Here is a 70,122-nt window from a genome sequence, read left to right as displayed (position 1 = left end):
ATAGATCACATACCTATCTGTGGACACAAAGACACACACAGAGAGAGAGGCTGCAGGTTAATAAAAGTAATATCAGATGAATTTTTGGTTCCTGGTACTCATCTCACCTGGCTCGACGCTACCTCTGATCACTCCCATCACATTGGATGAGTTCTTTACCTCCTCGTGGTTGAAGACATCGATTTTCACGTCACTGCAACAGAAGAGTTATGGTTAGAGATGTGAGGCAAAACTCACACATACTGTACATATTCATACACACACCTGTTGTTAAAAAGTGATGTGTGTTTGAACCCTGGACCACCAAAGTTGTAGGTGCAGTTGAATGCTCCCTGCCATGCAGCTGGAGCTGCTTCTCCCCCGAGCTGACTGGAAGGACCAAAGAAGTAGGAAAGGGGTTCAGATTAACTCACTTTTGTTTGTGTCAGTGACGCAAATCAACAAGTTGGTTTCATCACAGACCAGATTAAAGCGTAGGCATCCTCAAATCCAATTGGTTGAATTGGGATCGGAGGGATTCCTGTGATGTTCTCAGCTGGAATTCTGTATGTTTCATCTATGAAAACAAGGTTTCGGAGAATTTTTTATGGAAGCGTTAAGAATAGTGAGGTGAGGAGATTGGATGTTATGTGGAGCTGGTGTACCATTTTTACCTTTGGCAGCCAGGTAGGGGGTGAGTAAGTCTCCAAAGTCTGTGTTAAAGGATCCTCTTTCCACACCAGAAGGTGGCAGGTACCAGGAGTAAGGATAAGTCTGGTCGATGTCTGACATAAGACCATCATTGATGTCCAGAGGGTCTGTGTAGACAAGCACACCAAGGACGCCATAGGGTGCGGCATTGATGGCCTGAATGAGACACATATGCACTCAATATGTGAACAATACATCATTGCATGGACTAAATCCACACTCACTGGGAGCTTTATTAGATGCATCTGTTTAACTTGATGTTAATGCCAATATCTAAACAGCCAACTACGAAAGGAACTCAGTGCATTGAGGCACATGGTCAAGACGACCTGCTGGTTCAAACCCAGCATCAGAAAGATGATCTATCTATCTATCTATCTATCTATCTATCTATCTATCTATCTATCTATCTATCTATCTATCTATCTATCTATCTATCTATCTATCTATCTATCTATCTATCTATCTATCTATCTATCTATCTATCTATCTATCTATCTATCTATCCTTGGTATACTTCCACGCACCGCGTACACGTGCATCCCAGATTTTGGAACAGAGCGCAAAGATCACGTTCGTGGACAGCGCATGCATGTACTGAAAATCCCATTCATTGGTGGGTGCAGTATCATTCTCTCTTCTTCTTTGGTCGGAATGTGTCCTATTCCCTGTGTCCAGGCTTGTGCCGCCACCCAATGGTGAAGTGGGATACTACAGGACCCTGACATGCGAGTATGTGCGCAGAAGTGAACCAGGGCCTTAAGGTGAATTTGATTTGGGGGGCCCCCTCCCACCACCTTGGAGTAGCCAGTGATTGACTATCAGTAACACTATAAATTGCATTCAATGTAGTTGTTATTTACACCAAACCAGTGACACACTAAAGTGAAGCACTAAATGTGGTGGTACTGAACTTAATTAACCAAATGGATAAAACTACAAACATCTATGTTCACTTCTGCCTTGGGTCAGCAGTGCCTTATAGTCTTTTTTGTTGCATGTTAATGCTCAACTGTTGCACTTTGGAAGGTCATTGCATCAAGTGGCACATTTTATGTGAAGATGACAATAAAATTTGACTCAGTTAGCAATTAACATATTTATCTTTTCAATAAACCCATCCCGACATTCCCAATCGGAAACTTTCCAACAAAACCGCAGTTTTACTGGTGCCCATTAAATTATCATGTGACACACACACGCTCATCCAACCCTTTAATGTGATTTCATCACTTATGCTGCTTGAATTCCAAAAAAACACACCAATAAAAAACAATCCATTAAGGTTGAAACACACCGAGATGACACCACAGCGTTTGGTCTTGAGTGACCCCTGCCAACACTTGATAAGAGTTTAACTTAAATACTCTTCAAAGAACTATATAATTCATAAGTCCCATGTTTTGCAGAAATGTAAAATGCCGACGTCTTTGTGGAAAGACGAGGCTGCAAATACATGCACAGCTCCAGTCAATCAAGACTTATTAGATTTAGGAAGCTTTGCTTTGTTATATTTTACCCAGGGAAAAAAAGGATAATAATCATGTCAGCATTACTCACTCTAGCTGCTCTCCCTGCTCCGCCGTATCTGGTGATAGCAACGGTTCCTCTCAGGTCGACTGTTTGGTTCAGCAGCTGGTAGTCGCTTGGTTTTCCCTGGTTGGCATAAACCAGTTTCCCCTAAAACCCAAATCAAACATCAATGTTATAGCAATAACAGTGACACAGGAAGAATTTTTTCGTGAATTGACACCAGGAATGGGTCATTATCTTTACATCACATAATATCTACAATAATATCTACTGTTATATGCAAAATTAATATATTTCAATAGATTCTTGTCGGGTTTTTTAATACTGTATTTATAATTCAGACTAACAAAAAGCTGCACCTCCTTATCTTATTATTCTCCACCATCTAGTGTAGATGCTACAGTTAGAAATACAGTTACATATCAACCTGTCTTTGTCTTATTGTTGTTACTGATTAGACATATAAAAAAGTCATAAAGCACAATCCCATAATATTGGTCTGTTTTTATATTTATGTTTTTAATTATGTTCTATCGGCATGACTGATCTTGATTGGTGGGGTTGAAATGCCGCTCTTTCTTGATGACCTAAAATACTTTGATCTCCAGGTTGTTGTTTTTTACATAATGTTCCCTAATTCTGCTGGTTTTTCCTCATATTTACACCCTATTTATTATTTTTATTACGTTTTAGTACTTACTCGTATTTTTATTACTGTATTACTGTTAAATGGATGAACGCTCCTCAAGCGTAGGCTCTCCAAACATTTAGTTGCACCATGTCTGCTCACCTTCACACTTTTAACTTCCAGTCACAACATTTCAGCAGCTGATTTTCTGTTGCCTTAACTCTTCAAACAAACTTATAGATAATGAAGAGTAACAAGAGATCGAAGGATTGTACCAATGCCCATATGTTCTGTAAATTCATGTTTGCTGAGAGGATTTCACAGAAATTCCAATGACGAGGAAGATGAATTTACACAGATGTAACAATTTCTGATTAGCCAATTACTATAAATCCAGTGGGTGATCATTAATAGAGCTTCAAACAGAGATTTTCTTTACCTTTGCATGTCCTGCAGGAGAGTATGCAGCATATGGCTGAACCACCTCTGGATCTTCCTGCTCTGGATAGTAAGGCTTCTCTTTCTCTCTGGCAGAGTGCAGCACAGTGTCAGATGGACTCACTGAAATTAAAAAGTCACTGTGAGTCTTCTCCGAGTTATTCAGAAACAAGGTTTGAGTCTGTCATGTAATTTAATTTTAAAGAAACAAATGACTTGAGTGATGAAGCAGTGTAATCGAAAACATGAGCTTTTCATGAAGGGATTCTGGATTTAATATTCCTTGGATTTACAGATAGATTAAATCCAATTTTGTTGCCGTAATTTATACTGTCTTCTGTGGTCCTATACATATGATATTTTAACTGAACTCGTGGCCGTAAGTGCTTAGTACGGTGGCCCTCAAAAAAAACACAAACGCAAATCAAAAAACACAAACGCAATTAAAAACACAAATGCAAATCACAAAACACAAAAACATAAACTCAAAACGGAAACACAAATCACACAACGCAAAAACAAAAGCGTTTTTGATTTGCGTTGTGTTTTGTGATTTGCGTTTGTGTTTTTGATTTGCGTTTGTGTTTTTTGATTTGCGTTTGTGTTTTGCACCTCAGGGCCACCGTAGCTTAGTGACGTTCGGTCTAACACGTCAATCAATCTGCTTACTCACCTACAGTAACCTTATTGGGGTTTTTGGGGTCAGGGAAGGACAAGTAGACCATGTACTCTTCCCTCCAGGCCTGGTCCAGACCTGTTTCAGCATCCTGCCATCTCTTCAGCATAAACTTCACTGTCTCCTCATCTCCAGCTGTCGTGGCCATGTGAGGTACTTTTGTCAACACCCTTGGGTAAGAAGATAAACCCATGATTTGCACATCTTTTTCTTATCATACAAAATTATGAAAAAGTTCAACTGAGTGACTCAACAGAATCCTAACACGATGACTCCTGTACTCACCGCAAGTTTTCCTGAATCTGCATGTTGTCCACCTCAGACAGGAACTTCTCGATGAGACTCTCGTCCACATCCTTTGCCACATCTTTCACCCAAGACGGTGAGCTGCTGCTACTCTGGGTAATAGCAAAGTGGCCGATGAGGATCCCTGTGACGAGCATGGCAGCGCCACACAAAAGTCCAAGTAACACCTGCTTTATCATATTTCTCTCTGCGATCAGCACCTCGGTGATATAGTTCTGTAACGCCTGTTTGAATCCTGTTTCTGACACAGAGCTTTTTCTTTAAATTTGTTGTTTAAGAAACAATCACATCGGAGACAATGATCAAAAGTGATTCTAAAATGATCGGTACTGCAGCAGAGCAGCTGCTGAAGTGCACTCCATAAGAATAAGGTAATATCACTGCAAGGTTTACTCATTACTGTTTGAAGATGGGATGGACTTTAAACCTTTGTGTGTGTTCACTACTCTTGCGGCGTTCTCTCGCGATACACATTTAAATCCTCGGATGTAATTAATTAATTAATTTAGTCAATGATAAAATAAAATAAATAATATCACATAGGTTTCATTTAAAAATAATTCAATTCAATTCAATTTTATTTAATTAAATAAATACAAATAAAATGTCATTAAATTAAATAAATACATTTTTAAAAACATATGAAATAAAATAAATAAATAAAATAATAATTCAAATAATCTCAAATTATACAAATCCAATTTCCAGAAAAAATGGCACACTTTCTTGAAATGCTATAAAAACTAACATTTGTCCTTCGTTAAATCACTTTTATCAGATAAAAGAACAAAGAAAATGCTATCACTGGTTTCACTGACAAACTTAATTGTGTTTTGCATCTGCAGCTACTGCCTTTAGATACCGAGGAGGAGCCGCTGCAACAGTGTCAAGTTTTCAGAGAAATAAGCTCTGAGATTCCCTCCATGGTCCTGTAGGAGGACAGATGTCATGCAACTTTAGCATCTACAGTCTGAGTAAATGGTCTGGTTGGATCAGTAAACGGTGGGACTTTCACAATAACCCCGACACAAGCGTGTTAAAGTGTAACTGTGACCCTCAAAGTTAAAGGCAAACCAAAATTGATTGTCTTTGCGAACAGGAACACTGAAAAGTGCGTTTGAGAGATCGACAACAGACAATACAAATGACTTTTTAGCATTCTGTGACAAAATCATGTAAGGATGTGAGACATATGGCTGCTCTGCAGTATTCACAGCCTGCAAATCCTGTACAAAAAGCTATTCTGTGGGCTGGCCTTCATCTCTTCATTCAACAGGGAAAATTGGTGTGCACATGGGAGAGTTTTCAGGGTCACAATTTTTAATAAGTTCAACATCATATTCGTGTTTTGCCCACAATGATTGTGGGACTTTTATCAATTCAGTAATGGCATTTGCTTCCTCTTGTGAGAGAAATTAAATTAATTTTGCTTGGAATCAGATGTAGTGAGTGTACGTTCCGTGTCAGTTTGTATGCAGCTTGTATGCAAAGTCACAAGACGCAGTATACAGCAAGCCAGGTGTATCAGCCGATCATTTAGAAGCTTTTGAATCCCAAATCGTTCCACTCACTGTGCTCATGTCGAGAAAGTGAGATGTGTGGTGCTGAATCAGTACTTCAAAACAGAGACATCTGTGGTGGTGTAAGATCAACGAGGCAATCAGCGATGGAAGACTTCACCCCATTCATGCAACAAGCCTCTGGCGGCCTCTGTTGGTCATATTGGCTAGTGTAAATGAAACAGACAGACAGACAGACCCATAAATATTGTATAGCAGTTGTGTCACACAGCTCCATTCATTAGTTTCCATTCATACACATACGGTACAGAGGCTCACACACTCCCCCCCTGTCTCACTGGTTTTCTGGGAGGGAAATACAGTGTAAAAAAACACACACTGAAAAAAGATGGATGTGAAGAGGAAATCTGAAGACTGACATTGAAAACTACATTATTCAATGCCAATACTTTTTTTTTCAGTGTCAATACAACTTTTATTAATGTCACATTTTATTTTCACTGCCAAAAATTGTAATTATAATGCCAAATTCTGTTATCAATGCCAACTATTAATGTCAGGGTTCTGTCCCCATAATTTGAGAGGAGAGGCACGGAAACCTACAGTGGCCCTGAGGTGCAAAACACAGACACCCATCTCAAAACGCAAATCAAAAATCACAAATGCAGAAAACACAAAAACAGTAACTCAAAACGCAATGCAAATCAAAAAACACACACAAAACTTGTTTTTGTGTTTTCTGCTTTTGCGTTTGTGTTTTTTGATTTGCGTTTTGAGATTTGTGTTTGTGTTTTGTGATTTGCATTTGTGTTTTGTGATTTGCATTTGTGTTTTGCACCTCAGGGCCACCGTAGAAACCCCTCACGTACCCCTGCCATCCCGATGAAATCTCACTCTGAACCTACTAGAAAACTTGAGAGCCCTGTGTAGGTCAATGGTGAATGCCTTGAATGTGCTTCTACGAGCAGTGTCTGGTACTAAGCTACACATGAATGTGTATGTTGAGATAAACCAAAAAAAGAAACATATGAGAACAAACATTATTTTCCATGACAGGGTTACATTTAGAAATTAAAACGGATGATTGGTTAAGATCAGGGAAGTAAATCAGGGTTATCCAATCAGAGGAGGAGAGGAAATTAATGAAGGGCTATTATATGCTGATGATGCGGTTATTTGGAGAAGAGGACGTAATATTTCTCACATTACTAATAAAATTCAGAAAGATTTAGATATCCTAGAACAATGGGGACTGGATTGGGGTTTCAAATTCTCAACTCAAAAATCTCAAGTTGTATACTTTACAAGAAAGAAAGTTCCAGAAAAATATGAAGTTACATTATACAAGCAAACACTGGAAAGAGGGATGGAATTTAGATACTTAGGAATGTGGTTGGACAGCACACTCACATGGAAACACCACATTGATTATGTTGAAACAATATACAAAAAGTTCTTAACTTGATGAGGATGATTTCTGGTCTATGCTGGGATGCAGATAGGCAATCTCTGATGAACATTTACATGGCTCTAATAAGATCCAGCATTGACTATGGTTGCATATTGTACAGTTCAGCTTGCAAAACATCCATTCAGAAATTGGACAGAATTCAATTTAAAGCACTAAGAATAGCTTTAGGAGCTATTAAAACAACTCCCACAAGTGCGCTTCTGGTAGAAGCAGAGGAGTCCCCACTCAGGATAAGATTCAACAAACTTGCCTTAACATACTGGGTTAGACTGCAGGGAAGCATCAACAATCCAGCTCTCTCTGTTCTAAACGACTGCTGGGAATACCATAAACAAGCAAAGGGTTTTGGATGGAATATTAAGGATACTGCTATCCAATATGGAATTAAAGACCTAAAGTTCAGCCCTGCACTGGCATTAAGTAGTGTTCCTCCATGGATCCTTACAGAACCTGAAGTCAATATTGACCTTCTTGAAAACAAAAAAGATCATCCAGAACCTCAAGATTTTGCAATATTTTGTAAACATTATCTAACCTCTTCATATTATGGATATTTACACATTTTCACAGACGGGTCAAAAGATTCACAAAATGGTCAGTGTGGCATAGGAATTTATATTCCAAAATTTAAGAAAACATATGGACACAGACTAAACAACTTTTTATCAATATACTCAGTAGAAATGACAGGTATTGTAACAGCATTAAGATGGATTGAAGAAGTCAAACCTTAAGTCAGTCATATGTTCAGACTCCATGGCAGTACTGCAAAGTTTTATGTCTGGAAATTCTATAAGAGAAGACCTAGTTATTGAAGTGAAACACCTATTAACTAATACCAGAAATCTTGGAATCACAGTCCAATTTTGTTGGGATACAGCTCATATTGGGATCAAAGGTAATGAAGTAGCTGACAAAATAGCCAAAAAAGCAAGTAAACTTGATCACATAACAATTCATATTCCATTGGGGAAAGGAGAAGGAAAAGCTATATTTAAAATTGAGAGTATGAAAAGATGGTGAGAAGAGTGGGAGGCTGATTGCAATGGTAGACAATATTTCAAGGTTCAGAGTCAGGTTGGGGGGAGAAGAATTACAACAATGGGGTTAGACAGAAGAACAGAAGTAGTGTACACAAGACTGAGACTAGGGCACACAGGCCTTAATTCAACCCTGCAGATATTAGGGAAAAGTGATGGTCTATGTATCGAATGTAAAATTAAGGAAAATGTTGAGCATGTATTAATGTACTGTACAAAATATCATGTTTTCAGACAGGAATGGAATGAACAGAAAGTAGAAACAGGAATACACAACATACTAGAAGAACAAGGTATGCAGAGGAAAATAATTAAAGCCCTTATCAGTTACTTAAAGAATACAAGATTAATGGAAATAATTTAGGTAGATTTATTTGCCTATTTTTTTTATAAATCAATTAATTCATTGATTGATTGTATATATATATATATATATATGTATATATATATATATATATTATTATTATTTTTTTTTATTATTATTATTACTGTACTTAGTTATTTATTTATTATCTATTTTCTCCTTACAAAAATGAGAATGTGAGTCGATCCCATCCAGTCCCTTAACACACTCCTGTACAGTAGGTGGCGGTATACGCAAATAAAAGCTGTAACCCGCCATGAATAAGAAAAAGAAGAAGAAGAAAAGGAGGAGAGGGGCGGGACTTTACCAATGTTTGACAACACGGTACTTCCTGCGCACACGTTTTTGTCGTGTCTTATTCCTTATGTCTTATTACTTTCGCTTAGTTTTACAACCACAGTGACAAACTATCGGATATCATACTGGTTGTGTCCTGAATCGCATTTTAGTTTTGGTTCCGAACCGGAACTCGTGACGTAGCTACAGGCGTGCATGAAACTAAAATTAAATTTAACTGACATTCAGGGGGATTGTCGCCTGTTGTGTCTCCCATCATGCACTTCAACTGTGTTCTATTTCACTTTCACTCTTAAGAAGACGACGCAAGGTAAGCGAATAGAAATATTGATAAAATATCGATGATCCATGATCAGAGCTAAATATTACAGCACACGAAACGTCTCATATGTTGATAGACTGCTTATGGTGGATGAGTTATTATCGAGTTAATGAGTGTAAAGTGGATTCTGTCTTTGTGCGTTGTGCTGAGACATGTGGAAGGGCAGTAGGCTAAATTAAAAGGCCACCAGTGGGGCAAACTACTACTACTAATATTATTCCCCCACATTCTCACTCACCTGTGTATAAAAACTGTCCTGTGCTTCCATTAAATCAAAAACCAGGTTAATTTGTTTTTTTTTGTTTTTGGTACTTAAACTAAATACTTTTACATGATGTTTTTGTTGAACAAATGCTGAGGCAGTAATGGTCACAGTAGCTCAGAGTCACATAGAAGGTCACAGAGGTGGACGAGAGTTCTGATCCAATAGATAAGGCTATTCAACTAAAATTTCCAGAGGGCCAGCTTTTCAGAAGGCTGTCCAGCCAGTGGGCCGATCAACCCCTGTACTACTATTTTGTGTTGCATGTACAGTATACGGATACAAAATGTTATAAATTATTTAGCACTAGTTTTGTGCATAAAAGGTAAGTAACAATACCACCAACATTCAGGTACAATACAATTTGCGTATAGTGCAAAAAGGTTACAGTTACAGTACCACCAACATTCGGGTATAACAGTCACAATTGGCTCTTACAAAATTAGAGGTAACAATATAAACAACATTAAGGTGCAATCACCACAATAGGCTATTTTTGCAGAAATATAAGTAACAGTACCAACAATATTGAGGTACAATTGCTACGGTTGTCTCTTAATGCAAAAATAAAATTACACTACCAACAAGACATGCCAGAAAAAGACAAAGCTACGGTTTTATTGGCTTTTTAATAATACATTCATTATTTATGGGTTCATGGGCCGCGGGCCCCGGTCCAAATTGCTTGAAGGGCCGGTTGTGACCCCTGGGCCTTAAGTCGAATAGCCTTGCAATAGAGTGTGGGTTGGGATTTTCTAAATGAATATGCACAAATGTAATTTTAATAACTTTACAACCTGAGAGCAGACAAACTGTGCCCCCCCCCCCCCCATGTGAGCTCTGGCTTGGACCACAGGTTGGGAACCAAGGCTTTACAGCACAGCAACACTTTCTATCACAGAGATGGGCATTTTCTGTAGAACACTTATTATAATTTCTTCTAAGACAGTGGCAATTTCTCTAAAATGTTGCCAAATATGTACTGTACAGCCACATATGAATGACAGCCAGTAGGGCACTTCCTCTTTGCCACTCAAGAGGGCACTTTAGCATGCAGCGTTTTTCCAATTTATCTTGTTATTAATTAAAACCAATTTAAACAAAAACAAAAAAAATAAAATCAGTTCAATTCATACTTTATAAGTGACCGATATAAAACTGCTGAATCTGATATTGACAATAGATGTCGACTGACAGTGGACTGATAAAGGCTGAAAGAATAATGATAGTTTGAAGCATCAAAAAAAACAATAACTGATTAAGTGGATGATATAAGCCTTCCCCCACAACCGAAAAGGAAAAGTTATAAAAAATGTTGGTTGAGAATTAGAGCATCGCACACATTTACCACTACCTAATTGCTAGTGCACCAAATACCACAAGGGGGCAAATGCAGCGTGCATTTGTTTAGTGGACTGTGGTGTGACTGGACCAACATAAAGTAATTAACTGAAGAATCACATCAGTAATAAACTAAAACAGCTTAAAAATGATTAACATTGACCAAACTATTGAGGCCTCATTCTTCATGCTGCCAGTATTTGTGTGTATATGATTTGTATACAAAAAGATAATTGCCAGACAATAAAGGTCTAATTATCTATTACAGGTGAAAGGGTTTCCTGCTTCCTCTGTCACCATGTTAGCGGCTCTTGTTTTGCTGCTGCTGCTGCCCTTTGGTTCTCTTCCCACCTCATCAGGAGCACAGCTTCCAAACCAGGGTCACATCAAAGATACGCCCATAGCCACCAATGGCCAGCCGTTCCCCTGGAACCACATGCGGCTCCCCAAAACCATCTCCCCACTCCACTATGACCTCAGCATTCACTCAAACCTGACAACACTTGACTTCACGGGTACTGTTCGTATTGAGCTGGATGTGCATGAGGACACCGGCACTATTGTTCTCCATTCTAAGAACTTGCAGATCTCCTCTGTGCTGCTCTTCGCACCAGAAGGTGTGAGGCCTCTCCAGGTTTTCGAGTATCCTCTTTTCCATCAGCTAGCCTTGCTGTCCGACTCTGTGCTGGTGAAAGGTAGCAAGTATGAAGTTCAGCTTGAGTTTGCCGCCAACTTGTCCGACAGTTTCCATGGTTTCTACAAGAGCAGCTACCGCACCAGCAGTGGGGAAGTCCGGTAAGAGACAACTGTTCTCAAGATGCTTTCAAGCTGCACAACTCCCAATTAATGCAGAAACGGCGTGTGGTTATATTAAGCGTGTGGTTATATTAAGCAATTAGCATTGACGGTGCTGTATAAGTTCAGTGGTCACCCACTTCGCAAAGAGCCAGTGTAGATCCTTTCAGTCAAAAACAAATATACAGTATCAATTTAAGCCACTGAGGGGCGCACTTGGAGAACATATTCAAATTCTGTGTATCTAGGGCTTTGTTCAGATGACCAGCTACATTGTCCAAATGTATCAGACTCATTACAGATCATATTTGATGGTTCACACACATAAATACACCGGAACGTGACCGTCTCTCCATTCTGTCATCAACAGTAATGGAAAAGGTCAGATTTTATGAGTGACGAAGCTGTCGATATGTAAGAAAAGAGAGAGAAGTAACGTCTGTAATGCAGGTTGATGAAGACAACGCAAACCGATGCTGGTCTAAGACAACAGCACTTTGGATTGATTCTGAAAGGACTATTCTCATTCATGTTGCTGCATGACCATGTATTGGATATACATACTGTATATCTGATCTGAAAATCAGAATTGGAAATCTGATTCATGCCGCGTTAATGCCGAGTCTCAGCTGAAAAAATAGACATGAGTTACTTCAGCCTTGTTATCTGAATGTAACCTTTAAGTGCGGTGACCCATTAACTCGCATAACCTAACAACTTGACACTTTTATTTCATGAATGTCAACATAATTTATTTACATTTACTGATGTATTTACATTATTAGGTTCATGGCATCGACGCAGTTTGAAGCAACGTTTGCACGTGGAGCCTTCCCCTGTTTTGATGAGCCGGCTTTTAAAGCCAACTTCACCATACGGATTACACGTGAGCGACATCACATAGCCATATCAAACATGCCTAAGGTACACATGAATCCAGAGTTGCATTTATGTACACATAAAGAGTTATTACAAATACAAAATGTTGGTTGAATAAGAACTGCACACCTTCGATCCACAGGTTAAAACCATAGAGTTACCAGGTGGTTTGCTTGAGGATCACTTTGACACCTCTGTGAAGATGAGCACTTACCTGGTTGCCTACATTGTGTCGGATTTCCTGTCTGTAAGCAAAACCACTCAGCACGGCGTCAAGGTGAGGACATAAAATGTGTTTGTACTTATTTTGGAATACTGTATCTTTCACATTTTTACTTAACTGCCAGTCAGGCATAATACTGACATCATGTTTCTCTGCTGTTGCGATTCTTGCCAGATTTCAGTCTATGCTGTACCTGAGAAGATTGACCAGACGGCCTATGCACTGGATGCTGCTGTCAAGCTGCTAGACTTCTATGACGACTACTTCGATATCCCTTACCCGCTTCCAAAACAGGGTATGTAGAGATTATATCTTTTATACATTTCTGTTAAACTTGTTTATGATGTTTTACTATACTTGGTGAGGGAAAATAATTGGTATCACGATTCTGAAGTGTTAAGTAAATCTGCATTTCTGTATGAGCGTTTATTCTTCTGCGACAACTGGGATTTGCATTTCATTGACCATCTGGACTTTTTTGCTGAAATCCCATCATCCCTTGCCTTAATGTTCTGGAAAGTTTCCTTTGCTGTGATTGTTCTTTATTTGTGTCTCCCAAGGAATGTTAGTTGGTTGGTTGGCCAGCTAGACAGCATTTTCTAGGGATGTGTGATTGATTTAATATTTCCCTAATTCATGATTATCCTGATAATGGAAATTCATCGTGTTCCACTTATTGGAATACATCATGATTTACATTCATACATGTATATTTAGCTCCAGGCACTTAGTGGTCCAAGTGCTCTGTTGGGCAAGATAAAAAAAAAAACTTCAAAGGAACAGAGAAACATTGACCAGTGGGTGAAAATAGTTTCAAAAAGTATGTGTTGTTGTTATTTCTCTGCAGATTTGGCTGCAATTCCTGACTTCCAGTCAGGTGCAATGGAGAACTGGGGCCTGACCACCTACAGAGAGTCAGGCCTCCTCTTTGACCCTGACAAGTCCTCTGCTTCAGACAAACTTGGCATCACCAAGGTCATTGCCCATGAGCTTGCACACCAGGTACATAATTGGCCTTCCTCTACCTGCTGTTTGTTAGAAAAGGAAAAATCTAAACTGAAGGGATCATCAAGTCCGTGTATATTAAGCTGTTCGCACTTTCTTTCACCCATCCAGTGGTTTGGGAACCTGGTGACGATGGAGTGGTGGAATGATCTGTGGCTCAACGAGGGTTTTGCCAAATTCATGGAGTTTGTTTCTCTGGACATCACCTACCCAGAGCTGCAAGTGGTGAGAGCTGTGCAGGGATCTGACCACATCTTTTTCTTGTCCATATTCTCTCAAGTTTATTGTCTTTACATCTTGATATGACTCCAAACTTGGACTTCAGTGACAGTATTTCTGTAAGTTATTATAATATCTCTCTTTCTCAAAGGATGACTTCTTCTTGGGGAAGTGCTTTGAGGCTATGGAGGTCGACTCTCTTAGCTCCTCTCACCCTGTCTCCCACCCCGTTGAAAACCCTGTGCAGATCCAGGAGATGTTTGATGATGTGTCATATGACAAGGTCAGCTTCACATCTGGGATATGAAAAAACACTGGCAATTAAGAGCATATAGCCTAGAGCATAGAATGTTTGGATTGTTCATTTTCAGCATGTATGTATTTTTCCCCCCTTTAGGGAGCGTGTATTCTGAACATGTTGCGGGACTTCCTGACTCCAGAGGCCTTTGAGATCGGCATCATCAAATACCTCAAGCGCTTCAGCTACAAGAACACTGTCAGCAGCCACCTGTGGGAGAGCCTCACTAATGTAAGTGATGTGTGCGACAGTTTGGTTCTGTGGCTGAGGGAAACGGCACATATAAAGCTGTGCACAACTTTTGGTGGTTTCCTTAATGTTATCATTGTGTTCTTCATAAATAGAAACAATTTGACATTATTTGTATGCCGTGTCCTTCATCTGAATCTCTGTCAAGCAACACTATCAGACCTGACTGAGGGAGTGTTGGTGTGCTAAAATAATTAACTTCCTGTATGCTGCATGGGAATGTCGCACGGCAGGCTTTTAGCTAGGATTTTTCTAGAGGGTCCCCCCCCTTGCCCTCCGGAGGGCAGGGGGGGGGACCTCCCAAAAAAAGAAATAAAAAAATTGCCGGGCATGCAGAGGACCATTATGGTGACTCATGAAGTAAGGGCAAGTGACTCAAAATCACAATTTTTTAGCTCTATTTTGTAGGCACTGAGCTGCGGAGCTCTGAGTGCTTTTCTAGTTTTTTTTGTTAACTCATCTAATGTAACATGAATGTGTGTGCAAGTATCAGCAATGGCACTACCATGATTTAATCTGCCCACAGGTCTGCACCTCAGATTATCTAGATGAAGGTCGAATGAAACACAGAGAGTTCTGTTCCAATCGTGACCTCTCCTCTGGAGCCTCAGTAAGTTGTTGAACAAAGATTAAGATGTGGTGTTAAGATTTTATCGTGTGTTGAAATGTGTGATATCGGTCTCTCTATACGCAGAAGTGGTACTCTGGTGATGAGCTGGACGTCAGGACCATCATGGACACGTGGACCCTGCAGGAGGGCTTCCCACTGGTCACAGTGGAGGTCAGAGGTCGTGAGGTCAGGCTGAGTCAGGAGCGTTACCTAAAAACAGATGACCCCTCCCTCACTGAAGGGTAAAATGTCGGATAAAAACTGGATCTATACTTGCTGTCACTAAGTATTGTACAACTTTATTTTTCTTTGAATATATTTGGAGAATTCTGGGTTATGGACAGTTCTATGTAATTGTGTGAGTGTGTGTGATGATGCTTTTCGCTTTGCTGTAATGTAGTAGACAAATATGAAGGTAAAATAAGGAATTGTAACCATGTGCCACATATTTATAGGAATATATATTTAAATTGAACATTGCTGTCTTATTTTTGGGTCAAGAGGACATTTCGGAATAGCTGTCAGGCCAAGCTACACTCACAGCACCCTCGACAGGATAACACAATAATTGCAAGACAGACTTCCTGGCTTCTAGGCTGTATAATATACAAAATATTATTTTGAACTTGAACAGGTTTTTAAGGTGCGAGTATGAACTTTTACAACATTGACCAAGTGCACCTTTAATATTATTTCAATTTGTTATTTAAATATGAAAGTTTATTTATTTTATTTTATTACATTTGTGTATCGATAGATTCCTGTGGCAGATTCCACTGACCTATGTTACCAGTGTCTCCAACACCGTCCACCGCTTCCTGCTTCAAACCAAGACTGGTGAGTGTGATGTTGATGTTGATGCATTACATCTGAGTCTATACTGCTAAAACCCTTGATTTTCAGCAGTTTGATTGGATAAATGCTTGTTGCAACTGGGCTGTTGAGTGGTGGGGTGTTGGCTTACATCATGTAGAGACGACAGTACGGTTTTTGTAATTACTCAGAATTCCTGTGGAGGGAGAGAGTATTAGGGACCTAAGTGATCTGTTAGGGTGATAAGGTAAAACTAGTTATGAAGGGACCTGACCATTAAGTGCTTTGTACGTGAGGAGGAGGATTTTAAATTGAATTCTTAACTGTAAAGGGAGCCAGAAGTTAGACACTGAAGCTTTCAGAAATTAAGCCTTGAGAGAATTTCAGTTTAATATTTGAAAGTTGGAATATTTGAACACGACTTGTTGTTGCAATAACCAATCAACATGAAAATTGGGACAGAACTTTCCAGAAGAAAACATGGTTTGCAATACCCATGTAGTGGAGGTTTACAACCACTTAAAAAGATTTACAGTATATCCTTCATTTTAAAACTTTTCTTTACCTCATATTTGTTCATGCAGATGTCTTGTACCTGCCAGAGGAGGTGGACTGGGTGAAGTTTAATGTGGACATGAGTGGCTACTACATGGTTCACTACGCAGGCGAGGGGTGGAACTCTATCATCAGACTGTTGCAGAACAACCACACGGCCCTGACCAGCAATGATCGTGCCAGCATCATTCAAAATGTCTTCCAGCTGGTCAGGTCTGTCTTTTTAAACCTAAACGTTAATATAACCAACAACAAAAAAATGCCTTAGTGGGAAAAGGTGAGTTTGGCTTCACCTCTCCGTCACACATAGTCAGTGTAAATCTTGTGACATTTGGGTCCATTTTATTACCTTTGGTTATTTCTTAGAATAAATTGAACATATTTTGATGGTTATTTGAAAGAAAAAATCTTCTTATGTATTTATTTTGAATGACCTTTCATTTCCTGTTGTGTCTTGCAGTGTAGGAAAGGTGAGGTTGGACACAGCTCTGGAGCTGTCCCTCTACCTGTCCAAAGAGACTGAGATCATGGCTGTGACCCAGGGCTTTGGGGAGCTTGTACCTCCCTATAAGCTAATGGAAAAGAGAGACATGGTGGATCTGGAGAACCAGATGAAGGTCAATAAACGCAGTTGTCATATCATATAACCATTTTTTTATGGCTTCAGCTTAACGTATTTTGACTGCTTATGCTCCTCAGGACTACATCGTGGATCTGTTTCAGGGGCTGATCGATCGGCAGGAGTGGACTGACTCTGGATCAGTTTCTGAGCGAGTGCTCAGGAGTTACCTGCTGCTGTTTGCCTGTGTCAGGAACTACGCTCCCTGTTTGACCAAAGCCACCGAGCTCTTTAACAAATGGAAGGAATCTGATGGCAATATCAGGTCTGGGGCCATTAATAGCTCACTAACGGTTAAATTAAGGGTTACCAAACTTTTCAAACCAGACACTTAGGATCTATGAAATCGTAAAAGATATTACTCTGTATTCTATTATGTGCTCTTTGTGCTTAGAACTATACAGAGACATGTGAGTGCGAGCTCAGTGACAACAGGGCTGCCAAAGGGGACACTAGGAAAAACAAACATTAGCTTTTAAACAAAAGGCCCACCTAATGGAATAGATCAGCATAGGTCTATACGTATCTTAAGATAATGTTTGCTGCTTTATCTTATCTTTAGCTTGAGGGGACCCAGGAGAAGCTGGTGTACTGCTGCCCCATTTGTTAAGTTTCATAATAATCATAATGATGTCACATAATAACTAGTTTGAGCTTTCTGATGAGATAAAGATGTACCTTTTTTGATCCCACATGGTGAAAAACAAGATACAGTAAATAACAACTTCAGTTTCCCACCAGAAACGGTACTTATATTTGTAAGTACCTCATTCAACCTAACTTGACCTATCTCTTTAAGTATATCACAGTGTTGTCTGTGGTGCTGTAAATTGACCTGTTGCAACCTTAAATGATAGTTGAATGTTTATTGGTGGGTTATTTGTGTCACTTGTACACAAAGATTTTCGGTTACACAACTGAAAACTTTCTCTGTCTTCAGCCTCCCTGTCGATGTCACAATGGCTGTGTTTATGATTGGAGCTCGAACACCAGAGGGGTGGGACTTCCTTCTTGAGAAGTACCGCAGTTCCGCTCAAATGTCTGTCAAGAGCCGAATGAAAGTCGCCATGGCTTTCACCCCTCTACAGGACAAGCTCAAGTGGTGTGTATCATTATATCCCAATGTGCATTCACATGCTCCTCTGAAGATTGTCGATGTTGTCAGTTAATAGCTGTTGTGTTTGCAATGTTTTGTGCTGAGAAACACAAATAACTGCGGATGAAGTCATGGCTGAGAACAGAGGTGATCCCAGAGTCTGTAGGGGCCCTAAGCAAAAATTCCCAGGGGGCCCTTCAGACCAGTGTTCTTCACCATTATGTTATAAATAATCTGACACCAACGAAAAATTTATGAATTCAAAAGGTTTTTTTATTCCAAATGAATGATATAACATGGAAAAACCTATAATTTTGAAAGTAAATAAAGTATGTGAAAATATAAATGTAAAGAACAATAAAATACTGTAAATAGCTTTTAAAGTAGTAAAAACATACATTACACTGTAAAGAACCCACATTATAAGACAATATAAATAAATAGAACAATAAAATATTGTAAATAAAAAAATTAATATAAGCTTAGTAAAATAAATATACATTACACTGTAAATAACTCACATTATAAACTTATAAACAAAGTATAAAGTATAGAAGTTAAATAATTTTCTTTGGGGTACAAAGGGGCTACTCGGCACCTTTTAAGCACTGCTTCTACTAGTTAGCGTTAGTGTCAACTAGCGTTCTGACGCTAATTTTAACTGCTGTTCAAGTCTGTCCCTGACAAAGTAACAGTTCAATAACCACAGTCATTTACTGTTAATGTTATCATTCTATCATTATGTGCGCCATCAGCACCACTTACAACTGTCTTTCTTTCATTCTTTCCTTTTTCTTCGATATTATAATACTTATAAATTATAAGAGCTAACAAGTTATAGTTCTCTGTATGACATAACAACTTGGGGATTCTAAGGGGGTACTCAGCACTTTTTAAGCACTGCTTCTATTAGTTAGCGTTAGCGTCAGCTAGCGTTCTAAAGCTAATGTTAGCTGCTGTTCAAGTCTGTGTCCCTGTTAGTTATACAAAGTAACAGTTCAATAACAGTAGTCATTTACTGTTAATGTTATCATTATGTGCGCCTGCAGGGCCACTTACTACTGTCTTTCTTTCTTTTTCTTCTATATTATAATACTATAAATTATAAGAGCTTACAAGTTACAGTTGACTGTGTGACATCACGACTTTTAGGAGACGGTAATTGTGGGAATTTTTCCTTTGCATGGTCAGTTGTAAGTTTTGTCTGTGTCTCTGCAGGATGATGGAGCAGAGCCTCTCTGGTGAAGTGATTAAAACTCAGGACCTTCCAGACGTGGTCGTCACTGTCGGCAAGAATCCACATGGCTACAAACTGGCCTGGGAGTTTCTCCGTGCCAACTGGCACACACTAATCAAGAAGTCAGTCACACATATACAACACATTTCTTTCACCCTGTAGACCAGGGGTCCGTTTCACAAAGCAGGTTCAACAAACTCTCAGTTGATCTACTCTGAGAAAGGAAACTGAGTTTTCAGTTTCAGAACAGCTGATTTGAGTTAGTTTGTTTAGAGTAGTTTCACCTCGAGTTAAGCGCGTGCACCACAAGTCTGAAAAGACAGTTTCAATGGAGCCCCATTTCGACGAGTCACCATGGCAACGGGGAAGCGGAGGGCAACATTCTTCACCCACTGGAGTTGGAAATATTAATGCGCTCATACGGTGAGTTTGAGCTTGTTTTTAGAAGGAAGTGTAACACCACTGCAGCAGCAAAAGAGAGGGAGAACATTGTTGCTCGGGTCAATGAATAAGTTTAAATGTCGTCCTTTGCACAATCACAATAATATTACAGCGAGAAACTGCTTGAGTGGTAGCCTATTAATTTAATTCATTTAGGTGTAATCCCGTGGGGGAGAAGCGCAATTGGCAGCAGTTTAAGATGAAACATGAAAACATTGTTCAAATGTATCAAATCAGGTAAGACCTTAGCATAATCTCATGGGATTTCCTCATTTTGATCATGTTTTACATTGTGTTTATAAGTAAATATGAAGTGGCTGTTTGACTTTATACAGTTGTTTTATCCCCAACATAATGCTGTTTTCACACACATAAATCACTTCTCATCTATATCATGTTCCCGTTTTTGCAAAAAAAAACGCAGGGCAACACAATATCTGCTGTGATGTGAGAGCATGACTTTAGTTGGTAATGTTGGAAAATTGTGAATGTAAATGATGAACTGTGACGTGAAACGGTACCGCTCAAAAAGAAGAGAAGTGTCTGGAAATGTAAGAACATCATCTATGCGCGGTCTAATAATCATCTCCCGACGAATATTGAATTCTCTGCGCAGTAATGCTGCACCTTCTTCCACAGGATCACCGTCAAAAGGACATGCCATGGTAGTGAAAATAGTCTCCACCTAATATAACTTCTAATGTAGACGGCAGAACTATACTACGCCAAAACTCGCCTGCTGACCGAATGAATGAGGAAATCAAATACCGTGTGTGTCTGAAAGAGGGCGGAGACAGAGAGAAACTCCAGGTTTGTTGAGGAAAACCTGCCAGCGAGCAGGTTAGGTTCACGGCGTATGTTGCCAGGGTAACTGACTCAGAGTTAAGCTGAACTGGCTGTTTGAAACTGAAAAACCAGAGTTTCCCTCATTTCAGGGATAACAGACTCAGAGTTTTCACTAAACCTGCTTTGTGAAACAGGCCTCAGGGGTCTCAAACTGTCAATGTCAATATTTTCTTTGTTTCTTTGCTCCACATAACAAAGAAATCATTAAAACTCAATCGTTTTAGTTTGTGGACAAAACGAGACGTTCGAGAACATCGTCAATTCTAGGTTTGACAAACACTGATCAACGTTTTTTAACATTGTTAAAATTGGACCAAACAATTACAAAATAATCACTAGTTGCAGCTCTAAATTAGTTATTTCTTTATGTTTTTCACTATGTTATGATACTATGTTACCATGTTTACTAACCCATGTCATAAATATGTTTATATTGTCAATCTTTTTGTTCCATATCAAAACAATCACTTTTAATGTGAAATTATGTGAAATATCATCAGAAATATTATTATTTCCAAGTCTTTTTCTCAAAAATGTGGTCTTTTTTTTTTACTTCCCCGGCCCCTTACTGACCAAACTAGACATTCGGTGGCCCCAAGGTGATTTGAGTTTGAGACCCCTGCTGTAAAGTATTCAATAATCCAACTACCTTGTAATTGCATCCCACATAAAGTAATCAACTTTTTTTTGGCAAATGTTTTAATACAATAGTAACTTTTCCATCAAAAATTGCTTAGCGGTATAATGCTTTTTTTATTCAATGTTTGGTAAGTATCGTTTGAGTGCTGTGGACTTTGAATTGTGTTTCACGGTGTTTGCTTTGATACCACAGGTTTGACCTTGGCTCTAACTCGGTATCATACTTAGTGACTGGAGTGACCAACCAGTATTCTACCAGGGACATGCTAGATGAGGTTAGTAAAAGGCACACACACCTTTTCTTTGTCTTGTGTGCTGCTTAAATTCCTGAAAACAAACACTCACTTAAATTTAAACTTTAAATGTCTTGCATAGAATTTTAGCTCATTGTTCTACTTTCAAGCTTGTCCTGATGATGAATGCCCTGTCCTCTGCTCTTGCTCAGGTCCGAAGCTTCTTCGGCTCCTTGTCCGAGGAGACGGGCTCAGAGTTGCGCTGCATCCAGCAGACGTACGAGAGCATCGAGGACAACATTCGCTGGATGGACACCAACCTTCCTCTGCTTCAGGCCTGGCTCAACAAACGCAAACACAGAATCCCTCATGAGGATTTATAGAAAGGTGGAAGAGAAACAAGTCAAGTGCGATGTGTGGAAAACGTGGATAAAGGTTGAAAGTAGTGTGGATGACTGTGACGACATTGAAGAGGCCTTTTTCACTTGATTTATACTTGAACAGCTTTACCAATAACTCCTGTGTGTGTGTGTGTGTGTTATGGGTATCTTTGTGACAACCTAAAAACGTATTGACCAAAGGAAGTGAGGACATTTTGGCCGGTCCTCACATTCTGTCACCGCTTAAAAGTGCTTGTTGAGGGTGAAGACCTGGTTATAGCGTTAGGATTGGGTTTAGGTTAGGTTTAAGGTAAGGCAGTTAGTTGTGATGGTTAGGCTTAACCATCACAACTAACTGCCTAGGCTTAGGTTAAGGGGCTCGGGGAATGCATTATATCAACTAGAAAAGCACTCGGAGAGCGAAGACCTCCGCCAAGGCTGCTCAGTGCCTACAAAATACACCCTGCCAGCACACCTGGGTCAGACAGCGAGTGTTGTAGCATAGCATCTATGGATCACACCAAAAATTTAATCACTTGTTCCTGGTCCCATTGCAGACATTTCCTGAAAATTTCATCCAAATCTTTTCGAGTAACAGACAAACAAACTCCGGCGAAAACATAACCTGCTTAGCAGAGGTAATGAGTGTCCTACTATGAATGCTGCGCAAACCTCTACGTGTGGTTGGATGCATGTGAGAGAGTGTATGAGGCGTCGTTTTGTGTGTTTGTGAAAATGACTGTGAGAACTTTTTTATTGAACCTTTATATAACCAGGCCTGGCAAAAAGGCAGGGCCTTTTGAGGGAGAGGCGGAAATATTAGATTACAATTAAAGGTGCATTATGTAATAAATCTAAAGCAACTGGCCATAAAATCCTTCTAATATGTCACAGAAACTCGGGAATAATGTTCATATAACAAAGTAAACTCACCAACAACAACAGTACAGACGCAAATCATGTTTATATTTTGAAATCATGTTTTGGCATGTGCAGCCACCTACCGCCATCTCAGCTGCCGAGCAACCACGGGTTGCCAGTTACGGCTGAGCTACAATGGCGGAGAAAACGAAACCTAAAAGAGCTCGGTATTTTGAATTTGAGTGTAGTAACCGTTTTTCTTACATATGGCGCCTTTTAAAACAAACGACATAAACACAAGACTAAGTATATTTACAAAGGACACAGTTAAAATACATACAAAGTCACGAGTACAAATCACCTTAATGTGTGATTTTGTAAAAAGAAATCTTGCACTAAGCGTCAAGCAGCCAAAGAAGACAGGACAGGCCACAAGCCTAACACACACTTTTGCCTCTGTGAACTTGTGAAGACATTCATAGACATAATGCATTCCCTCACCCTATCCTTAAAGCTGTAATTTATTTTAAAATATGAACATGTTCCTGTTACATTCAAACCACTGAAAAATGAGACCCCAGAATGCTTGAATCAATAAAAGTCTATTAGGTCCACATGACTCTCTTTTTCTCTTTCACGTCACAAGTGTGGTTAAATGTATGTACTTTTACACTTATGTCATGGACGTTGGTTTAGTCGTAGTCAGACGGACGGCAATCAAAACATAACACGAACAATGTTAACTTCCCATAATTTCAACTGTAACTGACTCAAGAACTAGCACTATGAGGAACATCTCAGTCCAAAACTGTTGTATTTTAATTCTGTAAAATTCATGAAAAAAATCTCGAATTTTGTAAAAGGAATATGTACAGTGGTATGAAAAAGTTTGGGCACCTCTGTAAATGTTCATGATTTTCCTTTATAAATCATTGGTTGTTTGAATAATAAATTTCAGTAAAATATATCATATAGGAGACAAACAAAGTGATATTTAAGAAGTGAAATAAAGTTTATATGATTTACAGAAAGTGTGCAAGAATTATTTTAACAAAATGACACGTGCATAAGTTTAGGCACCACAAAAGAAAAATTTTGTGCATCCTCCTTTTGCAGAAATAACGGCCTCTAAATGCTTCCTATAGCTTCCAATTAGAGTCTGGATTCTGGCGGAAGGTATTTTGGACCATTCTTCTTTACAAAACATCTCCAGTTCAGTCAGGTTTGATGGTTTCCGAGCATGGATAGACCGCTTTAAATCACACCACAAACGCCTTAGTAGATTTTGAGCAGTGTTTACGGTCATTGTCTTGTTGAAAGATCCAGCCCCGGCACAACTTCAACTTTGTCACTGATTCCTGGACATTGTTCTCCAGAATCTGCTGATGTTGAGTGGAATCCATGCGACCCTAACTTTAACAAGATTCCCAGTCCCTGCACTGGCCACACAGCCCCACAGCATGATGGAACCACCACCACATTTTACTGTAGGTAGCAAGTGTTTTTCTTAGAATGCTGTGTTCTTTTTCCACCATGCATAACGCCCCTTGTTTTGCCCAAATAACTATTTTAGTTTCATCAGTCCATAGCACCTTATTCCAAATGCATACCTCAAGTGACTCTGTTTGTGGCGGGTGCAGAGAAAAGGCTTTTTCTGCATTACTCTTCCATACAGCATCTCCTTGTGTAAAGTGCGCTGAATAGTTGAACGATGCACAGTGACACCATCTGCAGCGAGATGATGTTGTAGGTCTTTGGAGCTGGTCTGTGGGTTGACTGTGACTGTTCTCACCATCCTTTACCTCTGCTTATCTGAGATTTTTCTTGGTCGGCCACTTCAGACCTTTACTAGAACTGTGTCTGTGGTCTTCTAATTCCTCACAATGCTCCTCACAGTTAAAACTGACAGCTTAAATCTCTGAAATAGCTTTCTGTATCCTTCCCCTAAACCATGTTGTTGAACAATCATTGTTTTCAGGTCATTTGAGAGTAATTTTGAGGCTCCCATGTTGCCACTCTTCAGAGAAGATGCAAAGAGGAGAAACACTTACAATTGACCTCCTTAAATACTCTTTCTCATGTTTGGATTCACCTGTGTATGGAGGTCAAGGGTCACTGAGGTTACCAAACCAATTTTGAGTTCCAATAATTAGTGCTAAAGGTATTGAAATCAACAAAATGACAAGGGAAATCATGAACATTTACAGGGGTGCCCAATTTTTTGCATACCACTATATTTGTTGTACCAGAAATTGAAACAATAAAGTTAGAGAAAAAAATGTTGCCCAACTGTCATTTATTAAACCAGATGAGTTTATTCCTCTGCGTTACATGGACGAGACCTTTGGAACTGTTCACTGCTCTGATCGCAATCGAGATTTGTAAAAGTTACGTGGGGTAATTGCATTCTTATCAGTTTGTTTCCATTCGGTCACACAGTCTTTACATTTATTAGAATCACCTCACTCCGTGAGAACAGTTGCACAACGTTCCCTCGATCTGTGGATGTCCAGTTGGATGACACATTTTTTAGGAATGAAAGAAATGGAGGTGTTTGTACGTTCATTAATACCAGGGAATTAAGTGTTCTCTTGCAGATGTCCTCATTTTAAATACACAGATATATTGAGAAACACAGATTTGAGTGAAGCTGACAGGCTGAATTAGCTCTGTGTAAACTTTGGCAAGACGCTGAATGTAATGGACATTCATTTATACAGTATATACACTGCAGCTTTACAAGTGTGACAACACTGAACTCAATGAGAGAAACAATTCTTTCCTTATAGATACATGGCTTTAAATGCAGTGATGGGCACGACATGTTTGGTGTTGTTAATCAATCATTCCATAATAATATTTAAGGAAATTATAAATCAAATGATCTGAGAGAGACTTTTGTACCTCCTCCCAGAATTCTGAGAATCAGGACTGTGAAAGGACCAATCAGTAGGCGGTGCTCCAACTGGGTGTCAAAGTAGTTGCTACGGCAGTCAAACAATTAATGCAATAAAATACATTATGGGGCCATGATTAACAGATTACCGTGGATCTCATCACATATGACAATGACTATAATATTAATATTTAGCAACCTGTAGAAAACTTTCTACTTTCTTTCTTGGCTTACAGTCAATGTCTACTGCAGCTTCAGGATAACGGAAATGACACTTGAGAGCACAAAGTCAAATCAGCTGATACCAGTTGATAATTGTCAGTTAATCAATTGTCAAATTTTGGACGAAAAAGTATAGTATGACATGTTTGTCAAATTTAGAACCCAAAAAATAAATGTAAAAAAAAAATTGTCAAATTTTGGACGACAGTTTAGTACGATGTTTTTGTGAAATTTTGATTGATTTGTGTGCACAGCTCTGAGCTGAGCCCTCGTGGTGAGAGGCGACTGTTGCTTTAAATCCTCAGATGCTGCCATAAATTCTTCTGATGGACCTTTAGCACAAACCAATATAACATAGTGTCCAAATGATAAAACACACACATATAGTGTATGCCTATACTGTGTATGGGATTTTATATCATATATATGTATGTACATAACTTGAGTTTCAATGTTAACACATTGTGGATATAATAATAAGGATGCTTTTGTTGCTGTATGAATTTTAGGGCATTTACACTCACTGAATCAGTGAATGAACACACACACACACACACTGTCCCCTCATGGGCACGCCCACAATAAAAAAACGCCTTCTGATCCACTGAGTTTGTCCACCACCTGAACACAGTCGTCTCCTGAAGGTAAGGGCCAAATGCACTTTTTTCTACTTCCTGATTATGAAACCTGCTACTTCTACACGATTTCATCTCAGTATAATCAGTTGAAAATCAGAAGCAGCTGTTTGTTCAGTCAATATTTACAGACATGGCCTCAGTTATAGTGTGTTGACTGACCACGTTTTGTGAATTTTGACCTCGCAAACCTCTCATGTGATTCAAGTTTTTTTTAGCTCAAAATCAGAAATGGAAAATGTACAAGACGAGACCCATTTTCTGCAAACTTGTCGTTTTCGTCCTAAAGATCATGTTATAGCAAATGTTAAATAGTAATATAACATGGCCTTATAGCTTCCACCTCATGAGATAAAAACAACCAAGGTACAGTTGCAGCTTGTTAAGTGTGGGTTAGTGCTATGGTTGACCTTGGGACACATAAGGAGTGTGTCACACAGTATGTTGTGATATAATATATAGGAGTCACAAGTGTATGTCACCGATTGTTGATCTCATAGGCAACATTTTTGTGACTTTTGTTCCAAATCTAATTGTGAGTGAACTAATCGAATATTATTTGAAAACATAAAGTACAAAGAACGAACAACAATGACTGTAATTTTACAAATACATTTACAAACTGAATATTTAGCCATGTGTTTTGTTCAGTTCAACATGACTAAATGATGGGTCTTCACCAAATTGTAGAGACATCTCTACATCCTACAAGAGAACTAACATGACCTGAAGCTCATGTGCACTCTTAGAAATAAGGGTTCCAAAAGTGTTCTTCCACAAGGGCTGAGGTTCTACCTGGAACCATTTGCTTTTGAAAAAACCTTTCCAGAATAAAGGGTTTTTCAAGGGTTCTTGGTAACACTAATGGTTCCATTGAGAACCATTTTGATCCAGAGAACAATTTGAAACCCCTTTCCTGAATAAAGAGTTTTAAAAGGATTCTTGGTGGAACCCTCCAAAAGGGTTCTCCTATGAGGACTCGCCGAAGAACCTTATATGGTTCTACTTAGCACTAAGAGTGTAGAGGGAAAACTATTTTGGGGCATAATGGTAGAAATTATATATATATCATGATATTACTATGAAGTTAGGAAATTAGTAATATGTTCACTTGAATTCCATTTTATTTTGGATTAACCAATCGTCATTATGCAGCATACATTACATCACAAGGACATAGTCTGTTAATTCAACACTATTAGAAATAAAAGTGCTAAGTAGAACCATATAAGGTTCTTCGGCTTGTCCTCATAGGAGAACCCTTTTTGGTAGAAAGGGGTTTTAAAGGGTTCTTTGAATCAAAATGGTTCTTACTGGAACCATTATTGTTACCAAGAACCCTTGAAAAACAAATGGTTCCAGGTGGAACCTCAGCCCTTGTAGAAGAACACTTTTGGAACCCTTATTTCTAAGAGTGAAGGAACCTTTGTCTGTCCTTCTATCTTTGGTTCCATCTTGTCCCAGCAGTCTGTCAGAGGTGCAATGCTGCCCTCCACAGATCAATCACATTGTGAAGTCCCAGTTCTTTAACCAGGCTTCAAACTCGGCAGGTGACTTACTGAGGTCACACAGTTTTTGCAGTGCTTTATACAAATGGGACAGATCTATCACTTAAACCAGCCACTTCCTCATACCTAAAGAAGTTTGCATTGCCTTGTATGAAGATGTGTGTGGTGTATGCATCACTCCTGAACAAACTATAAAGTTTAATGTTTGGTGCTGAAGAAACTCACATTCATTTTAGATATTGATAATACCTGTGTGATGATTTAATTTCATATTCCAGTGGTTGACAAAGTGAGCATGTATGTAAAAAATAACTAATTAACCCTTAGAACACAGAGCATTTAAGCTGCTTTTATTCATTACAATGTTGAAACGTACAAAGGTTTTAAGAATGTACAATAAAGTTTCCAGAGTTTTTTTTCACCTCTATAAGCACACCTGAGCAAAAAGTACTGTTAAAATCAGATTTAATTTGTGAAATTTGGAAACACGTAAACACAGTTCAAAGTTCATTTAGCTAATTTTTATGAACAAAAATATAATTAAAAAGCAGTCATTCATATTTCACTGCAGAACATGGTGTTATACTGAAACGACGAAGTCGGTGTCCATTCACCAATACGCAAGCACATATTTATGTTGCATTAGCATGCTACTACTTTGCGGCTAACTACCCTGCGGTTTCCAAAGGTGAGCTAGGCTATGATCAGCATTAGCATAGGGCTAAAATAATACAAACACTGTGCGTTTTTTATTTTATGAACTACTTAAAAGTGTGATGAGTAAAGTGAATCATAACTTTGGCTCAAGAACACGACGAAAAAATGCATTTTGTAAAGCATGAAGATGTTTTACATCCCCCAAGATTTCCATATAAGGAGTTGTGTTTTATTCCTACAGTAATTTATATATACATATACATGTAAATATTAGCAAATCAATGCATGATCATACTTGCATCATACATTCAATACCCACGTTTTATTTTGAAAACCGGAAGTTTCTACATGCTGCAGTAAGCTAGCCAACACGCTGACTTTCCCAGTTGTCTCAAAGTATTTCCCATAGTGTTGGCAGTAAAGGCGTACTTGAAATGTTGAAGCGGCTGGCATGACCGCAGTAGAGTTGGCCAGATGTTTGTAACTGTTCATGAATTAATTTAACACCATGGTCCAAAGTGATGTATCCCTTGCGCCGAAACAGACTCCAAAGACTTCAAAATAAGTTTTAAATATCTTTCAGACACAATCTGACTGTGGCGTAGAGAGCAAGTAGAGTCCTAGGTTGAAATATAGCCTAACTTACTCCTGTAGCTACTATCATTTTCACACAGAAACACAAACCGTAATGACTGCAGTGGATGATCTCACGGACATCATGCCCGCATGCAATTACTTTCTGATGAGCACGAGAAAGTATTGTTAACAACGCCAATCCGGAAGTTCCCTGAACCAGAGCAAAGGGACGGCTAACTCCTTAGCTTGGGTTAGCTCGTTCGGCAACAACACAACAACTGCGGGACTCCGTCTGCGTTGAACACAGTACTTTATTTCAGTACTGCAGGGTGATGCACTGCCTCTCTGGGTACAATGAGACTCTCTCGTAAAAGGGGAGAACATAACCAAGCAACAGTATGAAGCGTGACAGTCTCTCCCTGCGGCTCTCCAACATGAACAACACGTCACACACACTTCCTGTTTCACTCACACGCACACACAAACACACACACACACACACACACACATAGTTGGTTAGCTTAGCTTAGCCCATAACAGTATCTTGTGCGCACAAAAAACTATCTTGTGAGCACGCAAAACTTTTTCTTTTTTTTCCCCCATGTCCCTTTAGGGACTCCATACTTTAGGGGCTCCGTAAATCAATGAATAATCGACTAAAGAACAATGAGAAAGGCTTTTTCGCCCCCAAAATAAATATGTTAGACTGTAACTTGTTAAAACTGTTTCGCAGTTAAGAACAACAGCCAGAGGTTGGTGGTGATAAGAAATGAGGTCTCTGCTAATTTCTGCTAAATAAATGTTGCTTTAAAAGGAACTGAGACGACAGCAGGTAGATCCATTCATGTTAAAGAACATCAAGTCAAGTAATTACAATTTATAATTTCAATTTAGTGAAGTGTTCTAGAGACTGTCACTTCCCTAAGACGCGGTAAAGAGATGGCGACAGGCACTGTCGCTACAATCTCTTCACCATTTGTCGACTTTTATTGATCCATTTCAAACTGAACCTCGAAACATCGCAGCATGAGGTGTCATGTGATCTAAAACTCATACCTCGCTGAGCTACTGTACCGCTCTCGCTGAGCAGTTCAACCCCTGGGACAAAATATCAGTGTGTAATAACGGCAGTTAGTGCTCACAGGCTACATGGCTGTAAAACCATGTCAATTCAGTAGTTAGCTGGAGGCGACTGGACTTGCTTGAGTTGACTTTGTTTGAAGAGATGACTATGACACAGACGTTGTTGTTGCCATAAAAAATGAAGTAACTGCATGACAAATAGACCTATGGTCTTAGGCATTTATGGGTCTTCAAAGTATCCACGCTGATCATGAGAAAAGGAAAAAACAAGTTGGTGTGATTACTCAAGCAATTACTCCATAGTTTTATTTATAAGTATGAGTGGTAGAAGTGGATAGAAATATTTTTCTGTGTCATGCATTAAGTGAGAATATTAATATACCATGTTTTGCTTGTTTCCCCATTCAGGTTTCTTCCTCACTGGTTTGTCCACACAGCTTTAATGTCCCCCTTTGACACCATTCCTCTTCTAGAGTGAGACACACTATATACATATACCTTTTAGATTCAATATGAATTAAAAATTGCATATGATTTGTGTGAAAAATGTGATATAAATGAAGATTGATTGGCTGGCTGACTGAAATAATGGTTAATTATAACACATTTTGTTTGTTTGTTTTATTGTTTTATTACTTCCTGTCATCGATCATTCATTTATTTTCTTCTTCAGGATCTTCCTGGGAATCCTGGGCTTCGGACTCTCCATCATGTTCTGCACCACCTTCTGCAGGGCATGCAATCGCCTGCGGCAGGAGGAGATTGAGAGAGAGGTGTGGAGACGCAGCGAGCAGGATGGGCGCCCGCCACCGATTTACTTCATCCCCATCCCTGGAAGCATGCCACAGGCAGACGTGGAAGAAGCCAGGGTGCCTCAATGCAGCCAGGAGCTCCACACACCTCCACAGTACAACACTGCCTATTGTGGGGCCCCGCCTTCCTATAATGAGGTGATTCATTCTGTCCCCACTGCAGAAAGGAACCAAAATCATACACTTGAGTGTGCATTTAAGCCTGGACTCTGTGTGTCTGTTTTTCAGCTGGGATTGAAACCTGACGATCTACCACCTGCTTACACAGAACATAACTTCCCTGTGCATCCAAATCCAACCCATTCACACACAGACACGGAGCACGGGGGAGTTACACACAGCCTTGATCGTGGTCGCGCTGATTCGTAAAGCTGATGTGGACTTTTCAGTATTTTATAGGAGCCCTTTGTTGTGTTTTTTGTTTTTTTTTGCAACAAAATGAAGTGGGAATGACTTTTGAAAAGACCAGATAGTGCAATTATCACCTTGTTCTCAGGTAATTAAACTTTTCTGTATATTGTTCATATATAAATACAGACCTGCCCCTTACCTGTAATTTGTATTATTATCATCATCATCATCATCATCATCATCAATAATAATAGTAATAATAATAATAAGTCTTTGCTTTATTGTTGGTATAAAAAGCTCCTTTGTGTAAAGATGTTTGTTGTAGACCATGTACACATGGTCAAGATTACCTGCTGTTGTCCAAACCAAACCTCAGAATGGATAAGAAAGCTGATCTAAGTCAGTGTTTCTCAATACTGGTTCTGGGGATTCACTGCCCTGCATGTTTTAAATGTTTCCCTGCTAGATGTTGGTGTCAGATGGGCTGATCTGTGCGGATCAGAAAGTGTTGATCTACACAGACTTTCATGCACTATCACTTCTATGGTTTGTGGAGAAAAAAAAGGGGGGGAAATATCCAGTTCTCTGGAACTTCTTGTGATCCTTGTGCCTAAATATTCATGACATGACATGTTGGTGTATTTGGACCGGCATTCCTATTTAACATGTGAAATTTGGGCCGGAATATCTACTGATGACCTTCTGTTTATGAACTTCCTGTTTCATGGCTAATGGTCAAAATCCACCCTGTTGTCAAAGAAAAGCACTTTGATCAAAAATGTGTTTCAATATGAGTGTTAAGTGTTATTATACCTGAATGTGATCATAATTTCATGACTTCCTCTTTGATGCACAGTCTAACGTCAAACTGGTCTTGAGATTGGACTGTGAATGTATCAGAACAATATGATTATGTCTGTGGAAGGAGTTTATCAAGGTAAGACAAATTACTTGTAAATGTAAGGAAATTATATAATACTGTACGGGTTACCAGGAATACAAACTTGGGTCCAATCCAATACTTTTCAGTCACTTTCTTTTACTTGAAATCCAGGAAAACATCCAGGTTTTAGTACATCCAAAAGTAGTCAAACAAAAAGTATATCAACAAAGATTCAGCTCAGACCAAAGAACACTCACATACACACTAAGAAATCAAAGTACGAGACTTTACCTTTTGCTGTCGCTCCAGTTGAACCCTATCAGAGTACAAGCACTGTACCTTTCTCAGTGTGTACAGGTACATTTTTGTCACTAGGGGTGCATAAATGTTTCTTTAGAGCAGGGGTTCTCAAAGTTTTGATCCCTGAGGGCCAATTTAAGAACCCAACATTGGACTGAGGGCCGCCAAAGGAAAAAAAAGGGGAAAAAACAGAAAGAAATCCAATTTGTAATAATTTTAATGACCAGATTGCAGTTCTACAGTTTACACTTATTGGTCTGTATCCAGCAATGTCCAATAAACATTTAACAAGCTGAGTAGCTCCTCGAATAAAACTATCAACTTTAATTCATTGCGGGCCGCCAGAAATGTTTATGCACGCCGCCATTGGCCCGCGGGCCGCACTTTGAGAACCAATGCTTTAGAGGTACAAATCTTAAAGACACAGTGCTTGTACCCTGATAGGGTACAACTGGAGCGACAAAGCATTTGTACTTTTTTAGGTACAGTCTCTTCCTTTGTTTTTTTAGTGTGTACCGTCATGGCCTAGTGTCAAATCAAGTGTCAATCTGGAAAATGTGCACACTGAGGACCCCACATGGACAAAACAGGTATTACAGTGCAAAAGTCCTGACAAATACATTCCAAATGACTGACTTCCTCTTGCGTTTAAGACACTAGTGCAGTGCCTGTAGAAAGTATATATTCCTATAGTGGGAGCTGAAGATTTGTGCCTAATGAGGTTGCACAGCGTTTGTATTATGTTAGCCCTACGCTAATGCTAATCATAGCCTCGCTAGCTTACCTTTGGAAACAGGTTCTCCAAGTTAGCCTAGGCTCTTCACTCCCACCTCCGTGCACCAGGCAGCGCAGCTGTTGCTGATGAGCTGCTGCCTACCATCGGGCCATGCTCAACCCATATCCAGAGTCTTAGGGCAATGTGACTAACGGTCAGCGAGATATGCCTGTCACAGACACACAGACGCAACTTGCTTTATAGATAGATGTCAGTGAAACATACTTCAAGTGCCAGTTCATTAAAAAATGTCTAAGGGTAACTTTTGAACCATATTGTCACATCCATGCATCACAGATCAAGTTTTTTTTAATGTGTTTTAATGTGCACCCTTAGTAAGGAAAAAATTGCTTAAATTAAACTATCTGGAGTGGTTCACCCACAGCTATTTAAAAAAAAAAATCCAATCAAAATATGTTCCTTGCTGAAACTTTGCTGCTATGCTTTGTGAGTTTTCATGCACAGTAAAGTCCTCGCAAAATGTGTTCATAAAATAAAAGTTGATGCAGGTAACGCATAATTGCTGACTTCTTGTCTTCTGCTTGTCACCACCACCATTCGAGAAGATCCAAATACCTTTGTTTCACGACTGCCAGTGATGTCTATGGAAAATTCTGTGGATTTGCAACGTGCTAAGGCCCCCAAATTCCAGTGTTGGAATGTAACGAAGTACAAATACTTTGTTACTGTACTTAAGTTAATTTTTCACTTATGAGGACATGGTCAGAGGACTGCTATGAGGCACTGCAGGGCTGTTACGAGGTGACTGATTGGAATGTACTCTGTGAGCCACATGGAGAGGACATAGATGGGCTTACTGAGTGCATTACAGACTACATCAATTTCTGTGTGGACAACATTGTCCCAGCAAGGACTGTGCGTTGTTACCCAAACAACAAGCCCTGGGTAACAAAAGACATCAAAGCCATACTTAATCAGAAGATGAGGGCTTTCAGAGGTGGGAACAGGGAGGAGCTGAGAGACATTCAGAGGGACCTGAATGATAAGATCAAAGTGGCTAAGGACAGTTACAGAAGGAAGCTGGAGAGGAAACTCCAGCTGAACAACACAAGGGAGGTCTGGAGTGGTATGAGGACCATCACTGGTTTCAGACCCGCTGGCAGTGAAGCTGATGGCAGCATGGCTATGGCCAATGAGTTAAATCTATTCTTCAACAGGTTTGACACTGCTGCCCCAGCCCCTGCTAGTTCTCCTGTTGACTGTCTGCAGCCACCAACACTTATGACCTACCCCCCTCCTCCTCCTACTCCTGCTGATAGCACCTCATCTAACTTTTTGAGCCCCTCATACCCCCCCCCCCCCCACTTCTCACACCTCTTCTGGCTCCCATGCTGCCTGCCCACTGGTTACACCACTTCATGTAAGAAGACAGCTGAGCAAACTCCCCGCTGGTAAGGCTGCAGGCCCTGACGGTGTCAGTCCACGTGTCCTCAAGGCCTGCGCTGAACAGCTCTGTGGAGTGCTTCACCATGTCTTCAACATGAGTCTGAGTCTCCAGAAGGTCCCTGTGATATGGAAGACGTCCTGCCTCGTTCCTGTGCCAAAGACGCAGCAGCCCACTGCTTTCTCTGACTACCGACCGGTGGCACTGACGTCACATATCATGAAGACTCTGGAGAGACTCGTGCTGGAGCAGCTCAGGCCTATGGTCAGGTCGCATCTGGATCCCCTCCAGTTCGCCTATCAGCCCCGGATAGGAGTTGAGGATGCCCTCATCTACCTGCTGAATTGTGCCTACGCCCACCTGGACAAGCCGGGGAGCACTGTGAGGGTCACATTCTTTGACTTCTCCAGTGCTTTCAATACCATCAGGCCTGCCCTACTGGGTGACAAGATGACGACGATGCTGGTGGACCCTCCCCTTGTGTCCTGGATTGTTGACTACCTCACTGGTAGACCACAGTACGTGCGCTTGCGGCACTGTGTGTCAGATGTATTGGTCAGCAACACTGGGGCCCCACAAGGGACTGTCCTCTCTCCTTTCCTCTTCACCCTTTACACCACAGACTTCAGCTACAAGACAGAGTCTTGTCATCTTCAGAAGTTTTCTGATGACTCTGCTGTGGTTGGATGTATCACTAAGGGTGAAGAGGCTGAGTATAGGGCTGTGGTGGACAACTTTGTCTCATGGTGTGAGCTGAACCACCTGCAGCTCAACACCACAAAAACCAAAGAGCTGGTGGTGGATCTGAGGAGGAACAGGACACCAGTGACCCCACTTTCCATCCAGGGGCATAATGTGGACACTGTTGAACATTATAAATACCTGGGAGTGTTCATTGACAATAAACTGGACTGGACTAAGAACACTGAAGTCCTTTACAAGAAGGGACAGAGCCGCCTCTATTTTCTGAGGAGGCTCCGCTCCTTTAACATCTGCCGGACAATGCTGAGGATGTTTTATGAGTCTGTGGTGGCCAGTGCTGTTCTGTGCTGTTGTGTGCTGGGGCAGCAGACTAAGAGTAGCAGATGCCAACAGACTCAATAAGCTGCTCAGGAAGGCCAGTGACGTTGTGGGGATGGAGCTGGACACTTTGACAGCAGTGTCAGACTGCCAAAGGTGAGGGCGATACTACAGCATGACTCTCACCCTCTCCACAACGCTCTGGTCAAACAGAGGAGCACCTTCAGCCAGAGACTGATTGCTCCTAAATGCACCACAGAGCGCCACAGGAAGTCATTTCTGCCTGTGGCCATAAATCTTTACAACTCCTCCCTCTGATGATCAGACTCTTTATAAATAAATAAACAAACAAACAAACAACAGACAAACTATAATTACCCATTCTCATCTAACTTCTTTCATTTGTTTATACTATATATACAAATAGATACAAAAACAATTTCCCCCCGGGGATTAATAAAGTATTCTGATTCTGATTCTGATTCTGATCTGTACTTTACTTAAGTAAAATAAATAGTGCATACTTTTTACTTTTACTTTGTTACATTTTGCAGCAATTAGCTGTAATTTCTACTTCGCTACATTTCTACAATTAGTTTCGTTACATTTTCTGGTCGGACCTCGGACCCGTTCTTTCTCCCAGAGGCGATTCTAGAGTCTGTTGGGGCCCTAAGCAAAAATTCCCAGGAGGCCCTTCTGACCAGTGTTCATCACCATTATGTTATAAATAGTAATAATAATAATAATAATAATAACAACATGGAAAAACCTTGTAATTTTGAAAATAAATCAAGTATGTGAGAATATAAATGTTTAGAACAATAACATACTATATTATAGTATAAACAAAATATAAAGTATAGAAGTTAAATAGATTTCTTGGGGGTACTAAACCCACAGCAGGCAATTCGTCATGACCACCTTTTAAGCACTGCTTCTACTAGTTAGCATTAGCGTCAGCTAGCGTTCTGATGCTAATTATAGCTGCTGTTCAAGTCTGTGTCACGTTAGTTAGAAAAAGTAACAGTAACAGCAGTCATTTACTTTTAATGTCATCATCATTGTCACGATCCACACACTCATCCACACTCATTCACGTTCCTGGTGTTTTCCCTGCTGTTCCTGGTCAGGAGGCGTGGTTGACCTACATCCAGAATGACGCTGGTGATAATTCCACCTGCACGGCTCCACCCCAGCTGCTCCTGATCATCAATCAGGAGTGCTCTTAAGCCGGAGCCGCCCGCTCACCAGCGTCAGTTCGTAGTTTCGCTACTAAACACGCTACTTACCTGTTCTAGAAACCTTGACTCCCTGGATCGATACTTACCCACTCTATCCTCCAGGTCAACACGTCTCCTGCCAAACCAGAAGCCACGGAAGATCCTCTGAAACCACCGTTCCTGGAATCACTTCCGCCTTCCGTCTCGTCTCTTCACCTCGTCTCCTGCGGAGCTGCCGCTTCTTCTCCACAGACCTTTCCGTCTTCGGAGATTTCCTGCCGCTCCCCGCCGAGGCGCTGCCTCTCTCCCAGTCCTCACGTTGCTGCTGATGACACGTTCTGCTCCTCGTCTTCTCCAGCGGAAGTGTCGCTCGTCGCCAGCGTTTCCTCACGCCACCAGAGACATTCCACTAACGCCACCAGTCTGTTCCTTGGGAACCTCTACACGGACAATACTTGCCACGGGAAGCAGCTGATCCTTCCCAGTCCAGCTGCAACACATTCTCTCACTCGTACAGCACATTCATACTTCCGGTGTTAGCTGATTATTTGTCTAGGGCAATAAATACTCTTAAAACCATATTTCGTGTCCTTTCTGCATTCGGGTTCTCAGTTCCAGTTCCCAGTCGATCTTCCTTAAATAGAAGATCCTAACATTACGAACTGACCATAATGGACCCGGCAGACAGAGAAGCAATCAGGCGAGCATTACTCAACTCGACACCTTATTACCAGACATCGCATCTTCAGTTAAAGAACTAGCTGCTAGCCTCAATTTGCTGCTTCATCCGCCTTCACCCACTTCTCCACCGATCAACACCATTCCTTCCACCTCGGCTTCCTTCGTGTCTGCACGGGAACCCTACGTTCCCATACCTGAACGTTTCTCCGGGGAACTTAACAAATGTTCTATTTTTTTGTTCCAATGCTCTCTCGTGTTTGACTTGCATCCCACTACTTGAATTGAATTGAATTGAAATTGACTTTATTCCTCCCCCGGGGGGGAAACACACACTTATACTTATCCTTCCGATCACTCTAAAATTGCATTTCTTGTTAACCTACTCACGGGTAGGGCTGCACAATGGGCGGCAGCAGTATTTAGTAACGTGCACTCTAGACCTGCTTCTTACGCCGCGTTATCTAATGAGTTGCGTCGAGTGTTCGATCACTCATTTCAAGGTAGTGATATTGCCAATCGTTTAATCGCCAAGCCGAACGCTCGAACCAGAGTATGGCGGTCACTCTGCGCTGCGTCGCCGCCAACCACCTATCGGACTGGAGCTCATTTCTCCCATGGATTGAGTATGCATATAGTATGTGCTTCCACCGGTGTCTCCACATTCATGGCCTCCCTGGGTTACCAACCCCCTCTATTCGACTTCCAGGTAGGGGAGGTGGCGGTTCCATCCGTTGAGGCCAACCTCCAGCATTGCCAGGCGGTTTGGCAGAAAGTTCGGACTGCTCTGCTTAAAGCCTCCCAGCAGTCTCAAAAGCAGGTGAATCGACACCGCATCCCTGCTCCCGAATACCAGCCTGGCCAAAAGGTTTGGTTGACAGAAAGTTGTGTAGGTCAGGCACCAGCACATTCTGGTCAAAGTCTGACACAGCTGGATGTGACATGTGGGTAAAGTTTCCTCACAATAAAAGTCCATAAAGGTTTCTTTTTTTTCGTAACGGGATATTGTTGAGTGTGCTTACTATAACTTTTTACATTTAGAATACATCTTGAGATATCATCTTGGATGAATACTTGGTATACTATACCAATACCATACGTAAGCCCCGTTTACACGAAGGAAAAAACGCAGATATTTCCACGCAGTTTCTAAGAACTCTGACCAAAGTGGAGATTTCTGAAAACGCTGGTAATGTGTTTTAGTGTCAACTGGGAATGAAAATGATAGGTGTCATTTTCAGTGACCAATGATGATTAGAATTGCTTACAATGTCGCTGCTGATGCGAACATTTTGCACATTTGACACTGCGTCAACACTGTTATCATCGAAAGGTGACATCCAGTAAGATATTTTGTGAAAGACCTGTGTGCACCACATTAGCAGCTGGTAGATCATCAATCCTGGTGGACAACAGACTGTTGAGTTTAACCCTCCTGTTTTCCTCAAATTTGATGGTAATCCATTAATCCTTGTGCTCAATCTGACCCCAGCAAAGGAAAAATATTTATAGGTATTTTAAGTGTCTTTGTTGACTACCTATCTAGCCCTTTGAATAAAATATAACACCCCTCACATACATCCACAAACAGTACATCACCATATAATTTCATCGATTGACCTAAAGTTGTCAAGATAGATTTTGTGTTGTAATATGAAGTCATTTTTGATGTAAATGATCATCATGATGATGAATTTCATGAAACATTGAATGGGGTCACTTCGACCTCAAGGATAACAGGAGGGTTAATAAACACCTGCGGGCTTGTTGAGACGCGTAAACAATGCTGTTTACTTTGGATGCAATTTGATTTGCTTGGAAAACAAGTTAAGGTGGAAAAACGTTGATGACCTGCAAGCTATAACCTCCCTCTTTTCCAGCTCTATAAATGCTGGTAGGTTTCGAATCTTCTCTTTGTGAGCAGCATCAGATGTATGCAGTTCCAGAAGTTGCAGCCGTCACATAAGAAAAGTGAGTTAATTTTGTTATGTTAAGTTCATTTTGACGTGTGCTACTTTGTTCTTATATTTTGTCTAGATTATTTAATTATTTTGACTAGTTTTGTTGCCTCAACTTATGAAATTTTGTCTTTGGAGATGTGGCCCAAGGAAGAAATTATTATAATTTGGTTTACATGTGTAGAAATGTGTGCACTGCACAGCTAAGTGTGTCCACTGAAGATGTTGTCACATGTGCAACATAACAGTCTTTGTCAATTGTATATATTTGGAATAAGGAATATGCAATATGGGCCATTTTCACCCCACTATTATTTCAACTGAAATAAAATATAATACAACCTCATTTCTCTTTATGGATCTTTTTCAGAGATGTACCAAACTACCTTCATTACACTTGCAGTGCTACTCTGCTCTTCATTCTTGGTGAACGGAGGGAAAATCTTGGTGGTCCCTGAGGATGGAAGCCACTGGCTCTCGTTAAAAGTAATCCTTGAGGAACTTCACTCAAGAGGCCATGATATCACAGTGGTGGTGCCATCAGGCTCAATTGAAATCAAGAAAGATGCTTCTCTCTACAAAGCCATCACTGTAAATACCCCTAGTAGACTAGAAATGGTTAATTTATATACTGACGCCAATACAATGGAAGGCTCTTCAGAGTGGAGCAAAGCAGTTGCAGAAATAGAATTCCTATTTAATTTCACCAAGTGGCATTTAACTATGTTGAACGAGTTGTGTAAAGACACCAGACTGATGGATGACCTCATGAATGCAAAATATAATTTGGTTCTGTCAGATACTGTGTCAAGTGTAGGGGTGTATCTGGGTGACCGTTTGGGTGTTCCAGTTGTACTTGAAGGGATGCTGTCTTTGTGGGATGATCCCCATAACTTTATAACACCAGCCCCACTCTCTTATGTTCCAGTTGGATACTTACAGCTAACTGACAAGATGACATTTACTCAGAGGGTGCAGAACTTCATTTACTTCCTTGCATATTCGTCAATTTTGCAGTATTTTAATACTTTAGTAGTAGATGACCAACCTGCTATTCAAAAGTGCTTAGGAGGCAGTTCCAAAAATCTGGTAAAATTGTTTCAAGCAGCAGACCTCTGGCTAATGAGGATGGATTTTAGCATCAATTTCCCACGACCCACAATGCCAAACATCATCTATATATCAGGATATCATTGTAAACCATCCAAGGCCCTTTCCAAAGAACTGGAGGATTTCGCCCAAAGCTCTGGTGAACATGGTGTCATTATTATGTCTTTAGGAACCCTGGTGGCAAAACTTCCTGAGAGCATCACTGAGGACATTGCAGCTGCTTTTGCCCAACTTCCTCAGAAGGTGATCTGGAAGCACAAAGGAAAAAGACCGTCCACACTTGGCAACAACACCTTAATTGTTGACTGGTTGCCACAGAATGACCTCCTGGGTCACCCTAAGACCAGAGTTTTTGTGACTCATGGAGGCATTAATGGAATACAGGAGGCCATTTACCATGGCGTCCCTATGTTTGGACTACCCATCGGAATGGACCAGCCAGGGAACCTATTCAAGATGCATGCAAGAGGTGTGGCTAAAGTACTGAACATTGGAAATGTGACCAAAGATAATTTCCTGGAGGGGCTGAAAGAGGTACTGTATGAACCAAGTTACAAGGAAAACATGAAGATACTGTCTGACCTGCATAAAGATCAGCCCATAAAACCACTGGACAACGCCATATTCTGGATTGAGTTTGTCATGAGGCACAAGGGAGCACCACACCTAAAGTCAGAGTCTTACAAAATGTCTTTCGTCCAGTACTACTCAATTGATGTGATTGCATTTCTCCTGGCACTTTGTTTGCTGCTATCTACTGTTTCTATTTTGGCTGTAAAGTTTTTGTGGCAGAGAGTGTTTTGTAGAAGCAAAGTAAAAAAAGAATGAGTGTGCTGCACGGCAGCCAAGTCACGAGTTTAGATGTTGATTTCTTGTTAAGAGGAATAAGTATAAATCAATTTTTGTCTGTATTTGGAGTCATAGCTCAATTGGCTGCTTTATAGATATATATAGTCAGTGAAACATACTGCAAGTGCCAGTTCATTAACAATGTCTACGGGTCACTTTTTTTTTTTTTTTTTTTCACTTTTTATTCTTGTCATTGTGTATTGTATGTTTTGGGTAACATCTACTGCACGTCTGTCCGTCCAGGGAGTGGATCCCTCACCTGTGGTTCTCCCTAAGGTTTCTACCCTTTTTCCCTTTTACAAGGGTTTTTTTTTCCCTGGTAGTTTTTCCTTACCCTGGTCGAAGGTCTAAGGACAGAGGATGTTACCAACCCTGTGAAGTCCCGTGAGACAAACTATGTTTTGTAAACTGTGGGCTATATAAATAAAGATTGATTGATTGATTGATTGATATAAACTCGATATTGAACACAGAATACCTGAACTCATAAATTTCTCTCTAGTTTTTAATAAAACTAGTTAACCTATTATACCTTGTTAAATATTATGAATATTAAAATGCTAACCACACCTGCCATATCTTCAAAGTGTCCAAATGTCATGAAAAAGTATACACAATTTTTATTCAATTTCATGAAAAAGCATACAATATGTTCAAACTTTCCATTCAATGCATTAATAAAGAAATGGAGGCTTAACTATTTTTTATTAGATGATTAATACATTTATATAATAATGTAATAAATATTATGAATAAGTGCTAAATAAACCCATGATATCCTCAATGTGTCCAAATGAGCTCAATAATAAAGAAAAAATGCCTTTTTTCTGTGTCCATTAATAAGTTAACCAGTTAACTTATTATGTAACTATTACCAATCATAGCCAAAGTAATAATGATTGTACTTGAAGATAGTTGTTACATGAATCATTGTACAACATTTGAAGGCAATATCTCCATCAGTCTGGAAGATAAAGCTGAAAATGTGTTTTTAGCATAATAAATTAATTAATTTGCTAATTAATAATAAAGCTACAAAGATAGGGATAATTCTCAGGTGGTATGTGATGCCCATGCAAAATTTGAAGCCAATACCTGTAATACTTTGGAAGATACAGGCGAAAATATAGTTTTTATATCATTAATTAATTAATTAATTAACCAATTAATAATAATGGTAGACAGCTCAAAATCAATAGGGATCATATACAGTTGGTATGTGATGCCCATGCAAAATTTGAATCCAATACCTGCAATACTTTGGAAGATACAGGCGAAAATATGTTTTTTATATCATTAATTAATTAATTAACTAATTAATAATAATGGTAGACAGCTCAAAATCAATAGGGATCATCTACAGGGGGTATGTGACCCATAAAAAAAAAGGGTTAGGGTCTACAGGGTTAGGAACATTTAATCTCAAACGCCTTTCCAGTTATCGCGTTAACGGCTAAAATCTGCGGACGACGACGCGGACGGGCAAGACCGATTCCATAATATCTGCGAGCGTTTCTCGCGGATATAATTAAACTACTGAGCTGGAGTGGTTCACCCACAGCTATTAAAAAAAAAATAATAATAATCCAATCAAAATATATTCCTTGCTGAAACTTTGCTGCTATGCTTTGTGAGTTTTAATGCACAGTAAAGTCCTCGCAAAATGTTCATAAAATAAAAGTTGACGCAGGTAACGCATAATTGCTGACTTCTTGTCCTTTGCTTGTCGCCACCACAATTCGAGAAGATCCAAATAAATTCTGTGGATTTGCAACGTGCTAAGGCCCCCAAATTCCAGTGTTGGAATGTACTGTACTTAAGTACATTTTTCACGTATCTGGACTTTACTTAAAGGGACACTGTGTAGTATTTATGGGTTTATATAACCCAAAATCCACTTTTGTATACATATTATGTGCTCCTGCATTGTCTAGTCACTGCATAATAGTTTTTGTTTCATTTTCGTAGTGTTTCAAAAAGTCATGTTAAATAACATGGTTGTGGGCCGCGGTTGCATTGCCACTGTTAGCAGCGAGACTCCATGTTTCTACCGGAGCCTGTAAGGACAAACGCAGGAGAACAAATCAAGCGTCTCTTTACTTGTAGCGGAAGTCCCGCCTCCACTCTCTCCGATTCGTCTGCTATGGCCGCGGTAGCTCGCCCTCTCCCTCGCCTCACAAACCTCATCTGCTGACACGGAGAAAGACGACGAGGACGACATTTGACCAGCTGCGGATACCGTAGCGCTCAGGGAAGGGAGGGGGTGAGTAGAGGAGCAGTTCTTTGTTGTAAATTTCAGCCTCTCCTCTAGATGGCACTATAAACTACTTACTTCCCCTTTAAGTAAAATAAATAGTGCATACTTTTTACTTTGTTACATTTTGCAGCAATTAGCTATAATTTCTACTTCGCTACATTTCTACAATTCGTTTTGTTACATTTTCTGATAAGTGTGGAAAGTGGTTGTTTACTACTGTTGCTAGGCAGCGGACGTTTATCTGGCAGCACAACTTGAATATTTTGGTCGTACGCCCCCTGTCGTTGCGGCGAATACTGCAACGAACAACACGCTGACTATGAACGCCTCCGTGCGTGCGCGTAGGGCGCGCGCCGTCTGCGGAGCCCCGCGCCACATCGCACGCCCGAGTATAAACAAGGCTTTAATCAATGTGAGCGTATGACCCGCGCCCATTCCTGTCAAATTAAAACTCATGCACATTATATTAATCTAAAATACTTTTAATACTTAAAGTACATTTATATATACATATACACACACACACAGATTCTTTTTACTTTCACTTAAGTAGGATTGTCATTTTGGTACTTCTACTTTACTAAAGTAAATATTTCTCTGGTTATTTGTACTTTTACTTAAGTACTGCGATTCAGTTCTTCCTCCACCACTGCCAAATTCACACTTACACAGCAGGATAATAACTATCTATAAATTCTGTAAAGTCTCTCGTGGTCCGATTGATCAAACTTGACAGGTCTCTTGCTAGGGGCATGGGTAAGTGCAGCACCAAGTTTGATTTTGTTTGGATAAGTAATGCAAAAGATTTCATTAAATATATCACTTAAAAGAAGCACACATCCTACTTGGAGCCCGGCCCCCTCGGGTTGTTCTGTGCTGCCTGTCTGTGTTTTTGGAGCTGTGTGTGTGTATGTGAGGGGGAGGCGCTATGACAGAAAGTTGTGTTGGTCTGGCACCTGCACATTCTGGTCAAAGCCTGACTGAGACACAGCAGGATGTGACAGGTGGGTAAAGTTTCCTCACAATAAAAGTCGATAAAAGTTTTGTTTTTTGTGACGGGATATTGTTGAGTGTGCTTACTGTATCTCAAGATGTATTCTAAATGTAAAAAGTTATAATAGTGCTCGTTAGCATTAGCTTGTGCCAAAGTTTCCAGGCCTCAACAACCTTAGAGCCGTTTGCAGTGTTTTTTTTGTATGTGTAATGAAACTTCAAATGGATGAATACTTGTACCCAGTTACTTTTCAAACCACACTCAAGCCCCGTTTACAAGAAGGAAAAACGCAGATATTTCCACGCAGTTTCTAAGAACTCCGACCAAAGTGGAGATTTCTGAAAATGTGTTCTCGTGTTAACTGGGAATGAAAATGATAGGTGTTGTGTTTTTTAAAAAAGAAATCATTTTCAGTGGCCAATGATGATCACAATTGCTTACAATGTCGCTGCTGATGCCGACACTTTGCACCTTTGACACTGCGTCAACACTGCTTTGCTCACAACAGAGGAGTTATCATCGAAAGTTGACATCCAGTAAGATATTTTGTGAAAGACCTGTGTGCACCACATTAGCAGCTGGTAGATCATCAACCCTGGTGGACAAACAGACGGTTGAGTTTAATAAACACCTGCGGGCTTGTTGAGATGCTTCAAGACATGATGCCTTATCAACAAGGATCCACCCCCCTCATACTCTCTGACTCTTCTCACTCCACCCCTGCCTCTACAGGTCACATTGACATTGCATTCAAAAACTGTGTTACATTAACGTTGGTACTGTGAACATTTGCACACTGTAACATTCACTGGTACCTACTATCACTGCACAGCTGTACAGCTCTTTTACTTTTACTTACACATCTGTGTTCTTATATTTATATTGTTATATTTTTAGATTTTAAGTGTTAATAGTTTATATTTAGAGATTGTTGTTTGTCATGCACCAATGACACCAGAACAAATTCCTTGTATGTGTTAAATCGTACTTGGCAATAAAAACTTTTCTGATTCTGATTCTGGGTAAAAACAAGTCGTTGAACACATTTACAATGCTGTTTACTTTGGATGCAATTTGATTTGCTTGGTAAATAATAATAATAATAATAATAATACATTTTATTTGAAGCGCTTTTCTAAGTACTCTAAGACACTTTACAATACATGATAAAAGCAGTAAAAACAGCATCAAATAAGAAAAACACTAAAAACACATCAGACTAAACTAAACATTAAAAGCAATTTTAAAAAGGTGAGTTTTTGTCATTGATTTAAAAGTTGAGAGGTCGGTAGAGTCACGGATTTGTGTGGGGAGAGAGTTCCAGGGGGAGGGGGCAGCGACAGAGAAGGCTCTGTCGAACCAGGTTCGGTGCTTGGTCCTGGGTGGTGGAGAAAGGAGGTTTGCGTTAGATGAGCGGAGGCTACGGGATGGGTTGTGGCGGTGGAGCAGGTCAGTGAGGTAGGAAGGGGCCTGGTTATGGAGGGCTTTGTGTGTGAGGAGGAGGATTTTGAATTGTATTCGTTGTGGGACCGGGAGCCAATGGAGGTTCTGGAGGACAGGGATAATGTGGTCACGGGAGCGGGTGTGTGTGAGCAGACGAGCAGCAGAGTTCTGGATGTACTGGAGTTTATTTAAGGTTTTGGATGGTGTGCCATAGAGGATGCTGTTGCAGTAATCAAGTCTCGAGGTGATGGAGGCGTGGATGAGGGTTTCAGCAGCGGAGAAAGAAAGTGATGGGCGGAGTCGGGCGATGTTTTGTTGCGGATGATGTTGCCAAGGGGAAGGAGGTAAAGTATGAAGAGGAGAGGACCAAGCACCGAGCCCTGGGGGACACCTTGGTACAGTGGAGCAGTGGAGGAGGTGCAGTTGTTGATGTGGATGAACTGTTGTCTGTCTGTGAGATATGATTGCAGCCAGGAGAGGGCGGTGCCAGTGATGCTGAGGGACCATTTGAGGTGAGAGAGAAGAATGGTGTGGTTGATGGTGTCAAAAGCTGCAGTGAGGTCCAGGAGGATGAGGATGCTGAGGTGACCAGAGTCTGCGGAGAGGAAGATGTCGTTGGTGACTTTGATGAGGGCTGTTTCAGTACTATGTTGTGAACGGGAGCCGGATTGTAATGGTTCGAACAGGTCATTTGAACACAGGTGGGCTTTGAGTTGTTTGGCGACAGTGCGCTCCAGTTTTTAGACAGAAAAGGGAGATTGGAAATGGGCCGAAGGTTTGACATAATGTCGGGGTCTAGTCCAGGTTTTTTGAGGATGGGGGTGACAGCAGCTAGTTTGAGTGAACGGGGGATTGAGCCAGAGCTGAGAGAGGTGTTAATGACTTCTGTGATGAGTGTGGAGATAGCTGGTAGACAGTCCTTGATGAGGTGGGATGGGATGGGGTCCAGGACACATGTTGATGTTTTCATCCCTGTTGGGAGGGGAGAACTGAGACAGGGGCTGAGAGGTGTAAGGGGGAGGAACACATGATGGAGTGGGAGTGCAGACAGTGGTAGTAGAAGAAGAGGACAGGTTGTTGTAAATGGTGTCAATTTTGGTCTGAAAGAATGAAAGAAAGGAGTTGCATTTGTCGGTTGTGTAAGAGTTGGTGATATTGTCACTGGGTTTGAGGAGTTTATTTACTGTGGAAAAAAGAGCCCTGGGGTTGGTGGAACCAGAGTGTATGAGGTGTGAGTAGTAGGTGGACCGGGTAGTGTTAAGAGCTTCCTTCTACTGCTGAAGGTAATCTGTGTAGGCTTGAAGATGAAGGGTTAAACCAGTTTTGTTATGGAGTCTTTCAAGCTGACGCTTATGGGATTTCATTTTGTGCAGATCAGGAGTGTACCAGGGAGCAGAGTGAGTGAATGAGACAGTTTGAGTTTTGATGGGAGCCAGATGATCGAGACAGGAGGAGAGTGTTTCGTAGTCGTAGTTGGTGAGGGCGGAGGGGTTGTCATTCAGCGGTGGGGGGGAGGATATTTTGCTGGCAAGAGAAGCTGAAAGGGCCGGAGTGGAGATGGATTTAAGATTTCTGAAAGAAATTGTCCGTTTGTCCTTGGTGGTAGGAATGGAGAGATCAATGTTCACTTGTAAACACAAGTCGTTGAACACATTTACAATGCTGTTTACTTTGGATGCAATTTGATTTGCTTGGTTAACATGTTAAAGTGGAAAAGCGTTGATGACCTTCAAGTTATAACCTCCCTCTTTTCCAGCTCTATAAATGCTGGTAGGTTTCGAATCTTCTCCTTGTGAGCAGCATCAGATGTATGCATTTCCAGAAGTTGCAGCTGTCACATAAGAACAGTTAATTTTGTTATGTTAAGTTCATTTTGATGTGTGCTACTTTGTTCTTATATTGTGTCTAGATTATTTAATTATTTTGACTAGTTTTGTTGCCTCAACTTACATGTGTAGAAATGTGTGCACTGCACAGCTAAGTGTGTGCACTGAAGATGTTGTCAAATGTGCAACATAACAGTCTTTGTCAATTGTATATATTTGGAATAAGGAATATGCAATATTGGCCATTTTTACCCCACTATTATTTCAACTGAAATAAAATATAATACAACCTCATTTCTCTTTATGGATCTTTTTCAGAGATGTACCAAACTACCTTCATTACACTTGCAGTGCTACTCTGCTCTTCATCCTTGGTGAACGGAGGGAAAATCTTGGTGGTCCCTGAGGATGGAAGCCACTGGCTCTCGTTAAAAGTCATCCTTGAGGAACTTCACTCAAGAGGCCATGATATCACAGTGGTGGTGCCATCAGGCTCAATTCAAATCAAGAAAGATGCTTCTCTCTACAAAGCCATCACTGTAAATACCCCTAGTAGACTAGAAATGGTTACTTTATATACTGACGCCAATACAAAGGCAAAACAGGAAGGCTCTTCAGAGTGGAGCAAAGCAGTTGTAGAAATTGAATTTCTATTTAATTACACCAAGTGGCATTTAACTATGTTGAACGAGTTGTGTAAAGATACCAGACTGATGGATGACCTCATGAATGCAAAATATAATTTGGTTCTGTCAGATCCTGTGTCAAGTGTAGGGGTGTATCTGGGTGACCGTTTGGGTGTTCCAGTTGTACTTGAAGGGATGCTGTCTTTGTGGGATGATCCCCATAACTTTATAACACCAGCCCCACTCTCTTATGTTCCAGCTGGACATATACAACTAACTGACAAGATGACATTTACTCAGAGGGTGCAGAACTTCATTTACTTCCTTGCAAATTTGTTAATTATGCAGTACTTTAATACTATAGTAGATGACCAACCTGCTATTCAAAAGTGCTTAGGAGGCAGTTCCAAAAACCTGGTAAAATTGTTTCAAGCAGCAGACCTCTGGCTAATGAGGACGGATCTTAGCATCAAGTTCCCACGACCCACAATGCCAAACATCATCTATATATCAGGATATCATTGTAAACCATCCAAGGCCCTTTCCAAAGAACTGGAGGATTTTGCCCAGAGCTCTGGTGAACATGGTGTCATTATTATGTCTTTAGGAACCCTGGTGGCAAAACTTCCTGAGAGCATCACTGAGGACATTGCAGCTGCTTTTGCCCAACTTCCTCAGAAGGTGATCTGGAAGCACAAAGGAAAAAGACCATCCACACTTGGCAACAACACCTTAATTGTTGACTGGTTGAAACAGAATGACCTCCTGGGTCACCCTAAGACCAGAGTTTTTGTGACTCATGGAGGCATTAATGGAATACAGGAGGCCATTTACCATGGCGTCCCTATGTTTGGACTACCCATCGGAATGGACCAGCCAGGGAACCTATTCAAGATGCATGCAAGAGGTGTGGCTAAAGTAATGGACATTGGAAATGTGACCAAAGATAATTTCCTGGAGGGGCTGAAAGAGGTACTGTATGAACCAAGTTACAAGGAAAACATGAAGATACTGTCTGACCTGCATAAAGATCAGCCCATAAAACCACTGGACAACGCCATATTCTGGATTGAGTTTGTCATGAGGCACAAGGGAGCACCACACCTAAAGTCAGAGTCTTACAAAATGTCTTTCGTCCAGTACTACTCAATTGATGTGATTGCATTTCTCCTGGCACTTTGTTTGCTGCTATCTACTGTTTCTATTTTGGCTGTAAAGTTTTTGTAGAAGCAAAGTAAAAAAAGAATGAGTGTGCTGCACGACAGCCACGGGTTAACTAACCCGTGGCTGTCGTGCAGCACACTCAGTTTAGATGTTGATTTCTTGTTAAGAGGAATAAGTATAAATAATTTTTTGTCTGTATTTGGAGTCATAGACATGACACAAATAGTTTTTTATAGCAATATAGCTCAATAGGCTGCTTTATAGATAGATGTCAGTGAAACATACTGCCACTTCATTAACAATGTCTAAGGGTCACTTTTTAACCATTTTGTCACATCCATGCATCACATATCAAGTTTTTTTTAATGTGTGTTTTAATGTGCACCCTTAGCAATGAAAAAATGGCTTAAATTAAACTACTGAGCTGGAGTGGTTCACCCACAGCTATTAAAAAAAAAAAAAAATATCTAATCAAAATATGTTCCTTGCTGAAACTTTCATGCACAGTAAAGTCCTCGCAAAATGTGTTCATAAAATAAAAGTTGATGCAGGTAACGCATAATTGCTGACTTCTTGTCTTTTGCTTGTCGCCACCACAATTTGAGAAGATCCAAATAAATTCTGTGGATTTGCAACGTGCTAAGGCCCCCAAATTCCAGTGTTGGAATGTACTGTACTTAAGTACATTTTTCACGTATCTGGACTTTACTTAAGTAAAATAAATAGTGCATACTTTTTACTTTTACTTTGTTACATTTTGCAGCAATTAGCTATAATTTCTACTTAGCTACATTTCTACAATTCGTTTTGTTACATTTTATGATAAGTGTGGAAAGTGGTTGTTTACTACTGTTGCTAGGCAGCGGACGTTTATCTGGCAGCACAACTTGAATATTTCGGTTGTACACCCCCTGCCGTTGCGGCGAATACTGCAACGAACAACACGCTGAGTATAAACGCCTAGGGCGCGTGCCGTCTGCGGAGCCCCGCGCCACATCACACGCCCGAGTATAAACAAGGCTTTAATCAACGCGAGCGTATGACCCGCGCCCATTCCTGTCAAATTAAAACTCATGCACTGTATACACATGCACATTATATTAACCTAAAATACTTTTAATACTTAAAGTACATTTATATATACATATACACACACACACAGATTCTTTTTACTTTCACTTAAGTAGGGTTGTCATTTTGGTACATCTACTTTTACTAAAGTAAATATTTCTCTGGTTATTTGCCGACGCAGTCGCCGTCACTCACTCGTGAATCTTCGGCAAACGACGCCAGCCAACGTGTCGTGCGCCGAGCGGGGAGGGGGAGGGAGTGACTGTGAACTGTGTCTGCCCGGCCGTGCTGCTGTGATTCGTACAGTTAGTACATTGACTCACTCATGATTCGCGCGTATGAAAGAACTGACACACAGAGCGCTGGTGTACTGTCGCTGAGGTACGAACTGACACACAGAGCGCTGGTGAACTGACGCTGAGGGACGAACTGACACACAGAGAGCTGGCGAACTGACACTGAGGGACGAACTGACACACAGAGAACTGAGGGACGAACTGACACACAGAGAGCTGGTGAACTGACGCTGAGGTACGAACTGACACACAGAGAGCTGGTGAACTGACGCTGAGGTACGAACTGACACACAGAGAGCTGGTGAACTGACACTTAGGTACGAACTGACACAGAGAGCTGGTGAACTGACGCTGAGGTACGAACTGACACACAGAGAGCTGGTGAACTGACGCTGAGGTACGAACTGACACACAGAGAACTGAGGGTAGAACTGACACACAGAGAGCTGGGGCCTCATGTACGAAGGTTGCGTACGCACAAAAACGTGGCGTACGTCCTTTTCCACGCTCACGTTCAGATGTATGAAACGTGAAATGACCGTGGAAATGTGCGGTGCCCACGTCAACTTCATGGCTGGCGTACGCCCGTTTCTCCAGCTATTGTTCCTTTGGCGACACTTACTGGTGATGCTGGGAAACTGTTAATAATGTGAAAACATGTAGTCATCAGAGTGATGCGCACATCAGAGAAACACTTATGAACAATCTGACGTGAGCGAGTATTTAGGGAACGCAAGGATTTACTTGCAAACAATGATAATTGGCTCATAAGCCGATGCGGTCACGTGTGCCAGTCAACCCTGAGCCGAGTCATGCCAGCTGTGTGGGATGGAATCATCCGAATGTCATCCAGGTACATCACACTCCCATACAATGCTGTTGAACAGGCCAACATTAAAGCGCAATTTTCAGCGAGAGCCGGTTTCCCTAATGTAATCGGAGCTATTGACTGCACACACATCGCTATAAAAGCGCCGTCACAGAATGTGTTTACGTTAATAGGAAACATTTTCATTCCATCAATGTTCAAATCATATGTGATGCGCAAATTGAACAGGCTGGAGGCTGGAACAGTGCGCGATGGGTGGCTTCTGGGTGAGTAAATAGTTTATTATTTTAATTGTCCCGTATGATGAAAACCAGCGCCATGCACATTTGGGCATGTGTGCATTCACATATCATGTTTTTGGTTTACTTTGCTTTTTTCTGCTGGTGAAATTAGAGCTACAGAGCTTTCTAACAAGCCCCTGATTGTCTCTCTGTGTTCAGTATTCATGTCAGTAAAAGCGGGCGTAAAGTTGCAAATATCAGCCGCGGCACACTTCTGCATTCTTTAATTGTGAGAAATAATTTAAAAAAAATGTAACATGAGTCAAAGTGTTTAATGTCCTGCCATCTTTACGCACGAGCGATGTGTATTGTGTGTGTGTGTGTGTGTGTGTGTGTGCGTGCCTGCGCGTGTGCGTGCCTATGTGTGTGTGTGTGTGCGCTGCTCTGATCCCACAGACTCACACACACGCTCCCACTTACGTCTTTTTTGTCATATTTATACCTGTTGACAGGGTGTTAAACAAAATCTCCCTGCGCGTTTTCATTCACTTTTTTCATTCACTCTTGAATCTCTTGCTCAGACTGTGTGAAATTCCTTTACTTTTCTCTGTTCAGTGCGTTATTTGATCAAAGAGGTGAATCGCAGGGCCTATTTTAATTGATTTGCATATGTAAATGGGGCGTGGACAGGGAGGAGTTTGGCACCTCTGCATGTGCGCTCAATTCCACGTTGATTTGGGATGTACAAAGGAAACATGCTTGGATCCATGCGTACGCACACTTTGATACATCTGAATTTATTTGTGCGTACGACAGTTTCTGGGTTTTGGCGTACGCCAAGATTTAGTAGGAAATCCACGCAAGTCTTTGTACATGAGGCCCCTGGTGAACTGACGCTGAGGTACGAACTGACACACAGAGAACTGAGGGACGAACTGACACACAGAGAACTGAGGGACGAACTGACACACAGAGAGCAGGTGAACTGATGCTGAGGGACGAACTGACACACAGAGAACTGGTGTACTGTCGCTGAGGACATGAATCTCGTCCTCGCTGTCACTCACTCACTCTATGACCCGCGGTGCGAACATACTGCACTCAGGGAGGAGGTGAGTCACGTAGCGGGGCACTGGGCTCCTGCTTAGAACTGAACGATTCGGTGAACGAATCATTTTAATAAACTGATTCAAGTGATTCAGTACACTCAAATGAACTGCCGATCCCATCACTATTACACAGCAGGATAATAACTATCTATAAATTCTGGAAAGTCTCTCGGTGGTCCGATTGATCAAACATGACAGGTCTCTGGCTAGGGGCATGGGTAAGTGCAGCACCAAGTTTGATTTTGTTTGGATAAGTAATGCAAAAGATATCATTAAATATATCACTTAAAAGAAGCACACATTTGCAGTGGCGTAGCACCAACTTCTGGGCCTTGTACACTCTTACTGCAGTGGGCATATGCGTCATATACGGTGGGGACACGTCCAACGACAATGTGCTGTCCTGTCCTACTTGGAGCCCGGCCCCCTCGGATTGTTCTCTGCTGCCTGTCTGTGTTTTTGGAGCTGTGTATGTGAGGGGGAGGCGCTATGACAGAAAGTGGTGTTGGTCTGGCACCTGCACATTCTGGTCAAAGCCTGACTGAGACCGAGCAGGATGTGACAGTTGGGTAAAGTTTCCTCACAATAAAAGTCGATAAAAGTTTTGTTTTTCGTGACGGGATATTGTTGAGTGTGCTTACTGTATCTCAAGATGTATTCTAAATGTAAAAAGTTATAAGAGTGCTCGTTAGCATTAGCTTGTGCCAAAGTAGATATTTCCACGCAGTTTCTAAAAACTCTGACCAAAGTGGAGATTTCTGAAAACACTGGTTATGTGTTTTCGTGTCAACTGGGAATGAAAATGATAGGTGTTGTGTTTTTTTTTTTTTAAATCATCTTCAGTGGCCAATGATGATCAGAATTGCTTACAATGTCGCTGCTGATGCGAACACTTTGCACCTTTGACACTGCGTCAACACTGCTTTGCTCACAACAGAGGAGTTATCATCGAAAGTTGACATCCAGTATTTTGTGAAAGACCTGTGTGCACCACATTAGCAGCTGGTAGATCATCAACCCTGGTGGACAAACAGACTGCTGAGTTTAATAAACACCTGCAGGCTTGTTGAGATGCTTCAAGACATGATGCGTAATCACAAGTCGTTGAACACATTGACAATGCTCTTTACTTTGGATGCAATTTGATTTGCTTGGTAAACAAGTTAAGGTGGAAAACGTTGATGAACTGCAAGCTATAACCTCCCTCTTTTCCAGCTCTATAAATGCTGGTAGGTTTCGAATCTTTTCTTTGTGAGCAGCATCAGATGTATGCAGTTCCAGAAGTTGCAGCCGTCACATTAGATAGGTGAGTTAAGTTAATTATGTTAAGTTCATTTTGATGTGTGCTACTTTGTTCTTATATTTTGTCTAGATTATTTAATTATTTTGACTAGTTTTGTTGCCTCAATTTATGAAATTTTGTCTTTGGAGATGTGGCCCAAGGAAGAAATTATTATAATTTGGTTTACATGTGTAGAAATGTGTGCACTGCACAGCTAAGTGTGTCCACTGAAGATGTTGTCAAATGTGCAACATAACAGTCTTTGTCAATTGTATATATTTGGAATAAGGAATATGCAATATGGGCCATTTTTACCCCACTATTATTTCAACTGAAATAAAATATAATACAACCTCATTTCTCTTTATGGATCTTTTTCAGAGATGTACCAAACTACCTTCATTACACTTGCAGTGCTACTCTGCTCTTCATTCTTGGTGAACGGAGGGAAAATCTTGGTGGTCCCTGAGGATGGAAGCCACTGGCTCTCGTTAAAAGTCATCCTTGAGGAACTTCACTCAAGAGGCCATGATATCACAGTGGTGGTGCCATCAGGCTCAATTGAAATCAAGAAAGATGCTTCTCTCTACAAAGCCATCACTGTAAATACCCCTAGTAGACTAGAAATGGTTAATTTATATACTGACGCCAATACAATGGAAGGCTCTTCAGAGTGGAGCAAAGCAGTTGCAGAAATAGAATTCCTATTTAATTTCACCAAGTGGCATTTAACTATGTTGAACGAGTTGTGTAAAGACACCAGACTGATGGATGACCTCATGAATGCAAAATATAATTTGGTTCTGTCAGATCCTGTGTCAAGTGTAGGGGTGTATCTGGGTGACCGTTTGGGTGTTCCAGTTGTACTTGAAGGGATGCTGTCTTTGTGGGATGATCCCCATAACTTTATAACACCATCCCCACTCTCTTATGTTCCAGCTGGACATATACACCTAACTGACAAGATGACATTTACTCAGAGGGTGCAGAACTTCATTTACTTCCTTGCATATTCGTCAATTATGCAGTACTATAATACTTTAGTAGTAGATGACCAACCTGCTATTCAAAAGTGCTTAGGAGGCAGTTCCAAAAATCTGGTAAAATTGTTTCAAGCAGCAGACCTCTGGCTAATGAGGACAGATTTTAGCATCAATTTCCCACGACCCACAATGCCAAACATCATCTATATATCAGGATATCATTGTAAACCATCCAAGGCCCTTTCCAAAGAACTGGAGGATTTTGCCCAAAGCTCTGGTGAACATGGTGTCATTATTATGTCATTAGGAACCCTGGTGGCAAAACTTCCTCAGAGCATCACTGAGGACATTGCAGCTGCTTTTGCCCAACTTCCTCAGAAGGTGATCTGGAAGCACAAAGGAAAAAGACCGTCCACACTTGGCAACAACACCTTAATTGTTGACTGGTTGCCACAGAATGACCTCCTGGGTCACCCTAAGACCAGAGTTTTTGTGACTCATGGAGGCATTAATGGAATACAGGAGGCCATTTACCATGGCGTCCCTATGTTTGGACTACCCATCGGAATGGACCAGCCATGGAACCTATTCAAGATGCATGCAAGAGGTGTGGCTAAAGTAATGGACATTGTAAATGTGACCAAAGATAATTTCCTGGAGGGGCTGAAAGAGGTACTGTATGAACCAAGTTACAAGGAAAACATGAAGATACTGTCTGACCTGCATAAAGATCAGCCCATAAAACCACTGGACAACGCCGTATTCTGGATTGAGTTTGTCATGAGGCACAAGGGAGCACCACACCTAAAGTCAGAGTCTTACAAAATGTCTTTCGTCCAGTACTACTCAATCGATGTGATTGCATTTCTCCTGGCACTTTGTTTGCTGCTATCTACTGTTTCTATTTTGGCTGTAAAGTTTTTGTGGCAGAGAGTGTTTTGTAGAAGCAAAGTAAAAAAAGAATGAGTGTGCTGCACGGCAGCCAAGTCACGAGTTTAGATGTTGATTTCTTGTTAAGAGGAATAAGTATAAATAAATTTTTGTCTGTATTTGGAGTCATAGGCATGACACAAATAGTCTTTTATGGGAATATAGCTCAATAGGCTGAATAAAACCTCATCCTATGGATCAAAGTCTCTCGTCTGTTTTTCATTTGTCTGCTAGGTGTTGTATTTCAGAAATAAGTACATGCAAATTCCAAAGCTGGTATTGTCCTCATAAATTCTGTAACGATGCAATATTTTTCATATTTGTCATATCTTTAAAGAAAGGCCACATATCCATCTGTTTGTGGCAGGAGCAAGAGGAGGAAATGTTTCACTTCCAGGTATAGTGAAGGGTAGGGTTATATTTATATTATAGATTTATACAATATATATATATAGTTAATTATAGTACATTAACCAGTGCCAGCCCAAGGCTTCATGGAGCCCTGAGCTAAATGTAGATTTTGAGGCCCTGTATGAACACAATAATAAAGCAGTAAATGACTTGAAGCTTCTGGGGGAATTCTTCACAGTTGTAGCTGTGTTGCTTGTATTCTCACAAGGTCAGTCATGTTCTTACCCTCATATATGGAAGTAAAATCAGAAGAATGGTCTTGTGTTGGTTTTCACTTCATATTCAAAATGGCACAATACCGAGAGGTGACTATGGTGTCCACTTACTAAGAAGTAACAGTAAAGTAAAACAAGACTGTGCATTTATTTTAACCCCGACAATTGCAAAAACTCAATGCAATATGCAAAAGTGCAGCAACAATCTAAGCGCAAATAATTATGTTATTGAATATTAAAGTAAAAAATAAAACAATACTACAATTCACAAATGAGTGCAAATGCACCAACGACATTATAATTAACAAATAATTAAATAATAAAGAGATGGAACTGCAACATTGCCAGTCCCAAACTTTGGAATGCCCTCCGGCTCCATATTAGACAGGCCCCCTCACTGTCCATTTTTAAAACTCATCTTAAAACACGTTTTTATTCTTCTGTGTTCAACTCAGAATGAGACTCTGCTCTTGTTTTAGTGTTTTATTTTGTCTCCTATGTTTTTATGTGCTATGTTTTATTTATTGTATTGTTCAGCACTTTGTCCCAGCTATGGCTGCTTAAAGCGCTCTATTAATCAAGTTGAGTTTAGTCTAGTGAACAGACGACCAAAAAAACCCAAGAACATAAATCAAAATGATACAGACTCCTCCTATTAGTCCATCCAAGACCCGAGGGGACATTCTGTTTGCTTTTAGTATGTACGTTTGTTCTTTTATACTTTATTTGCGTTATTTCCTTTCTCATGTTTAAACTGTTTGTTTTGTAGCGACAACATCTTGTTTGTTAGTCGGACAAACATATTATTCAGGCTTGTTGACATGCTTGAAGACAAGTGTAGAGAGGTAACTGAACAAATTTGCAATTTGATTTGCATGACAACCAAGTTACAAAAAACTCCCTTTGATCGAGCTCTAGAAATAATTTAAAGGTAAGGATCTGCATCTTCATCTTCCGTATTATCTGATATTTTGTCTAGAAGCAACCAAACTAGTTCCAGATGTTATGTTGAGATATGACCTAGTGGTGGGAGTAAGGGAAGAGTAACTTCTTCTAAGACATGATAATCCATGTCCCATTTTCTTATAATCATTTTTAGCTGCTCATCGAGTGTGACACCAAGCAGATTTGTCTATTGAACCTGTACAATATCAGAACTTTTATGTGATGAGCAAAGCTTATTCCAGCGACATGTCTGGCCTTGAGCATAATACTTTTTTGTCAATTTTGGACAACACAGTATAGTATGACATTTTTATGAAATTTTGGACTAAAAAATGTTTTCAAAAATTGTCAAATTTTGGACGATAGTATGGGATGACGTTTTTGTCAAATTTCGGAGAATTTTTTTTTTATTTTCAAAAAAAATGTCACATTTTGGTCAGAATATAGTATGATGTTTTTGTAAAATTTTGAACGATATAGTAGTATGACTTTTTGTAAAATTTTGGACTAAAAGAATGTTTTCAAAAAAAATGTCAAATGTTGGACGACAGTATAGTATGATGTTTTTGTCACATTTTGGACAACATAGTATAGTATGAAGTTTTTGTCAAATTTGGAACCAAAAATTTTCTTTAAAAAAAAAAAGGTCGAATTTTGGACACGTAGTACAATATGACATTTTTGTAAAATTTTATACCAAACTTTTTTTTTCAAAAAAAATTGTCACATCATGGACGACCGTATAGTTTGATGTTTTTGTCAAATTTTGGACTAAAAAATGTTTTCAAATTTTGGACGACAGTATAGCATGACATTTTTGTCAAATTTACGAGAAAAACTTTTTTTTTTTCAAAAAGAAAATTCTGGACGACATAGTATAGTATGACTTTTTTGATCAAATTTTGGACCAGTAAAATGTTTTTTTTTGTTTTTTTTAAATTGTCAAATTTTGGACACATAGTATAGTATGACGTTTTTGTCCAATTTTGGACAACATCGTATAGCAGGGGTCACCAACGTGTTGCCCGCGGGCACCTGGTAGCCCGCAGGCAGCCAATACGGTGCCCGCGGGCTCACTTCACTTCACCTCACTTGCATGTATCCTTATGATCGCTCAGTAAAATATCTTTGATATTGTTTATACAAACTGATAATCGTTAGGAGTAAGCACTGGAATGAATGTGTATGCAGTTGAATGCATAATATTAATCATTTAAATGGTAAACAAACAAAAAAATATTATATGGTAGCCCTCCATATTATTTTTTACCCTTAAGGTAGCTCTCTGTCTCAAAAAGGTTGGTGACCCCTGTCGTATAGTATGACGTTTTTATCAAAGTTTGGACCAAAAAAATGTTTTAAAAAAAATTGTCAAATTTTGGACGACATAGTATAGTATTTTATTGTTTGCCCTCCCTCACTTGTATTTTGCGCAGTGGTTTTTTGATTGTGGGTGGGCCTTGAAAAGCTGCCTGCTGATTGGCTGGAGTATTGGCGTGACAGCTCAATGGACTGGAGGTCGTCACAGCGCTGTCCATCTGGAACTCGTTCCCTGTTGACATAATTGTAAGTATCTAATATTTATAATCTGTCAAACGTTAGATATATACAGTTATTTTGTCAGATGTTGAATGGGAAAACTTGGGGAACAAGCTTCCTAAGGCCCGCCCGCAACCAAAAAACCACAGCACATTACAAAGAACAAACCAGGGAACATAAAGAACAAATTGCGGAGCACAAAGAACAAGTATAGTTTCAATACAATATTTTCGAATGATTAAATAGATATTTATTTTTGCTTTTAAAAAGTGTTTGAAAATAGAAGTGCTGTTTGATTTGTGAAAAGTGTTGTTATAAACTGTTGTGAAAATATTGATACAAATCTATGACCATATTTTTTGTGTGATTTGGGTATAGATAAGATATCAACATGTGTCTCAATAGGCACTAGATGATGAACTAAAAGTAGAACATTGTCTGTTTGTTTCTGTGTTCACGTTAATGGAACGGTGGTGGTGACCATAGAGCTAACTTTGGGAGGGGTGTTTGTTGATGAATAACATTCCTGTGTGTGTGTGTGTGTGTGTGTGTGTGTGTGTGTGTGTGTGTGTGTGTGTGTGTGTGTGTGTGTGTGTGTGTGTGTGTGTGTGTGTGTGTGTGTGTGTGTGTGTGTGTGTGTGTGTCCAACACAAACAAAGATCATGAGTCTATTTAAAGTTTCTCTTCTCTTTCACCAGCTGATGACCAGATACATTCTGGGGTGCTTCATTATTATTCTGCCTGGATACATAGTGTATTGTATGTTTGTTTACACATGTTTATGCAAACATGTTTTAAAACACCAAAGTTCAGTATATTTATATATTTATCACTCCTCAGTCAGTAAGTTTTCCTGATGTCTGAAAAAAGGTGAAATATGTGCTAGTCTGACTAAAGAAAACCTCACACTTTTTAAACAAATGTAAAGCTAATCCGAAAGTGTACTAAATCAAAGTCACACTGACACTCATAATGTGATTGGGAGTCAAATTACTACAGCATGTACGTTGAGACAGACTGAAGGTGGCCTAGACACTGTGCACGCGTCACAGTCGCCATCCAGTACTTATGGTTTAAAAGAAGCAACCCAGACATACAAACAATAAAACCCATCTGTTTTAATTGAATTTGTAGACGCCCTGCACTACTATAGGTGAGAGAATACTAGCCAAATCATCATCCATTAAATTGTTTATTAAGGATTTACCGATCATACAGCCAGTTTTGAAGCTACTTAATTGGTCAAATAAACCATTCATGGATGTATGGTGGAAAGCAAATACTAATACTGACATAATGGCATACAATAAATACTATACTACATGGTTGCATAACAATTTATAATGTGATATTAGGTGATATGTATTTGGGTATCTGTGTATTGGTAGCAGGAGTTTAGATTAGATTAGTTTCATTATACAACTAAGAGTACAATTATAGATTTAATGAGGTGATATAATGAGGTCAGACATAATATTCACCCACACATCTTGCACTCGCTTCACTTTTTACGGTCCACTTATCCTCTCAGGTATCCACAGTGCTGTGTGAGTGAGAGTGGCTACAGTAGAGCCAATGTGTGCTTCTTTTACCAATATATTAAATCTTATATCTTTTGCATTACTTGTCCAAACAGTGTCAAACTTGGCACTGCACTTACTCGTGCCAGTAGCAAGACACCTGTCTTGGCAAGACGGGTGAAATCAATTGGACCATCGGTTCGAGAGATATAACAGGCAGAAACAAACACACAGAGACAGACAGATGTTCCTGGAATTTATAGATTACAGACACAAGAGTAACCATGACTATCAAAATGCCATGACTCATGTAACCAGTAAACCAAATGGCCAAAAGGGGCTGCTACCTTGGGGCTTACTTGAGATTTTTTGATCTGATCCACATGCTTTATTGTTGGACAGCTGCTTTATAGCTTGATTTGCCTCATTAGTAGTAATGCCCAATGCATCCCTGGTGGTAAGTATGCCTACTTTATAGGGTTCACTTAAAGGTGAAGTAAGTAGTTTATAGTGACATCAAGAGGAGAGGCTGAAATTTACAACAAAGAACTGCTCCTCTGCTCACCCCCTCCCTTTCCTGAGCGCTACGGTGTCCGCAGCCGGTCAAATGTCGTCCTCGTCGTCTTTATCCGTGTCAGCAGATGAGGTTCGTGAGGCGAGGGAGAGGGCGAGCTACCGCGGCCGTAGCAGACGAAGCGGAGAGAGTGGAGGAGGGACTTCCACTACAAGTAAAGCGACGCTTGATTTGTTCTCTCGCGTTTGTCCTTACAGGCTCCGGTAGAAACATGGCGTCTCGCTGCTAACATTGGCAATGCAACCGCGGCCCACGACCATGTTATTTTACGTGATTTTTTGAAACACTACGAAAATGAAACAAAGAATATTATACAGCGACTAGACAATGCAGGATCACATAATATGTATAAAAAAGTGGATTTTGGGTCATATAAACCCATAAATACTACACAGTGTCCCTTTAAATAAGGCATAATTAAATAAGGCAAAATGATGTTGCCTACACAACTCAATTATTCTATCAGTTCCTGAGACCCCCCTCTATGATACAAGGAAGCAATATTTTAAGTTCTAGTGACGTTATTGTAGAGCAGCTTCTCAGCCATAGAATCAGCTCATGTTACTTGCTCATTAGTGAGCTTCTTATATTCCAATAAATAACCACTTCTGGGTCTGCCTGCTTTGCCAGATTATCAGTCAGTTTATAGGTCATATAATCAGACTTTACAAATGTGTTTTTTTTCCTTATTATTATTTGTTGTTGAGTCAAAGTTATGATTAATGTTATATTGCATTTTAGTAGTGATATAAAGTAGCTGTAAAGACTGTTTTTCTTTTCTTCTGTTCATAAAAATGAGCCAAGTGAAGTTTGAACAGTAACACATTGGTGCCATCCCACAGTCTTACATGAATGTCTATTTGTTTTGACTGCAAATCTTTGTTAAGACTTTAGTCAAACAAAAAAACATATGCAGTTTGTTGCGACGCGTCTTTCTTTATCAGCATTTTGCACATGCGTGGTCTGCGTCTTTCAGTAGCCAAAGTTTAAAGCTCTCCCTAAAAAGCCACTCTGTTGTAACTTTCTTTCATACTTATTGATTTTGAGTTTGAGTAATGCTTTGAGTAATGGTTAAAACAGAGGAAGTGGTTGTATTCTGTAAGGGCGTTTTTGTTGTTCACGTTTTGGTTCACGCCTACAGTATACACTTGCAGCCACTGTGTGGAATTGTTTGCATGCGAATTGCTGTCCCCTATAGGTGTCTCCTTTTTCTTTTTACCACTGAGTAAGAACGTGAGTAAGAAGTGTGCTGCCTTGTGTTTTTTAATGATTATTTTAATGTTTTGTTTTAATGATGGTCTCCGCACACCTTATTTGCATAGACGCAGTTAAATCATATCACACTCGTTGAAACTACACTTTCCTGGCATTTTGTCGTTGAATCTCAAAATCCATGTGAGGACTGGAGGGTCGCTAAGCACAGTGCCAGTGATCTGCTTGTTTCCGCTTGACACTTCCGTGTCAATTTAAATTTTAATCGCACATTACATCATTTTATTTATGTTTTACGGATCCAAAATATTATCCATGCAATATTTCCATGACTTTTCCAAAACTTTACAGGAAATTTCCAGGTTTTTCATGACCATACAAACCCTGTTATCTATACTTTCTACTTTGCTACATTTCTACAATTCGTTTTGTTACATTTTCTGATAAGTTCTGCACCCCGGACCCATTCTTTCTCCACTCTCGGCTCTGGGACCGGGTACGACGGGGACGCTGAGCTGCGGACGGGCGGAGTGGGGCCCAGGGAAGCACCAGGCCTCCGGGTGTGGACGTACACGAGAAAGCGCCACCCAGGGTCTTTGCAGGTTTCAACAAGTCAAATTTAAGACTTTTAAAGACTTTTTTAAGACCGTAATGAATACAATTTAAGACCCATTTCAAATCCATACTGGCAAAAAAGTACAAAAGACAGGCCTTAAATTCAAATTATTGGGTTTAAGACTTTTTAAGACCCCGCGGATACCCTGGCCACCAGGGCGATGGGAAATGGGATTGTGGAGGAGACTCGCGAGGATCCTCCTCTTCCACCCACCTCCACATTTGTATGACTCTTCTGTCTGAGAGCACAGAGACCGTCACATACTCTATATTCATGAAGGAGATTGTTACGTTTGTTTCCCACGTAACAAAAAGATGATGGTTTTTACCGTAGGACGTGAAAAAGAAAGAGGGATCGCTTTGTGAAAAGAGTGGTGACCCAGGGGAAAAAGCCCTCCCTGTGATTCTGGTGGATTATGGGATGTTTGTCTCAAAATGTGAAACACAGAGAGTCGGACAGTCATTTTTAGACCAATAGGGCTCGGGCATGTGACGTCATTACTTGCCGTGGCCGCCATTTTGGAGGCTTCCTTTACTTCCTGTACTTCACTACTACTACTGGACCACTGCGCACTTAAGACGTACTCTTCTCAGTCGCATGTCTTAATTTTCTTAATTTGGCGTTACCTACCATCTCAACCATGTTAAACCATTGCTGTGTCGTGGTGTGTAACAGCACAACACACTGTCGCAATGGGAGAAAGATCGGCAATGGAATAACTTTTCACCACTTTCCTGCTTGGAGGCGCAACCACGGAGACCAAGTATCCGAGTTGTAGGCTCGCTTGGATCGCGGCTGTAAGACGACCAAACATAACCTTCCACAGTATCCCGATGTCGATGCGAGTGTGTAATTGCAACTGTGGAATTCTGGACAAACTGTTACCTGGTGTAAACATCCCTGCGTTCACAAAAAGACGCTGTCAGCTGGATGCAAGAGATGTGGAGAGCACAAGAAAAATTGCCCACCTCCGAATTCATGTGGAAAGGGTGATTGGAACCGTCCGCAACAAGTACATTATTTTGTCAGATAAAGTACCGATTCACATGGTGTTGCCATGCAAAGATGAAGACACGACATTCCTTCATAAGACAAACATGAGCCCTAGTGTTATGCTGAAATAAATGTGCATTAAATACAGACATCAGTGTCTGTTGCATGTGAGCTTCCCACTCACAGTTCGTTCTGGAAGGACGGAGATACGGTGTTGATGCGTAAATTGTCAAGGAAAACAAATGAACACAGCTGTTTCTGCCACTGTCTGCGCTCTGCTTCTCTCTCTCTCGCCACACATACATACCCACAAAAAAACTGTTACAGTGTAAGGACCTAACCCTAATGTTAGGCCCCAGGGCTGAGAGGTTTTGGAGGCCCCCCCATCCCCTCGAGTCATAGTCTCATTTTTAAAAATTGTAATATATAGGTAATCTACAGCCAAAAACTTTACAACAGCAACTCTCTGTAGAATCTGTGTGTTATGATTTGAAGGTGGAGGACCCGAAAGCAGACGGAGACGTAGGTATAATTATAAACAATAATATTTATTTACAAAAAAGGGTAAATAACAAAAAGCGACTTCACAAAAACGGAAGTGAATTTAGGGGATAGTGCAAGTGAGAGAGAGAATGCAGCAGCAACAGGTATGGCTCGACGCTCTGGCAGTGTTCCTTCAAGGAACAGACTCACGGAGACAATGGGGGTGAGCAGGAGTGATTCCCAGGAGCATAGGGAAAACAGCAAGGACCAGATGCTTCCAATGACGCAGGAGACGTGGCGACCTGGAGCGAGGAGAGACGGGTAAGTATTCAGCAAGGAGGTAAGTTTAAAGAGACGATTCAGGAGCATGACGTTACCAACTAAACTGAGAGAACGATCTGACACCGATGAAGGGGAACGGCTCCACTTATAAGTCCTCCTGATTGCAGATGAGGAGCAGGTGAGGCGGAGCCGCGCAGGTGTAGACAATCACCGGTGTCTTGAGTGAAAGTAGGTCAACCACGCCCCCTGCAGAGAGAGAGGAAGGAAGAGCACAGAGCAGCAGCAGCAGCAGCAGACAAAACAATAATAATAATAAATAATTGAAGGTGCGGGTGAGATCGTGACACTGTGTCAAATATTCACACTCCTCATTGAACTGTTTGTTTGAGTTCCGAGTCCACTGTCCCACTGTCAGCTGCTTGATGAAAGCAATCATGGCTTTTCTGTGAATGTCACAGCTGTCATGTTCTGTTATACGATCGTTTGCATGTTTCCAGTCAAAATAACCCCTACTAACGAATGGTGACTTTTTATTATCACCAAAAATGTGCCTGCAAAGCAAAACACAGTACCTGCTGATGGCAAATAACAGAGCCATTCTCTGGGCACACACTCTCCGTTATTGAGTTTGCGTGTGAAATATAGTTTTGAAAAAAATAGTTTCTGTTGTTTATATTGGCGTTCCGATGCCGACACGTTAGCGGTTTATTTTGACAAGACTCCGGTCCCATTTTGGCCCAATAAGCGCTTACTTTTGCGCCGTCAATGTTTTCCCCAGCGGCCGGTGTCACTGTTATATGGGTCATTACCTGACTCGTCTCCACCTAGCTGGTTTGCAGCCTGGTCCTCTCTCTGGGCCGCGTGTGCCTCCCCCTATTCCTCTTCACTGCTGCGGGCAGCGGCAGCCCCCTGCTCCTCTCCAGCTACATCCACCTGTGCGGACCTGAGCATCTTCAGCAGAAGCAGCTGGTTTAAAAAAATCCAGTGAGCTTTAGGAGCTTTTTTTTTAATTTTCCACCCTGTCACTCAATCATAGAGGGACACACACCCCCAAAACTAGACATTCTGATAGGTAAGCCCACGGGCCAATGGGGTCATGTGTGTCACTTGGATCAATCAGCAGCCACTTAACGTGTGATTAGAGTGATTGACAGAAAACCTGACCTGTTTCAAAACAATATGACCTTTTCAGCGCATCATGAACCTAAAAATGGGAGGCCCCTAAACATGGGAGGCCCCTGGGCTTCAGCCCAGGTAAGCCCGTGCATTAAAGCGGCCTTGGCTGTGTCAGCAAAAAAGCTAAGGGAGTGCCGATTTTGTCCACATACCGGTCTCTGGCTTCCCCATTTAACGTATCCCGGTAAATCCCACATCCTTTTTGGGATTTTAACATATTATTATTAGGGTTCGAGCACGACTGTGCAAGAACCCTATTGTAATTGAAAGAGTTATTATTAGGGTTCGAGCACGACTGTGCAAGAACCCTATTGTAATTGAAAGAGTTATTATTATTATTCTTCACCAAAAAAAAGTGCCTTTTTGAAGGCCTGAACGTATCTGTAACCTCACGAATTTTCGGGACAATATCAGACCTCGCTGAAAATTTTGTAAAATAGTGGTTCGGTGAATGTGCGTCAAAAAATGGAAGTGGGCGGGGCTTCAGACTGTCGCAAAAAAGTGCTACTAGGTCAACTCCTGTCGGGAATAACGTACATGAACGAAACTTGGTACACACGTTCATTAGGTTGTGCCATGGGCAAAAGTCAATCACAAGTTTTCTGTGAAACCTACAGGAAGGCCGCCATCTTGGATTGAAGGCGAAAACGGAGGCGTTTTTGGCGAATTTACAGCATAACTTGCCGTAGATACCAAAATCTACAGTTTTTGAGCAATCACCTTCAAACTTGGCGAGGTCGATGTGGACCAGTTGAGGTACGATCTAATCTGAATTTTTTTTTGAAATATCGCATAGCGGACGTATTTGGTGGCGCCAAAGTTGGCGAAAATTCCAAATTTTCCCAACACGCAACGAAACGCTTATAACTTTACGATGGAAGGTCAAGTCAGAGCCAAACTTGCCATGATTGATGGTGGGTAGTTGCTGAAGACACCTATGCAAAAATGATCACGTTTGAAACCATCGCCTCCTGGTGGTGGAAGAGAATATATAAAAAAAAAGTTAATTTACGATTTCGGTAATAACTTTTACAGAGATTGTCGTATCCGACTCAAAATGACACTGAAACATTGAAAACACATGGTAGATGATGCGTGTTGAATATGACAGCGCATTGTTTAACGATGTAGCGAGGTGCGAGGTGCAAAGTCGGATTTTTGCGACAAAAAAACAAACTCTTATAACTTTGCGAGTCCTGGTCCAAACTGAACCAAACTTCCTTGGATTGATGTTCCTCCAGCCCTGACAATGTCTATATGAAAATATTTAATTTCGAAAACAGCGCCCCCTGGTGGAAACAGAAAGAATTTTATTTGCTATTAAATCTATCTAGTCCTAGAGCTTTTGTGCTATCACCTTCAAACTTGGCGAGGTTAATGTGGACAGGTAGAGGATCAAAAGTTGGTGAAAGCTTTCTAAAATGTCGCACGGCCTACGAGATAGGGGGCGCTAAAGTTGGCGATCATTCTGATGTTGACCAAATCTCTTATAACTTTGCATTGGAAGGTCAGATATGAACCAAACTTGCCGTGGTTCATGATCGATAGGTCTTAAAGACGAATATGAAAAAACGGTCACGTTCAAAAACAGCGCCTCTAGTGGTGAGAGTATTATTACCCAAAAAAAGTACATTTATGATGATAACTTTGTGGAACATGTTCCGATTTGAACCAAACTTCCTTGGATCGATGACAGTCCGACCCTGAACAAGTCTACATGAAAATATTCAAATTCCGAAAACAGCGCCCCCTGGTGGAAACAGAAATAATTTTATTTGCTATAAAATCTATCTTGTCCTAGAGCTTTTGTGCTATCACCTTCAAACTTGGCGAGGTCAATGTGGACAGGTAGAGGATCAAAAGTTGGTGAAAGCTTTCTAAAATGTCGCACGGCGTACGAGATAGGGGGCGCTAAAGTTGGCGATCATTCTGATGTTGACCAAATCTCTTATAACTTTGCATTGGAAGGTCAGATATGAACCAAACTTGCCGTGGTTCATGATCGATAGGTCTTAAAGATGAATATGAAAAAACGGTCACGTTCAGAAACAGCGCCTCTGGTGGTGAGAGTATTATTACACAAAAAAAGTACATTTATGATGATAACTTTGTGGAACATGTTCCGATTTGAACCAAACCTCCTTGGATCGATGACAGTATGGCCCTGAAAAAGTCCGTATGAAAATCTTCAATTTAAAAAACAGCGCCCCCTGGTTGCTGGATATAACATTACATATCAAACTTTTTTATGCTGCTATAACAAGGATTGTTGTATCCTCCTCATACCTGATATGTGGGACCACAAAACCGCTCCGACCATGTCAGCAACAGACGACTTCCTGACAGGAAGTGGATCCGCCGCAACAGGAAGTAGAATGTAACTTTGCCATACATTGCCCGATCGCCACGAAACATGATATGTGAGTCAATAAAACTTCCCTGAACATGTTAATGGACACGCCTTTGACCCAACAGGAAGTCAGCCATTTTAAACAGGAAGTGCCCTGTAACTTTACCGTACATTGATCAATCTGCACGGAACTTGACACGTGAGACCAGGAACCTATCCTGGACATGTCTGCAAAAGCTAAACTCCAAACAGGAAGTGGAACGCCAAAACAGGAAGTAGAATGTAACTTTGCCGTACGTTGCCCTATCTCCACGAAACATTATATGTGAGTCAAGGGAACTTCTTTGAACATGTTAATAGACACGCTCTGACCCAACAGGAAGTCAGCCATTTTAACAGGAAGTGCCCTCTAACTTTACTGTACATTGACCGCTCTGCATGGAACTTGGTATGTGAGGCCAAGGACCTATCCTGAACACGCAAACAATGTCCTCCCGACAGAAAGTGTAACGCACTTAACAGGAAATAATATATGACTTTACTCCACAGCCCAACATCCGCACGGACGGCGCCAATTAGAACTACGACAGCAAGCAGCGAATGAACGAGAGACGAGATCAGGGCGCAAGCGACGAGGTGGGCGCGGGTCGCGACGTAGCGTCAAGCTCGAACCCGTTACCACCGCTTGCGGTGCTAGTTAGGGTTCGAGCACGACTGTGCAAGAACCCTATTGTAATCGGAAGAGTTATTAGGGTTCGAGCACGACTGTGCAAGAACCCTATTGTAATTGAAAGAGTTATTAGGGTTCGAGCACGACTGTGCAAGAACCCTATTGTAATTGAAGGAGTTATTATTATTATTATTAGGGTTCGAGCACGACTGTGCAAGAACCCTATTGTAATTGAAGGAGTTATTATTATTATTATTATTCTTATTATTATTCTTCACACG

General features: G+C 40.6%; 5 protein-coding genes across 6 annotated transcripts in view; 4 read left to right on the top strand and 1 right to left on the bottom strand.

Annotated features, from left to right (window-relative positions):
- The window catches only part of naaladl1 (N-acetylated alpha-linked acidic dipeptidase like 1), a gene marked incomplete at both ends in the record, with an annotated part of 8,710 nt that extends 4,260 nt beyond the window's left edge, over positions 1 to 4,450 (bottom strand). The window contains 9 exons of the mRNA XM_083904447.1: positions 1 to 17; positions 108 to 193; positions 265 to 365; positions 459 to 556; positions 654 to 846; positions 2,251 to 2,370; positions 3,291 to 3,412; positions 3,963 to 4,135; positions 4,251 to 4,450. The exon at positions 1 to 17 is cut by the window's left edge and continues 103 nt beyond it. Coding sequence (XP_083760573.1) covers positions 1 to 17; positions 108 to 193; positions 265 to 365; positions 459 to 556; positions 654 to 846; positions 2,251 to 2,370; positions 3,291 to 3,412; positions 3,963 to 4,135; positions 4,251 to 4,450 — 1,110 coding nt within the window. The remainder of the gene's footprint in view (positions 18 to 107; positions 194 to 264; positions 366 to 458; positions 557 to 653; positions 847 to 2,250; positions 2,371 to 3,290; positions 3,413 to 3,962; positions 4,136 to 4,250) is intronic.
- Positions 4,451 to 11,186: 6,736 nt separating this feature from the next.
- On the top strand, positions 11,187 to 23,940 carry erap1b (endoplasmic reticulum aminopeptidase 1b; the record flags this gene model as incomplete). 2 transcript variants are annotated; one of them, XM_083905007.1, is made up of 18 exons in its annotated part: positions 11,187 to 11,683; positions 12,469 to 12,607; positions 12,705 to 12,839; positions 12,960 to 13,080; positions 13,633 to 13,787; positions 13,902 to 14,015; positions 14,161 to 14,292; positions 14,407 to 14,538; positions 15,083 to 15,166; positions 15,251 to 15,408; positions 15,924 to 16,003; positions 16,564 to 16,747; positions 16,995 to 17,151; positions 17,234 to 17,418; positions 18,094 to 18,255; positions 19,468 to 19,608; positions 21,606 to 21,687; positions 21,858 to 23,940. In XM_083905007.1, 18 exons carry the CDS (start codon positions 11,187 to 11,189, stop codon positions 22,026 to 22,028), a joined length of 2,829 nt encoding a protein of 942 aa, XP_083761133.1. In that variant the 3' UTR covers positions 22,029 to 23,940. The 2 variants fall into 2 exon arrangements, with proteins under 2 accessions (XP_083761133.1, XP_083761134.1); XM_083905008.1 differs by lacking the exon at positions 15,083 to 15,166.
- Positions 23,941 to 35,085: 11,145 nt separating this feature from the next.
- On the top strand, positions 35,086 to 41,803 carry LOC310939796 (UDP-glucuronosyltransferase 2C1-like; the record flags this gene model as incomplete). Its single annotated transcript, XM_083904640.1, has 4 exons — positions 35,086 to 35,370; positions 35,689 to 35,814; positions 37,353 to 37,740; positions 40,773 to 41,803. The coding sequence occupies 4 exons, from the start codon at positions 35,086 to 35,088 to the stop codon at positions 41,801 to 41,803; spliced, it is 1,830 nt and encodes a 609-aa protein (XP_083760766.1).
- A 6,861-nt stretch (positions 41,804 to 48,664) lies between these two features.
- LOC310939795 (UDP-glucuronosyltransferase 2A3-like) lies at positions 48,665 to 50,197 on the top strand (the record flags this gene model as incomplete). The annotated part of the gene is made up of 1 exon (XM_083904639.1): positions 48,665 to 50,197. One exon carries the CDS (start codon positions 48,665 to 48,667, stop codon positions 50,195 to 50,197), a length of 1,533 nt encoding a protein of 510 aa, XP_083760765.1.
- A 3,677-nt stretch (positions 50,198 to 53,874) lies between these two features.
- On the top strand, positions 53,875 to 56,891 carry LOC310939794 (UDP-glucuronosyltransferase 2A3-like; the record flags this gene model as incomplete). Its single annotated transcript, XM_083904638.1, has 2 exons — positions 53,875 to 53,878; positions 55,324 to 56,891. 2 exons carry the CDS (start codon positions 53,875 to 53,877, stop codon positions 56,889 to 56,891), a joined length of 1,572 nt encoding a protein of 523 aa, XP_083760764.1.
- Between the last annotated feature and the right edge of the window lie 13,231 nt (positions 56,892 to 70,122).

The sequence above is a fragment of the Microchirus variegatus genome (assembly GCF_963457635.1).
Source record: "Microchirus variegatus genome assembly, chromosome: 18".
Classification (NCBI taxonomy): Eukaryota; Metazoa; Chordata; class Actinopteri; order Pleuronectiformes; family Soleidae; genus Microchirus; species Microchirus variegatus.
This window is presented reverse-complemented; position numbering and strand designations above follow the sequence as displayed.